This window comes from Theropithecus gelada, chromosome 14, assembly GCF_003255815.1.
Source record: "Theropithecus gelada isolate Dixy chromosome 14, Tgel_1.0, whole genome shotgun sequence".
Lineage (NCBI taxonomy): Eukaryota > Metazoa > Chordata > Mammalia > Primates > Cercopithecidae > Theropithecus > Theropithecus gelada.
The window spans coordinates 61,980,666-62,037,859 of record NC_037682.1 but is presented as its reverse complement, the minus strand read 5'-3'; the positions used below and the strand labels follow the sequence as shown (position 1 = coordinate 62,037,859).

The 57,194-nt window shown below is 37.4% G+C and overlaps 3 protein-coding genes across 3 annotated transcripts; all 3 read right to left on the bottom strand.

The window, feature by feature from the left end:
* Positions 1–13,617: 13,617 nt before the first annotated feature.
* Positions 13,618–14,556, bottom strand: LOC112607051 (olfactory receptor 52A1). Its single transcript, XM_025358085.1, has one exon. The coding sequence runs from the start codon at positions 14,554–14,556 to the stop codon at positions 13,618–13,620; it is 939 nt and encodes a 312-aa protein (XP_025213870.1).
* Positions 14,557–20,299: 5,743 nt separating this feature from the next.
* Positions 20,300–21,386, bottom strand: LOC112607386 (olfactory receptor 52Z1). Its single transcript, XM_025358504.1, has one exon. It carries the CDS (start codon positions 21,344–21,346, stop codon positions 20,387–20,389), a length of 960 nt encoding a protein of 319 aa, XP_025214289.1. The 5' UTR covers positions 21,347–21,386; the 3' UTR covers positions 20,300–20,386.
* Positions 21,387–45,173: 23,787 nt separating this feature from the next.
* On the bottom strand, positions 45,174–46,137 carry LOC112607336 (olfactory receptor 51V1-like). The gene is given in 2 exon segments (XM_025358458.1): positions 45,174–45,350; positions 45,352–46,137. Coding segments are annotated over 2 exon segments (963 nt in total).
* Positions 46,138–57,194: the final 11,057 nt, after the last annotated feature.

Here is a 57,194-nt window from a genome sequence, read left to right as displayed (position 1 = left end):
TTAGCTCTTCCTGTTGAATTGATCCCTTTACCATTATGTAATGGCCTTGTTTGTCTCTTTTGATCTTTGATGGTTTAAAGTCTGTTTTATCAGAGACTAGTATTGCAACCCCTGCTTTTTTTTGTTCTCCATTTTCTTGGTATATCTTCCTCCATCCTTTTATTTTGAGCCTATGTATGTCTCTGCATGTGAGATGGGTCTCCTGAATACAGCAGACTGATGGGTCTTGACTCTTGGCCTCCCTACTAGGTTGGGGAAGTTCTCCTGGATGATATCCTGAAGAGTGTTTTGCAACTTGGTTCCATTTTCCCCCTCACTTTCAGGCACCCCAATCAGACGTAGATTTGGTCTTTTTACATAATCCCATACTTCTTGCAGGCTTTGTTCATTTCTTTTTCTTCTTTTTTCTTTTGGTTTCTCTTCTTGCTTCATTTCATTCATTGGATCCTCAGTCGCTGATACTCTTTCTTCCAGTTGATCGAGTCGGTTACTGAAGCTTGTGCATTTGTCACGTATTTCTCGTGTCATGGTTTTCATCTCTGTCATTTCGTTTGTGACCTTCTCTGCATTAATTACTCTAGCTATCAATTCTTCCACTCTTTTGTCAAGATTTTTAGTTTCTTTGCACTGGGTATGGAATTCCTCCTTTAGCTCTGAGAAATTTGATGGACTGAAGCCTTCTTCTCTCATCTCGTCAAAGTCATTCTCCGTCCAGCTTTGATCTGTTGCTGGCGATGAGCTGCGCTCCTTTGGAGGGAGAGATGCCCTCTTATTTTTTGAATTTCCAGCTTTTCTGCCCTGCTCTTTCCCCATCTTTGTGGTTTTATCTGTCTCTGGTCTTTGATGATGGTGATGTACTGATGGGGTTTTGGTGTAGGTGTCCTTCCTGTTTGATAGTTTTCCTTCTAACAGTCAGGACCCTCAGCTGGAGGTCTGTTGGAGATTGCTTGAGGTCCACTCCAGACTCTGTTTGCCTGGGTATCAGCAGCAGAGGCTGGAGAAGATAGCATATTGCTGAACAGCGAGTGTACCTGATTCTTACTTTGGAAGCTTCCTCTCAGGGGTGTACTCCACCCTGTGAGGTGTGGGGTGTCAGACTGCCCCTAGTAGAGGATGTCTCCCAGTTAGGCTACTCAGGGGTCAGGACCCACTTGAGCAGGCAGTCTGTCCCTTCTCAGATCTCAACCTCCGTGTTGGGAGATCCACTGCTCTCTTCAAAGCTGTCAGACAGAGTCGTTTGTGTCTGCAGAGGTTTCTGCTGCTTTTTTGTTGTTGTTATTGTTGTTTAGCTGTGCCCTGTCCCCAGAGGTGGAGTCTACCGAGACAGGCAGGTTTCCTTGTGCTGCTGTGAGCTCCACCCAGTTCGAGCTTCCCAGGGCTTTGTTTACCTACTTAAGCCTCAGCAATGTCGGGCACCCCTCCCCCAGCCTCGCTGCTGCCTTGTGGTTAGATCACAGACTGCTGTGCTAGCAGTGAGGGAGGCTCCGTGGGTGTGGGACCCTCCCGGCCAGGTTTGGGATATAATCTCCTGGTGTGCCCGTTTGCTTAAAGCACAGTATTGGGGTGGGAGTTACCCGATTTTCCAGGTGTTGTGTGTCTCAGTTCCCCTGGCTAGGAAAAGGGATTCCCTTCCCCCTTGCGCTTCCCAGGTGAGGCGATGCCTCCCCCTGCTTCAGCTCTCGCTGATCGGGCTGCAGCAGCTGACCAGCACCGATTGTCCAGCACTCCCTAGTGATATGAACCCAGTACCTCAGTTGAAAATGCAGAAATCACCAGTCTTCTGTGTCATTCACGCTGGGAGTTGGAGACTGGAGCTGTTCCTATTCGGCCATCTTGCTCCGCCCCTAGAACACCTCTCAATTCATGTGTCCTTCCGATTAATCCCAGCACTTTGGGAAGCTGAGGTGGGCAGATCATGAGGTCAGGAGATCGAGACCATCCTGGCTAACAAGGGGAAACCCGTCTCTACTAAAATACAAACAATTAGCCAGGCGTGGTGGCATGTGCCTGTAGTCCCAGCTACTCAGGAGGCTGAGGCAGGGTACTTGCTTGAACCTGGGAGGCGGAGTTTGCAGTTAACCAAGATCACTCCACTGCACTCCAACCTAGTGGCAGAGTGAGACTCCATCTCAAAAAAAAAAAAAAAAGTAATCAATTCAAGTGCAACAATTAACGCTCATGCACATTGTTAAAGATTTTAAATGTCTTTACTTTCTAATTGCTTTATCCAATGTGTTTTTATTAATGGCTAAAATGTTTGAAGGTTGAATCAAACTGACCATGAACTACCTTTGAACTTTCAGTCAATCCTCTTTTCTAAGCTGTTTTTTTGTTGTTGTTCTTATTTGCAAAATAAAAAGTTCTAACTGATGTGGACCATGAACAAACTCAAGACAAACCAAAAAATATTTGTAATGCAAATGACAAGTAGTTAAAATTTCCAATATACATATGGTAATTTTTATATGACATATTTCAGAAAGTTACTAGAGTTAGTATTGTAACGTTAAAATCTAGTCATCTTCATGTATTACGTTTTGTTTTTCAGAGAGCCCTACGCTTCTTTCATTTTCTACAGAAAGGAAGCTGTTTGAGGCATCTGTCTGCTGTCCTTTATACTACATTTGCCCATACTTGTACTTTTTTCACACTATACATCCATATTAAAAAGTAAACAATATTTTTAAAATGTAGAATATATGGATAGCCAGCTTATATAAGATGAAATACAAATGACCAAAGAACAATGTAAATAGACACTGAAACTCACTATAAGTTAAAGAAATATAGGCTGGGAGTGGTGGTTCATGCCTGTAATCTCAGCCCTCTGGGAGGCCAAGGCAGGAGAATTGCTTTAGTATGGTAGGAAATCATTTTTCATTTATAAAACTGGCAAGAATAAAAAAAATTGATGTTACTTAGGGCTGAGTATATACAGAGAAACAGACTCATACTATTAAAGAGAGGGTACATTGGTGCTAAATATGAATTCTGAATTTCTCTTCAAAGAATTAGTATGTCAGTATGTTCAATTCTTTGCCTTCTACTTTTAAACTTAACTTCCTCGTAAAGCAACGTTTTCTGATTACCTGCTCCACCCTGACTCATTCTTCACCTTGACTCGTTCTCCACCTTGACTCATTCTGATTACCTACTCCACCCTGATTCATTCATTCCGATTACCTACTCCACCCTGACTCATTCATTCTGATTACCTACTCCACCCTGACTCATACATTCTGATTACCTACTCCACTCCAACTCATTCAGATTCATTCTCCACCCTGACTCATTTCATAAACATTTTTCCTGCCAAACCACTCACCCCGTCACTCTCTTTAAATTAGTCAATTGAAATTAGTTTAGCCTGTGCAGTCTAACCCTAACCAATAGGGGAATGACACAGCAGTAAGGACCACGGGCGTCAGGAATAAGAACCCCTTTCCCTCCCTTGTCCAGTTGTGTACTCACCATTACTCCAACTATAAGGGCACACCCTTCTGTAGAAGTAACTTGCCTTGCTGAGAATTAAAAAGAAAATTTTATATTTGACTGCTATTTCCTTTGTGGCACCAAAACTTTATTTATAACATTGATGACTTTCAAGAGTAATTGCACAATTTCTATTAACTTTTATAATATTTATAGATTATTATTTATAATATTTATAAATTTATAGTTTTTTATAGATTTATAGATTATTATAATATTTATAGATTATTATTATTATTATTGAGACAGAGTCTCACTATGTGACTCAGACTGGAGTGCAGTGGCATGATCATGACTCAGCAGCCCCAACCTCAGGGCTCAAGTGATTCTCCCACCTCAGCCTCCAGAGTGGCTGGGACTATAGGTAGAGGCCAACATGTCCAGATAATTTTAAATTTTTTAGTAGAGATGGGATTCCCCATGTTGCCAAAGCTGGTCTCGACACCTGGGCTCAAGTGATTTGCCTACCTTGTCCTGCCCAAGTGCTGGGATTACAGACATGAGCCACTGCACCCAGCAAATATTCATAGCTTTTAACTTATCAATTCCACTCCTGAAATCTTAGGCTAAAATACCTTGTAACACTGTTTATAATAGTAAAATACTTAAAAAATCCAATTACTCATCAATTCAGAATTAGTTAAATAATTTAAGTTACATCTATGCTATGGAAATATTTTATAAGCTTAATAAAGGATGAAGAGATTCTATATACTGCCAATGAAAGGTGATTAAAATACATTATGTGAAAAAATAAAACTAATATGATACTGAGAGACAGGGCTAGCTGGATTTCCTAGGCCAACTAAGAATCTCTAAGCCTAGCTGGGAAGGTGACTGCATCCACCTTTAAACATGGGGCTTGCAACTTAGCCCACACCCAAGGAATCAGAGAGCTCACTAAAATGCTAATTAGGCAAAAACAGGAGGTAAAGAAATAGCCAATCATCTATTGCCTGAGAGCACAGTGAGAGGGACAAGGATCAGGATATAACCCCAGGCATTCCAGCCGGCAACATCCTTTGGGTCCCCTCCCTTTATATGGGAGCTCTGTTTTCACTCTATTAAATCTTGCAACTGCACTCTTCTGGTCCGTGTTTTGTTACGGCTTGAGCTAGCTTTTGCTGGCAGTCCACCATTGCTGTTTGCCGCCATCGCAGACCCGCCTCTGACTTCCATCCCTCCGGATGCAGCAAGGTGTCGGTTGTGCTCCTGATCCAGCCAGACGCCCATTGCCACTCTCGATTGGGCTAAAGGCTTGCCATTGTTGCTGCACAGCTAAGTGTCTGGGTTCGTCCTGATTGAGCTGAACACCTAATTGAGCTGAATCACTGGGTTCCACGGTTCTCTTCCGTGACCCATGGCTTCTAATAGAGCTGTAATACTTACCACATGGCCCAAGATTCCATTCCTTGGAATCTGTGAGGCCAAGAACCCCAGGTCAGAGAACACTAGACTTGCCACCATCTTGGAAGCAGCCCGCCACCATCTTGGGAGCTCTGGGAGCAAGGATCCCTTGGTAACAATACATTGTAACTATAAGTTACATATTAAAATCATCATTTACATATTAAAATCATCTGAAAGAACCTCATCATACTGTTAACAGTGATTATATGTGGGAAATGGGATTAGGGTTCAACTCAGCCTCTATTCTGTCAGATGCCCACATACACACATATACACATACACATACATAAATACATAGACATTTCTAGCCACCACCAGGACCAGATCCTGCCAATCATACTAAACTGCTACTTTAGTTTCTTACCTGATATTTAACCTGTTTCAAGCTGTTTTCTACTTTACGGCTAAAGAAGAGTGGGATGGTACATGTTTATAGGGGATTTTATACCTGCAATAAAACTGACTACAAGCTAAAAAATGTGCCATGAATTGTGTGGATCGTGAGCACACAGATAAATTAGACGTATGATCCTGGTGAAGGAAGCAGTTACCTAAAGAAAAAAAATTGGAGAGCAATGTGGTAGCTGCTATGAAAACTTGGAGGAGAGGGGTAGACAAAACCAGGGAAGTGGCCAAAATTTACTTTAATTCAACAACACTTCTAACTAAATTGTCTTAACTAGAGTCTAAAAGCTGGCTAGCAGTGCAAAAAGGTACAAGTGTTGGCACACACAGTATAAAGAACAGCAGACAGATACATCAAGCAGCTCAATTTCTGTGGAAAATGAAAACAAAAACGTAAGACTCTCTGGAAAACGAACATAATACATGAAGATGAAGAAATAGATTTTAATGTTATAATGCTAACTTGAGTAACTTTCTGAAACATGTCATATAAAAATTACCAATAAACGAAAGATGCAACGTTTCATTATTTTACATACAATATTATGAAAGAGTGAAATAGGAAAGAAGTAATGATAGATTTATTGCTTCATCAGTGGGAGAGAAGGAAATACTTTTAAGAATTATTTAACAAATCACAAAGAGTTGGTGATTAAGTAGGTGTATTGTATGAAATTGAGGTCACTTTCAAAGAAAATGACTAGATTTTTGAATGAGTCAAGTGAATGGATAGTGGTGTTTTTTTCCTGAATTGAGGATGGTTTAAGAAATAGTGCCACTTTAAAACTTTTTAACTATTTATATAATTTTAAATATATAGAACTTTGCAGTAAGAGTATGAGAAACTCCCTTATAACATGTATACAAAGGTTCACATGTACCCATAATCACAAACTCTTCATATTTTGCTCCATTGTGCTTTATCACTAGTTCAGTAGGTAGGAAGATGGAGAATTTTTTTTTCTAATTGGTTTACAAATAAATAGAAGGCATGATGCCCCTTTACATCTAAATTTTAAAGCTTGTATTTCTTAAGGAAAAGACATTATATTGTATAACTATGGTATTATAACCAAGATGAGGACAGTTAGCCTTTAAATAAAATTATAACCTAATATAAAGTCCATGTTTAAAGTTAGACAGTAGTCCCAACAATGACTTCTATAGCTGTATTTTCTTTTTTCAGAATCCAGTCCAGGAACAAATAATGCAGTTACTTTTCATGTCTCTTTAGACTTCCTGAATGTTCAAAAGCTCCTCAACTCTTCTTTTGCTTTCTTGATAGTGGAATTTTTGAAGAACATCCATTTGCTATTTAGAATTTCCATCATTTTAGTTTCTTTGGCGTTTCCTCATGACTAGGATTCAGGTTATACAGTTTTGCTTGTTTGTTTTTAATGCAACAGAATAATGTAGCCTTTCTTCATGCACAATATCATTAATCATATGATGCTGATATGTTCTAATATTAATGTGGTTAGTTTCAGTCACTTGGTTAATGGGATGTCACTCTGGATTCATGGTAAGTTGCTATTTTTCTCTTTGTAATTCATAGAAATCTGTGAAAGTATATATTTATTGAGACTATTTAAATGGTCCGCTCCTCAGAGCACTTTCACTCATGAGTTTTATTATTCTGTTTATGAATTTTTAAATGCATCATACCTTTCCTCTTTATTTATTGGCATTACACTATAAGGAAGAGCATTCCCCTTTCCCAAATTTGTATTGCTTTACTTACATTTGTATAGATTCACAGAATCTGATTTTATTCAGTGGGCTACAATCCTTTGCCATAATTATTTATTTTGATGCTCAAAATTTTCTAAATTATGTCATAAGGAGCTCTTTCCAACTAGACCTTGGGTCCTTTCCACATGTTCCAATCATGCTTTGAGTACTTCCTTATTTTCTATCTCTGCATCGTGATTTCAAATTACTTTATGCTCTTTCAGCTCAAGCCACAGAAATAGATATTTTTCCAAAAAACCCTGATCTTTTTCTGTGAACAAAGTTATTAAGAAAATCAATATCTTGAAACAAGGATTGTTTTTTCATTGCCATTGCTTGTTCCTTGCTTTTGGTTCCTATAAGTGAACAGAGGAAATACATGCACACACACACAATTATATAATTACGTTTGCATATGTCTGTGTCTCTCTTTATTAAAAATAATGAATCCATACTTGCAATTGCAATTGGAATCCAAACCTTCAAGATTCTTTCTAGTCTCAATACTTTCCATATAAGTAATTATTTTCTTCACAAGTACAAAAATTATCTTCCATTATCCTCAACAGTGTTTGTTTATACTCTTTTGTTACTAAGAAAAGACAGTAAAATGTATTGATCTTAAGCTTATTTTTTACAAATATGTTACTCATTATCCTATCAAGATATAGAATATTTCCTGCACTCGAGAAAGTTTTCCCAACATGACCGTTCCCACCTTTTCAAGGGAAAGCATTGTTGTTTAAAAAAAAAAATTACTTTCAATTAATTTTACCTGTCCTAGAACATCATATAAATAGAATACTAAAATATGAACTAATCAGTTTTACTAACTAAAAAGGTTTTTCTAAATTCTGATCCATACTTTTGCAGAGCTTAATACTTTATTGCTTTATGAAGTGTCTGGTAAAATGTTTTGCACATTTTTGTTTTTTACATGGAGTTATAAGGGTTATTTATATAAAAATTTTAAACTATTTATATAATTCAGATTTAAGGTTTTTTGCATGATTTTATAGTCTGTGTATTGCTTGCTAATTTTCTTAGCAGTCTACTTTTGCTGAAGTCCAAATTGTTGGTAAGATCATATCTTGTTGCTTTCTGTTTTGTAAGAAGGAAATCTTTGCCAATCTTCAATATATTAAAGTATTCTGATTTCTTCTTCCTAGAAGCCTTATTTTTTACTTCTATATTATCCCATTTGGATTAATATTTTGTGTGGTATTAAATAAATTTTTAGATTAAACATATATATTTATAAAATGTATAGATATATATGAATACCTAATTTTGTTTAAAAGGCTGTCTATTTTCCATTGAATTGCTTTGATACTTCTGTATAAAATCAATGGATTGTACAAATGTGGGCTTACTTATGGGCTCTCTGTTGTGTTTCATTAGCTGTCCTCATGCTGATATCACACTGTCTTTATTATTAGAATTTTGTAGTAAGTCTTGATGTTAGGTATTCTCAGTACTTAACATTTATTCTTTATTTTGAGATTGCTTTGGCCGTAGGTCCTTTGAGTTCTCATGTAAAATATAAAATTAGCTTCTCAATTCATGGCAAAAAAAAAAAAGGTTGTTATGATTATATTTGGGATTGCTTTGAATCTTTACATGACTTTAAGGAAATTAACATTTTAACAATAATGAGATGTCTAATCCGTGAATATGGCACAGCTCTCTATTTCTTTAGATTTTGCCTTTCTTTCAACAATGTTTTGTAATTATCAGTGTAAAATTTTTGTATTTTATTGTGTGCCTAAATATAAATTGTGTATCTTATGCTTTTACACTTTATGGCAAATTATTGTTATTTTCTAATTATTGGATTCCAGTATGTAGATTTATAAACAATTTTTATGTAGACTTCATACATTAAACTTTGCTAAATTCACCTACTAATTCATGATATCTGTTGTATTTGTATACTTTTTAGGATTTTTCATGTTAAAAAGTTGTGTTCACTACAGATAAAGGTTGTGCAATTGTCATTGTGTATGTTAGTCTCAGACCTTGCATGGAGGGGACAACAGTTACTGTCCTCTGTTCCCGTCCTCGACTCTTTAGAGAGTCATCATCTAAAAGACACTGAATCTTAGAATATAGGGCAGAGTTATTTATCAGAACTCTATCATACATTTCACTCTCAGCTTTTACTTCTTGAATTGAATATCTTTTTTTTAAGCATTTGCACTTATGCCAGAAAAGTTTGATAGCCTTCTGCTTGAGATTACTCTACATTTCTAGATTAAATTTAAAGAGAATTGATATCTTTACAATACTGAGATTAGCACATCAGTGGTTGAAGGTCGATGAATTCCTACAAGCATTATTTTGTCCCAATGTTCTTTCTTTAGTAACTTGTAAACCATGATGTTGAGTCTCTGACGTCGGGGCGTGCTGTAGTTACCTGCTCTCTGCCTTGGTTTTTTTTATTCTGAATAGTTGAAGGTGTCAATTTAATTGGGGCACAGTGCCCAGATTCTGGTCAGATATTATTCTGGATGTTTCTGTGTGGGTATTTCTGGATGAGACTGGCATTTAAATTAATAAATTTTGAGTAAAGTATATTGTCCTTTATAATGTGCCTTCCAAGCAGTTGAAGGCCTGGATAGAACAAAAGACTGACTTGCACCAATCAAGAAAGAATTCTACCAGGAGACTGCCTTTGGACTTAAATTACAACACTGGCTCTTCCCTGAGTCTCCAGCCTATTGGCTCTCCCTGCAGATTTTGGATTTGCCAGCCTTCGTAACTGTATGAGTCAGGTTCTTAAAATTAATCTATCTCATATAGATACATAGATACAGATATATATGTATATGTATACCTATCTGCATATATGTGTATATACATACATGTATGCATAACCTATTGGTTTTTTACCCTGAAGAACCCTTATTAATACAAATTCTGAGCAATTTTAGAAATTATAAATAGATGTGGTAGGATATCACTTTTTTTTTTTTTTTTTTTGGAGATGGAATCTCACTTTGTCACCCAGGCTAGAGTGCAGTGGAGCCATCTCGGTTCACTGCAACTGCCACCGCCCGGGTTCAGGCAATTCTCCTGCCTTAGGCCTCTCGAGTAGCTGGGAATCACCTGCATTTTTAATACTGTTTAAATACAGGCATACAGCTTAGTATTAAAGTCAAATAGGCCTGCTAACCAAATCTCAAAAGGTCATAAATTTAACGATAAATTGAGGGTAATGCTGTTGTATTCTCACATTGCAATGGAGACTACTTAGGAATATCAACATAAAAGGCTTGTTGCCAAAGGACAGTTCTCTACCAAGAAGGGTGGAAATGAGCCAGATGTTGCAAGTTATTTTTCCCAAATTGAACATTTAAATGAAGGGGTGCAAAAAGCTAGAAGGGTCAGTTCCTGAAAGCAATTCTTTTTTAGGGGGACAGAGTCTTACTATATTGCCCAGGCTGGAGTGCAGTGACACGATCTCGGCTCACTGCAAGCTCCACCCTCTGAGTTCAAGTGATTCTCCTGCCTCAGCCTCCTGAGTAGCTGGGATTATAGGCGCCTGCCACTGCCCCGGTCTAATTTTTTGTATTTTTGGTAGAGACGGGGTTTCACCTTCTTGACCAAGCTGGTCTCGAACTCCTGACCTCATGATCCACCCACCTCAGCCTCCCAAAGTGCTGGAATTACAGACGTGAGCCACCACGCCCTGCCTGAAAGCATTTTTTTTTTTTTCCACCAAGTGTTCTGCTCCTAATAGGTCAAGTATCTCCAATATTAAGACTTTTTACTTTTCCTTTTCTTTTCTTCTTTATGCCTGAAGTCACTTCTACGAGAAAATGCCAATAACCTATTGGAAATCCTTGGGTAAAGTCCTGAGCAATAAAGCCCTTGGAAATAATTCAATATTTACTCATCAAATTTTAAACTCAAGAAGAAAATAAATGGACATAAATTAGAAAAATGAACAAAGGAAACAATGAAGTACTTCACATAATATACAAATGGAAAAGAAGATAGCAGCACAAATATTTCTTTGTTAAATGATAATTATAAAGGGAATCATATTTTACCTATCAAACTGTCAAAGGTAAATGTCAGTAATAACTAGTATTGTTGAAAATTTAGACAAACATTATTTTAGTCATTGTTGAAATTGATGTAATCTCCTAGAAGTTAATTTTGTGATTTCTAGAAATCTTTCTTGAAAATTATCCTTACAAAAAATATTATCTTTCAAGCGATTTTATGTTTAAGAATGTTTTCAATAATTGTCCCTGTCGAAGTGTGTAAGAGGGTAGAGGGTCCTGGTTATCCTCTTTTCCTTGTAATGACCCATTTGTTTTTTCTATTTTCTATCAGTAAGTCTCAGCTTGGGACTGATCCTGAAATTTGAAGATTATAGTAATTAAACAATATGAACTCTGGACTACATATTTTATGAGATATTAAAATTCGGAAATGGTGCAAATATGTTGTAGTTTCACATTATTCTCTTTGTTGGTCCTATATTACCACATATTTTCTGTGGTGCTGCTAAAAGTGGTAATTGTTAAACATCCCAAACCTGGCCTGCTTCCTGTTTTTCTATAGCCCACTAGTTAAGAATGATTTTCACAGATGAACATTTGTAATCAATTTGGTGATAGGGAAACTCTAACTTTCAGCTACACTTTGTAGAAAAAAAAATGGATTCTATTATTTTAATTAGTAGACCTTTAATTAAAGACAATGCAGTTCTTATTGTTGTTAATATTGTTTGAATTTCATAAAAATTATTTGTGGACATACATTTTTCTGTCTTGTTATATTAATGCCTATGTGATATTCTTGAATTTGCCTCTTTTTCCATAAAGCCTAAGCTATATATTATTTGGCCATTTATTTAAAAGTTTGCGGAATTCTGGCTAAAATATTAAGAAATAACATCAGAGGCTATTTTATTTTTGAGAAAATTATGTTACTTAAGAAAAACCATCCCTATTGGTAATCCAATAAAATTAGTTCTAGTAAATATTGAAATTTGAAACAGTCTCCAAAGATCCCTTAAGATAGCCTCTATAATCATTCTCAGCAGCCATGGATATCTGCTAAGTCCTAATCCCTGAAGCCAGAGGATCCACCAGGTAGGTGTAAGACAAGCAATCTAGTATTTCTTATATTTGCAGTGGCTTTAATCTGGTAAATCAAAGTATGGACATCTGCATATATGTGAATATTTTCCATAACCTTGAGAAAAATTATCTATGACCTGAGGTTTTCCAAGAACAATTAACTAGTCGTAAGTTCTTATGCCACTAATTTTAGACAATATATTCCTCCTCTTCGCTAACACAATAGCCCTGGACTTATTTATATTTGCTGTGTGGTATGCTGTCACATGCCCAAGCAGACACACACACACACACACACACACACACACATGTCTTACTTGTAGAACACAAGCAAAGAAATGAACACTCTCCAATGGCACATTATAGCTTTTGGAATAAAGTCCAGCAACTCTCACAGCATTAATAGCCATTTTTGATATTCGTATTTTCCTTGTCTCCCCAAGTTCTACCTTGCACTCATACCATATTGAAAAAACTAGAGTTACCTTAAACTACATTATCTAGTTTAAATCTGCTCTTCTATCTACCTTGGCCACTCATTCATCATTCCTCAGGAATCAGAGGTAACTGCCTAACCAAAAAACAAAATACAGTAAATGCAACTCTTCTGCTTTAGTTAGATTTCAATGCTTCATTCTCTCTGAATTCCACATCCCATGTGTACACTTGTTATTTCTTCCTTCTTTCCCCTGCCGGCCCATCCCCCACCTCTTTTCCTTTCAGTCTCTCTTTTCCAGAATTACATAGGTACAAACTCATGAGAATTACTCACTGTACCAAATTTACTATTATGTCACAATTCTGTAGTATAGTATTTATAATATTGTAGGTTTTTGATAAAACAATGAATTAATAAAGAAGTAAATTTTGGGGTTAGCAAAACAACAACAACAACAACAACAAAAAGGTTGATATGTCAAATGCAACAACTGGTTCTAATTTTTGTGCCTGTAATTCCCTGCATGACTCTGAAAATGCATTTAAATTTTTAGGCTTTATTGTCTCTTGATATTCATAAGGTTTTCTTTGATAAGAACACCATTAACATGTACTTCCTTTGATTTTTTTCTTTTTTTAAGGCAAGGATAATGGAGAAAATGAAAGTCAACAACTTGTTTTCATTGAGTACCTGGACGTTTCAGAACAACGAGACTTAGGTGCATTTAAATTCAGTGACAAAGGCATAATTTATAAATCCTCCTTGAGAAATATTCTTAGAGGAATAACTCAACCAGGGGCTAAAGAATAAAAGAGAAAAAACAAACAGTACGTATTCACTACTTTACTCTTCACACTTCTCAATTTCATTAGTCAGGTAGAATTTACAACCCCATTGATTGATATGCTATGATGATCTAAAACCAGCTATTATGCTGTTAGATTTCACAAACCAAGCATCTCAAATAATACGTATTGTTGTTTTGTTTTGATATGGTTACTATTGCAAAAGAAGGAAGCATGTGGGCATTAATTAAGGTGGATTTTATGAACAGAACATTTTTACCACATGAATGCGAATCTGCGTGGTCTTTGCACCATAGACAAGTGGATTGAGAAATGGAGGGACCAGCAAGTAAATGCTAGAAAAGAGAATATGGATATAAGGGGGGATGTGAGACCCAAACCTATGCGTGAAGAAGGAGAAGAAGGCAAGGAGGTAGAACTGGAGGAAGACACAGATGTGAGCAATGCAGGTATTGAATGCTTTAAACCTAGCCTCCTTCTGGGGCAAACGAAACACTGTGATAAATATCTGGATGTAGGACAATGTGATGAATGTGAGGTCAAATCCTGCAACAGTGAAGGCCACAAACAAACCATAGATTTTGTTGACTTGAACATTTGCTGCAGCTAGTTTCACAATGGCCATATGCTCACAGTAGGAGTGGAGGATGACTGTTGTGTGGTACAATTGAAACCGGCACTTTATCAGTACTAGGCATGGGGCTACAAGAATAGCAGCCCTGAGTGCGACCACAGTTCCTATCTGAATGACAAGCTGGTGGGTGAAGATGATGGCATGTCTTAGTGGATAACAGATGGCCACATAACGATCCAGGGCCATGGCCATCAGGATGCCTGACTCTATGCACTGAAATGTGTGGATGAACCACATTTGAAGCAAGCAGGAATCAAAATAGATTTCAGGCATATTAAACCAGAATATTCCAAGCATCTTGGGCATAATGCTGCTAGCAAGTGCAATATCTGTAGCTCCTAGCATGCCTAAGAAAATGTACAAGGGCTCATGGAGACTGCCTTCAGATTTGATGATGATCAGAAGCAGGGAATTTCCAATCATAGCAATGAGATAAATGGCACAGAATGGAATCCCAATCCAGCACTGCACAGATTCTAGGCCTGGGATCCCTATTAGTGTCAACACAGAGGGCATGTAGACTGTGATGTTGGAAATGGACATAGTGTCCTTGGGCCTCCTGATGCAAACAAAAGAAGTTTCTCAGTCAGTGTTACTGTTCCTCTTCTGCTTTCTGATTTTATCCAAAGTCATTGTATTGAGTCTGTCTGATTTGGGTAGAACTCTAAAATCATTCATCTTATTCATAGTTTTGAAAGGAAAAGATGGATTCATGGAGATAACATCACTGTTTTCAGGTAGGGCATTCACAGGCACTGTGCCATAATAGGACGTTATGCACATGACAATCCAAATACATTAGAACCAGCAAAATCACCTGGACAGGGGATTGGACCACTGGCCTGTCTGTTATTTCTTTCCAGACCTGTGGACAAAAAAATACATAGAAGTTTATTTTTATTGGATATTGCATTTTAATGAGTATAATAAACTTCTCCATATTTCACATTTCAGCTATTCCTCTAGTATTTAACTGTTTCCAATTTTCTTTAAGTTAAGAACATTTTAGACCAGCAGATTATCAGACTCTGACCAGTACATTGGTGTAAAAGATTCCCAATGAAAGAGAATAGAGGTAGAAATAATTGACACCCAAGAACATAATATATTTCTTTTTATATTCAGAAGAATGTAAAGACAGTGCTTTAGAAGGTATAGAAATCCTTATACTTTTGACAAATCTGGGCCAAATCTCCTGATTGCTTTTTAAATTTCTTTAAAGTTAAAGGGAATTATATTTTTTCCTATATATTTTTAACAGCTGAAATTCTTGAAATGTCGTGAGTTTAAAAATTCTGTAGTACACTTTATAGAATACCTAGAGAGAAGGAACTGCTAAGGGACAAGATGAGTAGCAACAATGCATACAGCAAGAGGACTTGCTCCTGATAAACCACAGATAATGAATAAGGACAAATGAATCATTTAGGCAGGATAGAGTCCAGTTTCCTGGTTTTAAACTGTTAAGAGTTATAATTAGCATAATATGACCCAATGAAGGCCCATTAGTTCTTAATGAAATATAGGTGAGATGCTTATATAAATTTGTGAGCTCTGACATAAGAAATTAGTGAAAATAAAAAAGCTAAAGGACAGATTTCTTAGAAGAAGTCAAATGTAGAACTAGACAGGGAAGACAGGACAAACTTGGGGATACTAAAATTGAGAAAAGCACTATGAATAACTGAAGAAAATTTAGTCGCTTTTCAATTTCACTGATGACTGAATTTTCTGAAAAACCTGGGTTCTTATGCGTTATATGAAAGTTCTCTGATCAAAATAGTTATTTTCTAAAAATTACATATTTTGGATCAGTACATTTTAAGCTACACATTAGAGAAATGTTTGTGATTCAGTGAAAAGTAGGGTTAAGTTACTTCATTCTTTCCTAGACATTTCAATAAAGTTGCTTTATCTCAGCAAGCTCATGAATGAGCTAACCACATAATGTCACCAATACACTGGAAATTCAGGAAGCAACTCTTCTTTGAAAGAAAAAGCAGCTGTTTTTTGAAAGAAAAAGAAGGAAGAAAAGTAACAAGGAAGAAAGAGAAAAGAGGAAATGGATACAAGTTCACTCAAATGTTCAACAACAAATGTTCAACTGTTGCTGAACTTCAAATCAAAGAACCAAATCAGCAGAGGACATTTCACAACAGGGAGGTTGTATCAGCTAACGTATATTTACTGTAAATTTGTAGGTCAATTAAATACTGTGATTTCCATAGATTTGATCTCCAGTGCTTAGTTTTATGACACTACCATCCCTAAGTCACTGGCTTTTTCTAATAGGGCAAATTTTTTCTTCTCCAAAGATAATCACAATTGGAATAAGAATCCTTTAAGGGCAATCACAATGTCTGACTTACTCAAGATTAAAGAGCTGACATGTGAGGACTACCTGACAGGCACAGATAGCAGGGTTGCAGGTGGTGGTGTATGTAAGTTCCTGGTTAGTTGGATAGGGTGATTGTTATTGGAGAAGCTGGCAATTAAATTATGGGGGGAAACTTGGAATTCATGAGACTTACTCCTCAATTATTATTGAGACCTGGTTTTACTCTTACCGAATGCCTGAAGAATATTGTCCATTTTTCATAACATTTTCATTCATCACTCACCAATTTTTCTTCTCCAGTGATTCCAGTCGCATTCCCTTAAGCTGCGGGTTCTGTGATGGCTGTACTTTCTGTCTGCACTCTGTGTGACAGCATCCAGCTAATGTCATACATTTTACTCCGTTCGGTGCTGGGATATGTGCCAATATAATATACTGTGGACATTTTGCATATGACTTTTTACACTTTTCATTTATCTCTAATACGGACACTCTTCTTCTTCTGGAAGTCTGTCTGAGACCATTTTTGTGTGCTCATCCTCCAGTAAAACTCAAAGTGGCATTCGAAAGGTCTGTGGCATTCGAAACACGGGATAAATTTATTGAGCTCAAATTGGATAAAAAAGTTGCTAGCCACCAATTTAATGTTCCTTTATGAATGTGTGGAGAAGTAGGAGGAGTTATGAGCATGAAATGAGGGATTTCCTAGTTGATAGCCAAAACCACAAGGGACCCAGCAAATTTTAAGTCAGCCCTCTTGGGTTCATTGGCACCTAATATCCCCATAATTATTTCTACACTTGCAGAAATCTCCTTTCTCTCTTCTTCTCTTTTCCCTCAGGCTAAATGCAGAATAATTGATATGCATTTTTTTTACAAGCTATGTTCCTTTTCTGCCATTTCTATTTGTAAAATTCTAAAGCCCATTTAAATGCAAACATTTTTCTATGCCAATTCCATTCTATTTAAATAAATATCTTGGTGACACTTTCATTGAGGCAAGGTTTTTCTCTTTTTTTCAGAAAAGAAAAAATCTGTATTCATAACTACTTTTTATCACACAATTTCCTCCTCAGTCTTCTTCAGTCTCATTCTTCCCATTTTATTTTATTGAAGTTTTTTTTATCTTTTAGTAAATTATGTAACATTCTTATAGTGACAAATTATAATGGACATTTCTAAGTCCTACAAATTTAAAGCTGGAAGCAGCTTGTTGAACATTTGAGTTAACTTGTATCCATTTTCTCTTTTCTCTCTTTCTTCCTTCTTTCCTTCCTTCTTTTTCTTTCAAAAAACAGTCATTATATTCCTACTATATATGAGGGAGATAATGTTATATAGTCTGAATGAAATGAAAAAAATTATAAATAGTCTTACCTTTACATTATTAGTAAAATGGGATTATGCATTAAAATTTCATTTATCACATAAGTATCTGATAAATTCTAAGCAAGACTTATGCATATGAAACTATTCTCCTTGACATTTTACACCTGGTTTCTAGGCTTTCTTGAATGTAGCTAAGAGACACTTGATATAATGTTTAGACATTGGCAAATTTAGGAAGCATACTAATGGTGGAGAATATTTATAGTGAATTTCCAGAAGAATAAGGAATACAGATGAAAAGGCAAAGAACCCTATGTGCTTTTTCCAGAATTGCCTCTGTGAAGGAGCATAAAACAATGGTACTGCTGCATGTTGGATGAAATTGATTTAGAGAGCATATAGGAGCTAATCTAATATTCAGGTTATTCTTTTTTTTTTTTTTTTTTTTTTTTGAGACGGAGTCTCGCTCTGCCACCCAGGCTGGAGTGCAGTGGCCGGATCTCAGCTCACTGCAAGCTCCGCCTCCCGGGTTCACGTCATTCTCCTGCCTCAGCCTCCCGAGTAGTTGGGACTACAGGCGCCCGCCACCGCGCCCGGCTAGTTTTTTGTATTTTTTAGTGGAGACGGGGTTTCACCGTGTTAGCCAGGATGGTCTCGATCTCCTGACCTCGTGATCCGCCCGTCTCGGCCTCCCAAAGTGCTGGGATTACAGGCTTGAGCCACCGCGCCCGGCCAATATTCAGGTTATTCTTTTGTCACTAAGAAACAATTTAGACTAGTATACCATTTGGTTTCTTCCTCTTCTCTTATACTGATTTTATTTAAACTTGGGGGCTCTCCAAAATTCTATCCTGGGTCATTTCATTCTAAAACTATTCATATGTGCTAGTGATTCCATCTACTCCAAATAATTTAGTTATCACCTTCATGTGCTAACTCCATGTACTGTCCAAATTTTAGTTCATATGTCAATCCTTTGAAACACTGTCAGTGAGTTCTACACTTAATTCAAGGGTTTTTTTTTTTTTCATTTTACTTGTAAATATTGGAAGACTTTTACATATGAATCAATACCTATCTCTAGATTTTTTTAGCTAGTCTACTGAATATTTTTTAAATTTATTTTTATTAAGGTAAAATATACATATGTAATTGACCATCTTTACTTTTTTTTTTTCCTTGAGGCAGAGTCTCACTCTGTCATCCAGGCTGGAGTACAGTGGTACGATCTTGGCTCACTGCAACCTCCACCCTCCAGGTTCAAGCGATTCTCCTGCCCAAGCCTCCCGAGTAGCTGGGATTACAGGCGCCTTCCACCACGCCTGGCTAAGTTTTTGTATTTTTAGTAGAAACAGGGTTTCACCATGTTGGTCAGGCTGGTCTCAAACTACTGATCTCGTAATCCACCTGCCTTGGCCTCCCAAAGTGCTGAGATTACAGGCATGGGCCACCATGCCCAGCCCATCTTTACCATTTGTAAGTGTACAGTTCAGTGGTAATACATACATACATAGATATACAAATTTATATATATACACATACATATACACATTTATATATATACACACACACACACACACATATGCACACATATGCACACATACACACACACAGAGAGAGAAAGAGAGAGAGAGTGGGAGGTTTTTTTTTTTTTTCCGCTTCATTTCTCCTTCTTCTCTTCCCTCCAGCCTCTGGTAACTACCAGTCTACTCTCTGTCTTCATAAGCTCCACGTTTTCAGCTTCCACACATGAGTTAGAAAATGTGATATTTTTCTTTCTGTGCTTGGCTTATTTCACTTAACATAATTGCTTTCAGTACCATTTGTGTTATTGTAATTGATAATATTTCATTCTTTTTTATGGTTGAATAATATTCCATTGTGTGTGTGTGTGTGTGTATATATTTTTTTCTTTATCCATTTATCTGTTGACAAATACGTAGGTTGATTTCAAATCATGGCATTTGTGAATAGTGCTATAATAAACATGGGAGTACAGATATATCTTCGACATACTAATTTCCTCTTTTACCTAGGAGTGATATTGCGGATCATGTGTTAGTCCTACTTTAAATTTTTGAGAAATCTCCATACTGTCCTTCATAATTGCTGTACCAATTTATATTCCCATATGTGTTAATTTAATATTGGTTATTATTTGCTTTAATTCACTATTATGCACTCATTGAATACATATGTATTATGTGTCTATTCCATACAATAGACTTTGTGAGATGTCAGTGAGTTAGAAAATATTTTAAGGATAACATTTTAACTTGTAATAGATGTTGACATAGATAACTATAATATTATGGCTTCATGTTATTGGTTCAAGTCTCTGCAGAGGACAGCGGGAGTGTTGTACATTTCATCAGAATTTCAGACTGACTGTAAAAAGCACGGTGACTGACTTGAAACCCCACTTCTTAGCTCTATGTAGGAAAAGTCAATCTGGATTAAACCCTAAAATATACTTCTCTTTTCTCAATTGTCTTTATGTATTTTTAAGTTAAAATTCCTGAAAATAGTATGTCTGAAAAAAATTGGGAATTTCATTATTTTAAAGTATTTTTTTTCAATATCTTTGATCTTTGAGTGCCTTAGCAAAATGCAGTGGGCATTTTGATAGACACCATCCTTTTAAGTGTGTTTGAGGATTTCTATGGATTGTATTTATTTCCATTCCCTAAAACAGACTTTTAAATTTTAACAGCATACACTGATAGGAGAGAAAAGCAAAATCACTCGATCTTTAATTTGTTTGGTCTTCACCCCATAAATGATGGGGTTTAGCATAGGGGGCACCAACACATAGAGATTGGCCACTAGAATGTGAATGTGGTGAGGGATGGTTTTACCTCCAAAGCGATGGGCAAGAAATGAAAAGAATGCTGGGGCATAGAACATAAGTGTGACACAGATGTGAGAGCCACACGTACTAAGGGCCTTGAACCTGGCAGCCCAGGAAGGTACCTGAAACACTGCGTAAAGGATCATTACATAGGATATAATGATAAGCATTATATCCAGTCCTGTAGAGAGTAGGGCCACAGTGAGGCCATAAATGATGTTGACATTGATACTGCCATATGCCAATCTGGCAATGCCCATGTGCTCACAGTAGGAATGAGGAATGATGTTTCTCCCACAATATGTAAGTCGGTATACCAGGAAGACGAACGGACAGCAGATGAAAAAGCTCCTGACCACAGTTGCTATGCCAATCTTCCTGATGGTTGATGAGGTTAAAATGGTGGTGCATCTCAGTGGGTAACAGATGGCCACATAGAGGTCAAATGCCATTGCCAGGAGAATAGCAGATTCTGCCACAAAGATGAAATGTATGAAGAACATCTGAGACACAGAGCTACCAAAGGATATATCCGTAGAGTGGAACCAGAGGATAGCCAGCATCTTAGGGGCTGCAGTGGTGGAGAGCAGGAAGTCTGCTGAGGCCAGCATGGATAGGAAGAGATACATGGGCTCATGGAGACTGTGCTCAGTCATGATCAGGAAGATCAAGAGGATATTGCCTGCAACAGCCACAGTGTACACAAAAGAAAAAGGGATGGAGATCCAGGTATGCAAGCCTTCCAGCCCTGGGATTTCCATTAGGACATACCACACATCCTGGGAATTAGTGTGATTATGAAAGAAAGGAGCCATGTGTACAGTTTATTCCAGGCCTAGTGCCATTAATGAAAGACCACAAGGTTGAGGATATAGAAGCACCACCTTAGGCTGAATGAGGTCTGATCAGATATTTTTTCTTTTCAATGTTTTCTTCTCTGGGAATGGAGAGTAAAATGGGTTAATAAACCTAATATTTAAGTCCTACCAAATAATTTTTTATACCTTAAAAAATGAATAGATATTATTTAATAACTGCTTAATATGTGTTATACTACCTTACAAATATTAACTTATTAAATCTTCACAATAACCTATTGAAAACCTCTTTAAATTACATTTATATAAATACTATTATTTCTACAGATGTAAAGAAACCCACAGACTTTCAGCCTCTTACCCTAGGCCCTATTGGATTTAAAGTAAGGCAGGGTAAATCTGAAAACTTTGATCTTTACTACCATCCAATGCTGCCTATCAAGATAAAACTAGATACAAAACACAGCATCAAATTTTTTATCATATCCCTAAGGAAAATAGAGAGTTATGAAATGGAGTTGTACTGCTTACAGAAATGGGAGGGAATAAGTCTGACAAAATAGATTTCAAGCAATATAGCTTATATGCCTTCTTCTACATTTATTGGCGTTAACTTATTGTTAAGCCGTATGCTAGCCATTGAAGACACACAGCAAATTAAATTGTTCTGCCAATTAATCTATTCCTCAAAAATATAAGATAAGACATTGTAAACTTTAGCTATTTGCAATGCCAAACTGAGCTGGGTTTTTAAATGTATATGCCTGCTGGGCGCGGTGGTTCATGCCTGTAATTCCAGCACTTTGGGAGGCCGAGGCAGGCAGATCACAAGGTCAGGAGTTCGAGACCAGCTTGACCAAAACAGTGAAACCCTGTCTCTACTAAAAATACAAAAATTAGCCTGGCGTAGTGGCTTGCACTTTTAATCCCAGCTACTCAGGAGGCTGAGGCAGGAGAATTGCTTGAACCTGGGAGGCGGAGGTTTCAGTGAGCAGAGATTACACAACTGCACTCCAGCCTGGGTGACAGAGCAAGACTCCCTCTCAAAAAAAAAAAAAAAAAAAAAAAAAAAAGACTGTATATGCCTCATAGATGGTAAAGAATAAAATATTTCATTTCTTCCCACTTCAGTCACTGATTGAAAATGAGACAATACATGTTGCATTTCTAAGTACCACCACAGCAGCAAGTAATTTAATGTTTTCATATTATGAAACAGGAGTCTATATTACTTTAATAAATTACTAGTTATTACCAATTACTAGTTCCAAAAAATGTGGATAGAAGCAAATGTAATATTGGATGAAAAGGAAGATTAGGAGATACAACACCAGGGTAGGTGACATATACACAGAAAAATTAGATAGGTAGATAGATAGATTAAAGGAGACAGATTAGATAGATAGATAGATAGATAGATAGATAGATAGATAGATAGATACATAGATACATAGATACATAGATACATAGATAGATAGATGCATGGGTATAAACATAGATGATAATATGCAAATGACAGGTGGCTTCTATACTCTATCAGTCCCCTTTCTCAAATAAAAGCTGGCTAAATTTCTTGTTTTTTTGAGATGGCACAGGGGCTTAAGAAATGACTGCTCCTCCATCTCTTGATTCCATTACAGTTCAATATACTAATCATTGTATAGCATAGTCTACTACCTTTAGTTTTGTTTTTTGTTAAGTGCTGAATATTCTGGTCTCAAATTTTATATGATGGAAATGTTTGGACCCCATTTTTTGAGTTACAGTTTAGAATATAAAATATTCACACAGTTGACCAATTTAGCCTTGCTTTAAGTTAGCATAAGGTTCTTTAAAAATATTAAGATAAAATTTGAAGTTATTTAACTCTGTGGATCCATTTTATTTACATAAATTAATTGTTTTACTATTTAATATGTATCTCACCTTGTTAGAATATTTTAAATAAACTCTTGATGTTTCAGAGACAGAAAGGATTAATTTTGAAGAATTCCTGACACAGTTTTAGGCCAGAGTCATGCATGTGAGTGAAGTGTAGTTATAGAAGGGAGGGTTACAGTGACTGGGGCTTCATCTGGACATTAGGGATGGGAGAGAAGAATCTAAGAGGAAAAAAAAAAATACAGAATGAAGATAAGAAGGAAAGAAAACAGACTTTTCAGGCCTTTAAATTTTTTTCTGGTAATCTTTTGTGATATCAATGGTTTTTTAATATTTGTTTGTTTGTTTTTCCTATAACATTGTCACATGTGATTACCCAGATTATAGGCCTGGGTTCCTTGTAGCATTATTCTAGGATATTTCTGACGGCATATTCTGACTGACTCATGAATGTATCCACAGAGCAAAGACAGTGTGGTGTGATTGGAACAGTATAGCTCTAAGGACATATGTAATTGTATTTAAATACTTGCTAAATCTTATTCTGACTCTCGGACCCTGGAAACATCATTTACTTTGAACTTTAGTTCTCTTGCTTGTAAAATACCTAAAAATAAACATAAATTTAAAATGTAAGTCATTTCTGAAGTCAGTGTTTTAGGATGGTAGCTACATAAGTCATTCATATCTCTATCCCAACAATAGATGACATCAGGGTACTAACAAAATTGTAGCAATTAAGACCAAAATTATTGTCAACTTGAATAAGTTTAGCTTTGGGGACTTCAGGCTTATTATCCATCAAACTGAGATTTAATTGATTTAGGGTATCCATAAATACCAGGAATAAATTTCTTACACTGGGTACATGATATCAGTTGGTAATCTTCACCCCGAATCTGTCATTTACTTTGATGAGGTGCAAATAGTTCAACATGGTGATGGACACATGAATTTTGAAATGGAGTTTTATTTTTGCTCCATCACCAGGATAATATCTTTGTTAAACAGGGAAGAGAGTTAAAAATTTTGGAGTACCAACTTCTTAATCTGTGCCTAGGCTATTACCTGAAGCATAATAGTCAATTAACTACAGAACAAGGCATACGCACACACACACACACACACACATTAAACTGCTAAAATTTTTTATTACTGAACCTTGTTTTAACTACTACAATATAAATTCATTGAGTCTTTATACAATATTCAAATCTGCATATCAAAGAAAATGAGCATTATATAAACATATTCTAAGAGAAAAATAAACTACTCTTTTTGAAAATGACTCACTTAATACAAGGACACAAAATATACTAAAATTGCAAGTCAACTCCAGCTAAAGCCAAGTCCAGTACTCCATGGGTCAAAAATCAAGGAAAATGTGAGATGGTTAAGTTGTTGGAAGAATGATCAGCTTCTGCAGCTTCTTGACTTTTTTTTTTCTGGTGTCATTTTCTACATGTTTTCATTGATCTTAACTCAGTTTACTTACTTGTATTTTCTAGAATCCTGAAGATATTTAGCAGGTTGAGAGGAGACATAATAAAAGCAAAGAGATATCCAAACACGATAGGAAACCTGGAACCATTTATACTTCTTTCAAAGCATCTCTTGGGCCAAGGTTTTCAGCTCCAGAGGACTGAATTTTACTCCTCCCACGGAAGGAGATGACACGGAGCTGATTCTGTACATAGCCCACAGGGAGAAGCATACTGCATTCTGTTCCATTATAATTTGGGCATTTTTTTCTTCAGCCAGCACTCTCTGACACCTAAGTTAACACATACATCTACTTGTCCAGATCTTTCGTCTCTGTCATATATGGTTCCCAATGAACCATTAGCAAATATAGGTTGCCAAAGAGACATGTGGGAAAAGGACTTTACACATCTTAGATGGCGCCTAAAAGTTAATTCTCTCATTTTATTTCCCTTTAATTTTTAAGGCTCTATTGCTTTCCCTGTTTTTTCTTGGTCACATAGTAAATGGGTCAGAATCAGAAGGGCCAGTAAATTATATTGGCTACGGTAGAGATCCCATTCCCTTGAAGTATACTTTAATGAGGAATACAGATGAAGATAAAAAGATAAAAACAAATACCATGATATTCGTGGAATTAAAAACTGGTTTCACACAGATAAACCAGATTTATGGAGAGAGATGTTTTCTTATTAACTTCTCTCAAGTGGAGCCTTCCAAATATCTGTGATTTTCTGATATTTTTCAAGGAACCCCTAAAAGTTTTTTTTTAACCTACATTAGTAAAACTTAGTTAAAAAAAAAAAAGATAGTAAAACATCCCTATAAATATGATGTTTGACATCATCTGACCTTGACTGGATGATCTTGACTGGATGCTAGGCAAGTGCCCAGGTCCTCCAGTCGGTCATCTAGACATCTTAGTTCTCACTGGCTGAGAGAGGTCATGTTTTATTACATAAGCATGAGTGTTATATGGAAGGAGACATAAGAATTACCACATGCATTTAAAGTACTTTCCATTCAAAGGTCTTAAAACCATAGTGAGAGTAAATTGGATGGCTTCGTCTTGCTTTTTCAGATATTTAAAAAAAAAAAAAAAAGAAAAAAAGAATAGTACTGGCTGGGCGCCGTGGCTCATGTTTGTAATCCCAGCACTTTGGGAGGCCAAGGCGGGTGGATCACGAGGTCAGGAGATCGAGACCATCCTGGCTAACACAGTGAAACCCTGTCTCTTCTAAAAATACATAAAATTAGCCAGGTGTGGTGGTGGCCACCTGTAGTCCCAGCTACTTGGGAGGCTGAGGCAGGAGAATGGTGTGAACCCAAGAGGCAGAGCTTGCAGTGAGCCGAGATTGTGCCACTGCACTCCAGCTTGGATGACAGAGGGAGACTCCATCTCAAAACAAAACAAAACAAAAGGATAGTACTTATCTTCCCTCCTATCCTTGGAAAACAAATTAAAAGAATCAAAGGATATTAGAGAAAAAGAGATGAATAAAGCACAAGGAGAATTTAGGAGACAATAGGAATTGGTGTCTGCATCTGACTGCCTGGTAGTGACCAGAAACAAAGAATGGAATCCACGAGGTCTACTGATAACTTATTATAATATTTTTAAATTTGGATACTCTAAAGTTTTAAGAATTTTTTTTTGAGCAAACGTTTTCAGTAAATAATGATTTCTGATACATATAATAAGCAAGAGGTCAGGGATCCAAACTACTACTACTGTCATACAAGTACCACATTACTAATTTAAAACACACCTCCAGCAATATTCTATGCAGATGAAATAATCGTTATCCATAACCTTTAATGTGCTTAGTTTTTTTGTTTGTTTGTTTGTTTGTTTTTTACTTTTTTGAGATGGAGTCTCACTCAGTCACCCAGGCTGGAGTGCAGTGGCGCGATCTCAGCACAGTAGTACCCCACTCCTAGTACCAATTTTCTGTATTTTCCATTCTCATATTGCTATAAGGAAATACCTGAGACTCACTGCAAGCTCCGCCTCCCGGGTTCACGCCATTCTCCTGCCTCAGCCTCCCAAGTAGCTGGGACTACAGGTGCCCGCCACCACACCTGGCTAATTTTTTGTATTTTTAGAAGAGATGGGGTTTCACTGTGTTAGCCAGGATGGTCTCGATCTCCTGACCTCATGATCCACCCACTTCGGCCTCCCAAAGTGCTGGGATTACAGGTGTGAGCCACCGGGCTTGACCTAATATGCTTAGTTTTCTTACAGAGTTTGACAGTCTTTGAGCCACATGCTTTAGAAAAATAATTTTCCAGTTTTTATAAAAGTTACCTAATCATGTTCTTGATATCAAATAACAATATCATTGGAGTCTTGGTATGCCCTTAATAATCATATATCTATATGATTATCTAATATACCTAGGTATTTTTGCAGGGAACATGTATTATGTACAATAAATAAAGATTTTAAAAATTCTCACATAAGTTCATGTGAGAAATTGCCATCACTTTAGAACAGATTGTGCTCTTAAAAGATTCAGTTTTTAAATTTCTATGGATTTCAAGAAAATGGATAAATGATTGTGGCCCTGTTAACCAAAATAGCAATAAAAAATGGCTTTGGCTACCGATTTAATTTCTGTAAATCAAGGATGTTGGTTGCTTGAGATTTTAGCTCTAACTCTGCTTCAATATGTAAGATACTTCTAATTGAGTCTAGATAATTGTTCTACAGGTAAATTAGTGTCCTGGATGCTAGTGCTTCAACCAAAAAATGAAAAAGATACAATTAAATGAAAGCTTTCATCTTACCATAGGACCTGAGTGGAGGAAATCCAAGAGAAGAATTCCAGATGGTCCTTTCTTTGAACAAGTAATTTGGCATAATTAGACGCCTGGTTTCTTCTCGTTTGTGAGTTAGTAAAGCTGAGAGTTGGTGCCAGAAAACAGAGCAGAAATATTAATTTATTTCTTCCTTGTTTGTAGGCTATAGAGAAAGCGTGTCCAACCTGTGGCCTGGGGTTTCAATGCTGTCCAACACAACTTTCTTAAAACATTATGAGATTTTATGGAACATTTTGTGATTTTTTTTTTTTTTTTTTTTTTTGGCTCATCAGCTGTCATTAGTGTTAGTGTATTTTATGTGTGGCCCAGGGAAGCTGAAAGATTGGATATCCCTGCTGTGGAGTTTCTTGGTGGTTGGAATCAGTGTTTGTGGAGCCTTGTAACTTTTTCAAAGTTTTTTTTCCATGCCACATTGAAGAATAGCTTGAGCAATAGCCACTCTTCTTTCCAGGTGGAGTTTGTGAACTACTTTAGAGACTATCTTTATCTGGGAAGAATCACCAATATATTATCTCTTAGTTTAACTAGTGTAAGGTTATTAGGTACTTTTCCTTAAGGAAGGATACATCAGGATCTGCCTTAAGGCTTGATGACATTTGTCTTCCTTCTAATACATCATAATATGTGTGTCCTGCAGAGATAAACTTGTATAGAAGCCAATGTGACTACTTGTGTTAAAGAAAGAAAGTTTAATTCTTTGTTTCGTTGTTGTGTTTTGCTTACGTTTTATATATTTTGTTGAATTGTGTTTAATTACAAGAGTAATGCATGCCTGATATGGTTTGGATCTGTGTCTCCACCCTAATCTCCTGTTCGATTGTAATCCCTAGTTTTGAAGGTGGGGCCTGGTGGGAAGTGATTGGATCATAGGGGCAGAGTTATCATAAATAGCTTAATACCATCCCTTTCGGTATGTATAGTGAGTGAGTTCTCATGAGATCTGGTTGTTTAGTACCTCCCCCGCTCTTCTTCCTGATCCAGTCATGTGAGGACACCTACTCCTGTTTTGCTCTCTGCCATGATTATAAGTTTCCTGAGGCCTCCCTAGAAGCTGAGCAGATGTTGCCATGCTTCCTGTACAGCCTTTAGAACTGTGAGCCAATTAAACCTCTGTTCCTCACAACTTACCCAGTCTCAGGTATTTCCTTATAGCAATGTGAGAATGGACCAATACAGAAAATTGGTACCGGGGGGCGAGGCAAGATGGCCGAATAGGAACAGCTCCAGTCTCCAGCTCCCAGCACGAGCGACACAGAAGACAGGTGATTTCTGCATTATCAACTTAGGTACTGGGTTCATCTCACTGGGGAGTGCCTGACAATCGGTGCTGGTCAGCTGTTGCAGCCCAACCAGCGAGAGCTGAAGCAGGGCGAGGCATCACGTCACCTGGGAAGCACAAGGGGGAAGGGAATCCCTTTTCCTAGCCAGGGGAACAGAGACACACAACACCTAGAAAATCAGGTAACTCCCACCCCAATACTGCGCTTTAAGCAAATGGGCACACCAGGAGATTATATCCCACACCTGCCCAGGAGGGTCTAACGCCCACGGAGCCTTCCTCATTGCCAGCACAGCAGTCTGCGATCTAACCACAAGGCAGCAGTGAGGCTAGGGGAGGGGTGCCCGACATTGCTGAGGCTTAAGTAGGTAAACAAAGCCCCCGGAAGATCGAACTGGATGGAGCTCACAGCAGCTCAAGGAGGCCTGCCAGTCTCTGTAGACTCCACCTCAGGGGACAGGGCACAGCTAAACAACAACAACAAAAAGCAGCAGAAGCCTCTGCAGACACAAGCAACTCTGTCTGACAGCTTTGAAGAGAGTGGTGGATCTCCCAACACGGAGGTTGAGATCTGAGAAGGGACAGACTGCCTGCTCAAGTGGGTCCCTGACCCCTGAGTAGCCTAACTGGGAGACATCCTCTACTAGGGGTAGACCAACACCCCACACCTCACACGGTGGAGTACACCCCTGAGAGGAAGCTTCCAAAGCAAGAATCAGACAGGTACACTCACTGTTCAGCAGTATTCTATCTTCTGCAGCCTCTGCTGCTGATACCCAGGCAAACAGGGTCTGGTGTGGACCTCAAGCAATCTCCAACAGACATACAGCTGAGGTCTGACTGTTAGAAGGAAAACTAACAAACAGGAAGGACGTCCACACCAAAACCCCATCAGTACGTCACCATCATCAAAGACCAGAGGCAGATAAAACCACAAAGATGGGGAAAAAGCAGGGCAGAAAAGCTGGAAATTCAAAAAATAAGAACGCATCTCCCCCTCCAAAGGAACGCAGCTCATCACCAGCAACGGATCAAAACTGCACAGAGAATGACTTTGATGAGATGAGAGAAGAAGGCTTCAGTCCATCAAACTTCTCAGAGCTAAAGTAGAAATTACGTACCCAGTGCAAAGAAACTAAAAAGCTTGAAAACAGAGTGGAAGAATTGATAACCAGAATAATTAATGGAGAGAAGGCCATAAACGAATGGACAGAGATGAACACCATGACATGAGAAATACGTGACAAATGCACAAGCTTCAGTAACCGACTCGATCAACTGGAAGAAAGAGTATCAGCGATTGAGGATCAAATGAATGAAATGAAGCGAGAAGAGAAACCAAAAGAAAAAAGAAGAAAAAGAAATGAACAAAGCCTGCAAGAAGTATGGGATTATGTAAAAAGACCAAATCTACGTCTGATTGGGGTGCCTGAAAGTGAGGGAGAAAATGGAACCAAGTTGGAAAACACTCTTCAGGATATCATCCAGGAGAACTTCCCCAACCTAGTAGGGCAGGCCAACATTCAAATCCAGGAAATACAGAGAATGCCACAAAGATACTCCTCGAGAAGAGCAACTCCAAGACACATAATTGCCAGATTCACCAAAGTTGAAATGAAGGAAAAAATCTTAAGGGCAGCCAGAGAGAAAGGTCGGGTTACCCAAAAAGGGAAGCCCATCAGACTAACAGCAGATCTCTCAGCAGAAACTCTCCAAGCCAGAAGAGAGTGGGGGCCAATATTCAACATTCTTAAAGAAAAGAATTTTAAACCCAGCATTTCATATCCAGCCAAAATAAGTTTCATAAGTGAAGGAGAAATAAAATCCTTTACAGATAAACAGATGCTTAGAGATTTTGTCACCACTAGGCCTGCCTTACAAGAGACCCTGAATGAAACACTCAACATGGAAAGTAACAACCGGTACCAGCCATTGCAAAAACATGCCAAAATGTAAAGACCATCGAGGCTAGGAAGAAACTGCATCAACTACTGAGCAAAATAACCAGTTAATATCATAATGGCAGGATCAAGTTCACACATAACAATCTTAACCTTAAATGTGAATGGACTAAATGCTCCAATTAAAAGACACAGACTGGCAAACTGGATAAAGAGTCAAGACCCATCAGTCTGCTGTATTCAGGAGACCCATCTCACATGCAGAGACATAAATAGGCTCAAAATACAGGGATGGAGGAAGATCTACCAAGCAAATGGAGAACAAAAAAAAAGCAGGGGTTGCAATACTAGTCTCTGATAAAACAGACTTTAAACAATCAAAGATCAAAAGAGACAAAGAAGGCCATTACATAATGGTAAAGCGACCAATTCAACAGGAAGAGCTAACTATCCTAAATATATATGCACCCAATACAGGAGCACTCAGATTCATAAAGCAAGTCCTTAGAGACTTACAAAGAGACTTAGACTCCCATACAATAATAATGGGAGACTTCAACACCCCACTGTCAACATTAGACAGATCAATGAGACAGAAAGTTAACAAGGATATCCAGGAATTGAACCCATCTCTGCAGCAAGCAGACCTAATAGACATCTACAGAACTCTCCACTCCAAATCAATAGAATATACATTCTTCTCAGCATCACATCACACTTATTCCAAAATTGACCACATAATTGGAAGTAAAGCACTCCTCAGCAAATGTACAAGAACAGAAAATATAACAAACTGTCTCTCAGACCATAGTGCAATCAAACTAGAACTCAGGATTAAGAAACTCAATCAAAACCGCTCAACTACATGGAAACTGAATAACCTGCTCCTGAATGACTACTGGGTACACAACGAAATGAAGGCAGAAATAAAGATGTTCTTTGAAACCAATGAGAACAAAGATACAACATACCAGAATCTCTGGGACACATTTAAAGCAGTGTGTAGAGGGAAATTTATAGCACTAAATGCCCACAAGAGAAAGCAGGAAAGATCTAAAATTGACACTCTAACATCACCATTGAAAGAACTAGAGAAGCAAGAGCAAACACATTCAAAAGCTAGCAGAAGGCAAGAAATAACTAAGATCAGAGCAGAACTGCAGGAGATAGAGACACAAAAAACCCTCCAAAAAATCAATGAATCTAGGAGTTGGTTTTTTGAAAAGATCAACAAAATTGACAGACTGCTAGCAAGGCTAATAAAGAAGAAAAGAGAGAAGAATCAAATAGACGCAATAAAAAATGATAAAGGGGATATCACCACCGACCCCACAGAAATACAAACTACCATCAGAGAATACTATAAACACCTCTATGCAAATAAACTGGAAAATCTAGAAGAAATGGATAATTTCCTGGACACTTACACTCTTCCAAGACTAAACCAGGGAGAAGTTGAATCCCTGAATAGACCAATAGCAGGCTCTAAAATTGGGGCAATAATTAATAGCCTACCAACCAAAAAAAGTCCAGGACCAGATGGATTCACAGCTGAATTCTACCAGTGGTACAAGGAGGAGCTGGTACCATTCCTTCTGAAACTATTCCAATCAATAGAAAAAGAGGGAATCCTCCCTAACTCATTTTATGAGGCCAACATCATCCTAATACCAAAGCCTGACAGAGACATAACAAAAAGAGAGAATTTTAGACCAATATCCCGGATGAACATCGATGCAAAAATCCTCAATAAAATACCGGCAAACCGGATCCAGCAGCAAATCAAAAAGCTTATCCATCATGATCAAGTGGGCTTCATCCCTGGGATGTAAGGCTGGTTCAACATACGCAAATCAATAAACGTAATCCAGCATATAAACAGAACCAAAGACAAAAACCACATGATTATCTCAATAGATGCTGAAAAGGCCTTTGACAAAATTCAACAGCCCTTCACGCTAAAAACTCTCAATAAATTCGGTATTGATGGAACGTATCTCAAAATCATAAGAGCTATTTATGACAACCCCATAGCCAATATCATACTGAATGGGCAAAAACTGGAAGCATTCCCTTTGAAAACTGGCACAAGACAGGGATGCCCTATCTCACCACTCCTATTCAACATAGTATTGGAAGTTCTGACTAGGGCAATCAGGCAAGAGAAAGAAATCAAGGGTATTCAGTTAGGAAAAGAGGAAGTGAAATTGTCCCTGCTTGCAGATGACATGATTGTATATTTAGAAAACCCCATTGTCTCAGCCCAAAATCTCCTTAGGCTGATAAGAAACTTCAGCAAAGTCTCAGAATACAAAATTAATGTGCAAAAATCACAAGCATTCTTATACACCAGTAACAGACAAACAGAGAGCCAAATCATGAATGAACTTCCATTCACAATTGCTTCAAAGAGAATAAAATACCTAGGAATCCAACTTCCAAGGGATGTAAAGGACCTCTTCAAGGAGAACTACAAACCACTGCTCAGTGAAATAAAAGAGGACAGAAACAAATGGAAGAACATACCATGCTCATGGATAGGAAGAATCAATATCTTGAAAATGGCCATACTGCCCAAGGTAATTTATAGATTCAATGCCATCCCCATCAAGCTACCAACGAGTTTCTTCACAGAATTGGAAAAAACCGCTTTAAAGTTCATATGGAACCAAAAAAGAGCCCACATCTCCAAGACAATCCTAAGTCAAAAGAACAAAGCTGAAGGCATCACGCTACCTGACTTCAAACTCTACTACAAGGCTACAGTAACCAAAACAGCATGGTACTGGTACCAAAACAGAGATATAGACCAATGGAACAGAACAGAGTCCTCAGAAATAATACCACACATCTACAGCCATCTGATCTTTGATAAACCTAAGAAAACGAGAAATGGGAAAAGGATTCCCTATTTAATAAATGGTGTTGGGATAATTGGCTGGCCATAAGTAGAAAGCTGAAACTGAATCCTTTCCTTACTCCTTATACAAAAATTAATTCAAGATGGATTAGAGACTTAAATGTTAGACCTAGTACCATAAAAACTCTAGAAGAAATCCTAGGTAATACCATTCAGGACATAGGCATGGGCAAGGACTTCATGTCTAAAACACCAAAAGCAACGGCAACAAAAACCAAAATTGACAAATGGGATCTAATTAAACTAAAGAGCTTCTGCACAGCAAAAGAAACTACCATCAGAGTTAACAGGCAACCTACAGAATGGGAGAAAATTTTTGCATCAGACAAAGGGCTAATATACAGAACCTACAAAGAACTCAGACAAATTAACACGAAAAAAACAAACAATCCCATCCAAAAATGGGCAAAGGATATGAACAGACATTTCTTCAAAAGAGGACATTCATACAGCCAACAGACACATGAAAAAATGCTCATCATCACTGGACATCAGAGAAATGCAAATCAAAACCACAATGAGATACCATCTCACACCAGTTAGAATGGCGATCATTAAAAAGTCAGGAAACAACAGGTGCTGGAGAGGATGTGGAGAAATAGGAACACTTTTACACTGTTGGTGGGATTGTAAACTAGTTCAACCATTATGGAAAACAGTATGGCGATTCCTCAAGGATCTAGAACTAGAAGTACCATATGACCCAGCCATCCCATTACTGGGTATATACCCAAAGGATTATAAATCATGCTGCTATGAAGACACATGCACACATATGTTTATTGTGGCACTATTCACAATAGCAAAGACTTGGAATCAACCCAAATGTCCATCAGTGGCAGACTGGATTAAGAAAATGTGGCACATATACACCATAGAATACTATGCAGCCATAAAAAAGGATGAGTTTGTGTCCTTTGTAGGGATATGGATGCAGCTGGAAACCATCATTCTCAGCAAACTATCACAAGAACAGAAAACCAAACACCGCATGTTCTCACTCATAGGTGGGAACTGAACAATGAGATCACTTGGACTCAGGAAGGGGACCATCACCCACCGAGGCCTATCACGGGGAGGGGGGGGATTGCATTGGGAGTTATACCTGATGTAAATGATGAGTTGATGAGTGCTGACGAGTTGATGGGTGCAGCACAGCAACATGGCACAAGTATACATATGTAACAAACCTGCACGTTATGCACATGTACCCTAGAACTTAAAGTATAATAAAAAAAAAAAAAAGAAAGAAAATTGGTACCAAGAGTGGGGTGCTGCTGTAAAGACACTTGAAAATGTGGAAGCAACTTTGGCATTGGATAATGGCAGAAGTTGGAAGAGTGTGGATGACTAAGAAGAAGACAGGGAGATGAGGGAGAATTTGGAACTTCCTAGAAACTTGTTGAATGGTTGTGACCAAAATTCTGATAGTGGTATTGACAAAAAAGTCCAGGCTGAGGAGATCTCAGATGGAAATGAATAATTCATTGGGAACTGGATCAAAGGTCACTTTTGCTATGCATTAGCAAAGAGGTTGTCTGCACTGTGCCCCTACCATAGAGAATCTGTGGAAATTTGAACTTGACAATATTATTTAAGTTATGTGACAGAAGTTTCTAAGCAGTAAGGTGTTCAAGATGTGGCCTGGCTGCTTCTAACAACCTATACTCACATGTGTGAGCAAAGAAATTATGTAAAATTGGAAGTTATATTTAAAAGGGAAACAGAGCATAAAAGTTTGGAAAATTATCTGCTTGGCAATGTGGTAGAAAACAAAAGCTCATTTTCAAAGGAGCAATTCAAGCAAGCTGTAGAAATTTGCATAAATGAAGAGGAGCCAAGTTCTGATAGCCAAAACAAAGGGCAGAATGCCTCGAAGACATTTCAGAGACCCTTTTAGCAGTCCCTCACATCACAGGCCCTGTGACCCAGGAGGACTGAATGATTTTGTGGGTCAGACTCAGGACCCTGCTGCCATGAGCAACCCTCAGGACACTGTTCTTTGCATCCTGGCTGCTCCAGCACCAGTAGTGGCTCAAAGGGGCCCAGGAACAGCTAGGGCCACTGCTTCAGAGGGTGCAAGACATAAGCTTTGGAGGCTTCCACTTGATGTTAAATCTGTGAGTGTGCAAAGGTCAAAAGGTGAGGCTTGTGAGCCTCCACTTAGATTTCAAAGGATGTGTGGAAAAGCCTGAGTGTTCAGGCAGAAGCCTGCTGCAGGGACAGAACCCTAATGAAGAACTGCTAATAGGGAAATGTGGAGGAAATATATGAGGTTGAAATTCCCTCACAGAGTCCTGACTAGGACACTGCCTAGCAGAGCTATGAGAAAAGGGCCACTGTCCTCCAGACCCCAGAATGGTAGATCCACTGACAGCTTGCACCACACACCTAGAAAAGCTGCAGACACTCAATGCAAGCTCTTGAGAGCAACAGCATAGGCTAAACTGTGCAAAGCCATAGAGGTGGAGCTACCCAAGGCCTTGCGAGTCCACCTTTTGCATCAGTGTGTCCCTGATGTGTGACATGGGGTCAAAGGAGATTATTTTGGAGTTTTAAGGTGTGTATTTGTCCATTGTAAACTCCCATGAAGAAATACCGGAGACTGGGTAATTTATAAAGTAAAAGAGGTTTAATGGACTCATAGATCCACGTCGCTAGGGAGGCCTCACAATCATGGTGGAAGGTGAAGGAGGAGCAAAGACACATCTGACATGGTGGCAGGCAAGAGAGCATATGCAAGGGAAATGCCCTTTATAAAACCATCAAATCTTGTGAGACTTATTCATTATCATGAGAACAGCATGTGAAAACCCACCCCCATGATTCAGTTACCTCCAGTGGGTCCCTTCCACGACAGGAAGGGATTATGGGACCTACTATTCAAGATGAAATTTGAGTGGGAAAACTGCCAAACCATATCAAGGTGTAATGACTGCCCTGCTGGGTTTTCTACTTGTGTGGGACCTTTAGCCCCTTTCTTTTAGTGCATTTCTGTCTTTTGGAATGGGAATTTGCACCCAGTGCCTGTACCTCCATTATGTCTTGGAAGTAACTAACTTGTTTTTGATTTTACAGGCTCATTGGTTGAAGGGATTTGCCTTGTCTTGGATGACACTTTGGGCTTTGGGCTTTCGAATTAATGCTGGAATGAGTTAAGACTTTGTAGGACTGTTGGAAAGTAATAATTGTATTTTCCGATGTGAGAAGAACACGAGATTTGGAAGGGACCAGAGGTGGAAGGATATGGTTTGGATCTGTGTCACCACCCAAATATCATGTTCAATTATAATCGCCAGTGTTGGAGATGGGGCCTGGTGGGAGGTCATTCAATCATAGTGGCGGAGTTCTCATCAGCGAATTAGTACCATCCCCCTTGGTACTGTATAGTGAGTGAGTTCTCATGAGGCTGGTTGTTTAAAAGTGTGTAGCACCTCCTACCCTGCTTCTCCCTGCCCTGGCCATGTGAAAATTCCTGCTCCTGCTTTGTCTTCTGCCATGATTGTAAGTTTCTTGAGGTCTCCCTAGAAGCTGAGTAGATGCTGCCATGCTTCTTGTACAGCCTGCATAACTGTGAGCCAATTAAACCCCTGTTCTTTATAAATTACCCAGTCTCAGGTATTTTTTTTTTTACAGCAGTGTGAAAACAGGACAATACAATGCCAACAACACATCCAACAATAAATAATATGTAATGCCACCATTAATAATCTTTTCTTCTTCCTTTCTTTGATATTCCATGGGATCAAGGTTTGGGAATTAATCATTTTGCTCCTCTTTACTCAAGTCCAAAATGACATGAAACCTGTATCTAAGTGTGTTATCTCCATGGGAAGATACTAAATGTTTTATTTATTATCTTATTTTTTAATAAATCATAACATTACCCAAGTTATTAAATATTAATCTATTTCATTTTATGTAACAGCTACCTGAAACTAAGTCAAAGAATGTACCATACTTTATTCACTATTTGTCTATTATTGAATATCTACATTTGTTTGAGGAATAATGATCAGAACAGAAGAATATGAAAGACTATAGGAATGGAAGTTTCTCAACAGCAAGATAAAATAGGTTAATGGAGTAATAGGTAGAGAATGATGACTATAACTAAAGAAAATGGATTAAGCAATATGTAGTTAAAGCTCTTTATGTCTTTTCACAGCTTGATAGACCTTTATTTAAATCACTGAATAATATTCTATCCTATGGATGTTCCACAGTTAGTTTATCCATTCATCTTGGTTGCTTTCAACTTTTGGCAGTTATGAATAAAGTTCCTATAAGTCTTGGTTAGTTCATGTCTGTGTGTGGACATAAATTTTCAACGCATTTGGGTAAATACATAGAAGTGTGATTCTTGGGTCACATGAAAAGACTACGTTTAGTTTTGTAAGAAACTGTAAACTGTCTTCCAATTTGGCTGCTCTATTTCTCATTCCTACCAGCAATAAGTGAGCATTCCTGTTGCTCCACTTCCTTGCCAGTGTTTGGTGGATGTCAGTACTTTGGAATTTGGCCTTCTAATATGTGTGTAGAGGTTGGTATCTTCTTGTTTTAATGTGCAGTTTCTCAATGACAGGTGTTATTAAGTATATTTTCATGTGCTTGTTGTAATCTATATATCTTCTTCGGTAAAGTGTACAGATTTTTTGCCCACTCTGTAATCAGTTGGTTTGTTTTTTATTGTTGAACTTTAAAAGTTCTTTGTATAATTTGTATACAAGTCCTTTATCAGATAATATGTTTTGCAAATATGTTCTGAGTCCATGGCTTGTTTTTTTCATTCTCTTAACTTACTATGAATTTTTATTTTATTTTATTTTGTTCTGGGTATTTTGTGGATACTCTCAATTTCAACTGCTATGTTCTTTTGTTCACAAAAATGTCTTGATTGATCTCTAATAAGTTCCTTCTACATGTTCTATTTTCACTCTCTCCTAAACTCCAGTAAGATGTTGGAGTTCCTGACTTCACCCTATTGTTTCCTTCATGTCTCCCATATTTATTCCTTTGTCCTTTTTTTCTGCATTCTTACATCTACCTCCTGTCCCCCTTATTGGCTACTTCATCTCTCATATTTTTGTTTAATTTACCAATATTTATCATGTCCTCTATTTATTATTAGTACTATTCTGTTCTTATATCAAGGATCTAAAATGAGTAGTTATTTCATTAAGAAAATGTATTACATACTTATTTTATTATTAAGTTTTATTTTCTGCCCTGAATAAGCTGTGCTCCTTCAAGTAAGTTTTCTCTATTAAAATTGATTCTAGGTATGTAATTTTTGTGTTGGTGGACTTAATTGCATTCCTGATCATCTTTGGCTGTCCTTCCATATTTCATCATGAAGAACTAAGAATATAGTGGCAATTTCTATGAACGTGGTATCTGGCCATGAACATTAGGTACCTGGCCAGTTACTTTGAAGGCTGATCAGAAAGAAGCCTAGCTAATCCAGTAAGCGAATACTCAAATGCCAATATCTATTATTCCTTTCTCTTGAGACAGTTTATCAGCATTCAATATGTATTCTTTTGCATAATCTCTCTGTTTCATATATTAACATCTTATTCCTAGCATCCTTTGCACCGAATTTCCCAATGTCTGGATCGTCATTGATTTCGTTACTACAGACACTAATCATTTTGCCAGAACTAAAGAGAAATTAGTACCTGGCTATCTTTTAGGTAACCTTAAACAGGTGTTTACCTTTTCTACCATTTTCAGCCCTGCCCCTCACAAATGCTTTATAAGTAATTCCTGTGTTTTTCCAGAAACTATTATTTGCAGATAATGTTTTTTCTCATTGGTATCCTTTTCTGTAGATGTATAGATTTCAGATTAATCTATCCTGTCTGTTTCTTAAAAAACCATATTTAAATGTATTATTTATCAATTTGTTTATACATACACTGCTATTATTTTCTTCACAATGTCTCTGTGTGTATATCTGTAGTTTTAGTGGATTAGAGAAAGTAGCAGAAATGAACATATATTCAATCTGCCAGGTTTATATGTAAATTGATACTTTCACTCATATTTCTTAAATTTATATTTTGTTATTCAGTACAGAAAAATACATAAATAAAAATAGTTTGATAAATGACACAAAATTAGCAAAAGCTTTTAACAAACACTCAGACCAAGAAAGAGAACATTACCAGCATCTCAAAAGCTAAACACTGATTCTGATTCATCAGTACTGGCTGGAACTTGAAAGCCTGCATTTTCTATGTGTTATTACATGGTGCCAAGACTGTAGGGGCAGAAACTACATTTTTACTGGAAAAGCTTTAGGACATCAACTCCTACTGCAGGGGTGTTCTTGGCTGGGTTGGCGTTATTTTTTAAGTTTCTGCAAGAGACTTCTGGGAAAAGGTACTATTTTTATTTCCTCCATCTGGAGGCCTCTATTCACTACTCTAGCAATTCTCTTCTGCAAGTAATGGTCACAAATATCCAAGGAAATGCAGACACAGCCTCAAGTAGAACATCTCTTAAGTCTATTTAACAATAAGATTTTGATAAGCCTAGGAAAATAGGGAGGCATGGTGTAGAGCAGTCCTGGCCGCTTACCAGTACTGGTCCGTGGTCTTCTAGGAACCTGGTCTCACAGCAGGGGGGTGAGCAAGCATTACTGCCTGAGCTCCTCCTCCTGTCAGATCCACAGTGGTGTGGCAGCATTAGATTATCATAGAGGCATGAACCCTATTGTGAATTGCATATGCAAGGGATCTAGGTTGCGTGCTTCTTATGAGAATCTAATGCCTAATGCTCTGAGGTGGAACAGTTTCATCCCAAAACCATCCCCTCTTGCACCTTGTCTTCCACAAAACCAGTCCCTGGTACCAAAAACATTGAGGACTGCTGGTGTACAGCGGACATCTGCCTGTGGATTCATTATCAGCAGATCATTTTTACTAAAAACACATTTCCAATCCTGAACCATGTCCTCTCACTTCTAAGAATCACTGATTTCTCCCACTAGACCTTAGCTTTTTGGTGTAAGAGTTAAATGAATAGAAACTGAATGGACTAGACTTTCTGATTTTCTGAATCCTGCTTTTGTCACCTTGTTCTCAGCAATATCTTTTTCTTTTCTCCTTATTATAATAACTGTGACTTTATTTAAGGGAGCAGTTACAAGGATATGACAGTCTAACTGTAAAAAAATAAAAAAATAATAAAATAAAAAAAGCAAAAAGAAGATAACTGTGTTTCTCTAACAGCACTGTGGCTGTTTTTGTAAGGTTTCTCAGTGACGCTGGATAGTAGGCTTGCAGGCCTTACAAAGGAATCTGGTAACCGCTTCCCACTGGCTCTGCAGTCTACCACATCAACAAGTTTCAGCTGCTGTTGCCTAATTCATGGAAAACAAGTTTCCTTAGAAGCTGGTTTTTTGAGATATATGGAAAAATGTCTCCACCTGGCTTCTTAAAAAGTTACATAGTACCAGACAGTGTTTTGTTTTGTTGTATTTTATTATTATTATTATTATACTTTAAGTTCTAGGGTACATGTGCATAACGTGCAGGTTTGTTACATATGTATACTTGTGCCACGTTGGTGTGCTGCACCCATCAACTCGTCAGCACCCATCAACTCGTCATTTACATCAGGTATAACTCCCAATGCAATCCCTCCCCCCTCCCCCCTCCCCATGATAGGCCCCGGTGTGTGATGTTCCCCTTCCTGAGTCCAAGTGATCTCATTGTTCAGTTCCCACCTATGAGTGAGAACATGTGGTGTTTGGTTTTCTGTTCTTGTGATAGTTTGCTGAGAATGATGGTTTCCAGCTGCATCCATGTCCCAAATCCTAGAAGAAAACCTAGGTAGTACCATTCAGGACATAGGCATGGGCAAAGACTTCATGTCTAAAACACCAAAAGCAACGGCAGCAAAAGCCAAAATTGACAAATGGGATCTCATTAAACTAAAGAGCTTCTGCACAGCAAAAGAAACTACCATCAAAGTGAACAGGCAACCTACAGAATGGGAGAAAATTTTTGCATCAGACAAAGGGCTAATATACAGAACCTACAAAGAACTCAGACAAATTAACAAGATTAACAAGAAAAAAACAAACAACCCCATCAAAAAGTGGGCAAAGGATATGAACAGACATTTCTCAAAAGAAGACATTCATACAGCCAACAGACACATGAAAAAATGCTCATCATCACTGGCCATCAGAGAAATGCAAATCAAAACCACAATGAGATACCATCTCACACCAGTTAGAATGGCGATCATTAAAAAGTCAGGAAACAACAGGTGCTGGAGAGGATGTGGAGAAATAGGAACACTTTTACACTGTTGGTGGGATTGTAAACTAGTTCAACCATTACGGAAAACAGTATGGCGATTCCTCAAAGATCTAGAACTAGATGTACTATATGACCCAGCCATCCCATTACTGAGTATATACCCAAAGGATTATAAATCATGCTGCTATAAAGACACATGCACACGTATGTTTATTGCGGCACTATTCACAATAGCAAAGACTTGGAATCAACCCAAATGTCCATCAGTGGCAGACTGGATTAAGAAAATGTGGCACATATACACCACGGAATACTATGCAGCCAGACAGTGTTTTAAACACCTGTGATGTCTCCAGCTGCTCTTCCTTTCAGGACCTGGGCTGATGTCTCTGAAATTGCTTTTTCTTCCCCATGAGAAGTGTAGTTATTTTTTTAAGTAATTGCTTCCAGATAGAGGCCTTTGCAAAACAATATAAACTACTAATGTTCTAAACCTGTTTCTTTCTGTATAAAGCCCAGTAATCATATAAAGTTTACTTTCATTGCTTTCATTGACTTTTTTTTTTTTTTAACTGATTTTCCTCCCTTTGGCTGAATTTTAAAGATTCTGAAGTTCTTCATACATCTTCTCATTATAGTACAATTATATAGCTCTAAAATAAGCAATGATTTCTGAGGATACTCTTAGGTTTTTTTTTAATCACCTGTTTTGTCATGGCCATTATTTCAAACTATTTTGGTTCACATTCTATAGGATGCCTAATCTGAAGCACAAACACTCATAGTATGACGTCTTCAGACGAGCCTTCCTACTCTCCCTGTTAAACATAACTCTCAAACCAACAACTCAGTTGTGTCAGACATGCAGTATTGTTCAAATAATAAATATAAATTCATTCTGATGCTTCCCCATGACTAGCTGGTGGGAAACATATTGTCAGTTATTGAAGAATTCTCTGTTTCCCCAGTGCTGTGTCAGCTCTCCGGTGTATGGGAGATGGATGCTCATTCACTTTCAAACCATTAGAGGGAAGGCTCTTTGGCCATTGAGAAATCTATGAGATATTCACGTGACCTCTACAGATTCAGCAGCTAACTTCTCTTTTCATTGTAAAACTGGGGCGTAGGAATCTTGTCAGATTGGCCACATTCCAGTCTGCCAGGCGGGATCATGCAGACATTTATTGTCATTAGGGAACCTGAAGCAGTACTACCACCTGACATTCATATCAACTTTTCTTTTTTCTTTTCTTTCTTTTGAGACAGAGTCTCACTCTGTCACCCAGGGTGGAGTGCAGTGGCGTGATCTCGGCTCACTGCAAGCTCCTCCTCCCGGGTTCACGCCATTCTCCTGCCTCAGCCTCCCTAGTAGCTGGGACTACAGGCTCCCACCACCATGCCCAGCTAATTTTTTGTGTTTTTCTTAGTAGAGGCGGGGTTTCACCGTTGTTGGCCAGGATGGTCTCGATCTCCTAACCTCGTGATCCGCCTGCCTTGGCAGCTACTATGATTATATAGTAAAAAAAAAAAAATATATATATATATATATATAGAGAGAGAGAGAGAGAGAGAAAGAGAGAGAGAGAGAGAGAGAGAGAGAGATTTTCCCCTCTAGAACCTACCTCACAGTTTTCAGCTCTGATAGCTATACCAGAAGACACACTAGAGCCTCTTTGACATCAGGAAATTCACTCCTTTATCCTTCAGATTAACCTTATACTATATCCCAGAAGACCTAATTTATTGTTCTAGGAGTAATTTTATACTTATCTTTCTAACTAGATACTTTACTCTGTCCAGAAAAAAAATTTCCTCACTTTGAGGCTTAAGCTATTAGAAACCAAAACCTGTATTTTTGTTTCCCTCTGAGTCAAATAAGTAGACAGAGGCTATGTTATTGAATGAAGTTCAAAGTGAATGGAAAGGAAGGCATAACTACAGGAAGACAAATCTAGTTAAGTTCCAGTTGATATCTAAAAATAAAAAGAAATATTTGCTTTTTGGTGTAAAATGACTCTTATGCATTAACTTGTCCAATTTTAACACTTACCTCCTTACATTCGTAATAGAATATAGGAAGATTAATTAGCCGGGCGAGGTGGCGGCGCCTGTGGTCCCAGCTACTCGGGAGGCTGAGGCAGGAGAATGGCAAGAACCCGGGAGGCGGAGCTTGCAGTGAGCTGAGATCTGGCCACTGCACTCCAGCCTGGGCGACAGAGCGAGACTCCGTCTGAAAAAAAAAAAAAAGAATATAGGAAGATTAAAACAATTATTTTCTTTTTATCCATCCATAGTTCTGTATCTGATTTTCTTCCTTTCTTTCCTTCTTTGGAAAGCTGCACTAGCTTACTTAGAAAAGAACCCCTTTATGTTCTTTTTTCTTTTTTCTTTTAAACTCAGAATAAGTCATTAGCAGACAGCCTCATCTGTTCAGAAGATCCCCCACTTTAGATATAAAAGGAAAAGATCCAGAGCAAAATCTACTTCCAGCCTTGTAGCAGTGGAGTCCACATATAAAATCTAAAAAATAAGGATTCTAATTTAAATTAGACATAGTAGAAGTTGAATCCAAAGTCATATTTCTTTGTGTCATCTTTATAAACTATAGCTTCCCTGTCCAATACAGTGGCTGCTGAACTGAACTGTCCAATACAAGCACATTAAACATTTCAGTATGAATTAACTTAAAGTAACAGAAATTGTAAATGCAGTTGTTCAATTACATTACCATCATTTCAAGCGCACGGGAGCCATATATTCCACTTTAGTCATTTTATGGTATTTCATAGAACATCTTCATCAGTTTAGAAAAGTTCCCTTGGACAATTCTGGTCCATACAGGTATCACAACATTCCTGTGAGTTGGCTATATTCTCCATTTTGAAGGTTGATTAAATAAACCTCAGAGAATGAAAGAAACTTCAAGTTACCTACTTTGAAACTTGAAAACCTAGACTTTTAATCCAGCTTTGTTTTACAGCAAAGGAAATGCTCAAAAGTACATTTGAGGCAAATAAACAATTTTTTTCTCCTCTTAAATATGGTCAGGCTGATAGAGTGACCTACATGTGTCCAGGTTGACACAATGGAACTTGTTTGTTGATTCTCTGACTATATTTAAATATTTTTAAAATCATTTATCATGGACTCAGAGTAAATCTTTAATTTTAATAATTTTTTTTCTTTTTTGTGGCACTGATTTTTGTTCATTATTGTTGCTGCTTTTGTTTCTTTTTTTTTAGGCAATAAATTTCAATATCTCTCAATATCTTTTCAGAGTAAAGAGTCTAAGCATTCTGGTATGAATCTGTTGGGTCTTGACACTGTAGATGATGGGATTCATTAAAGGTGGGAAAAGGATGTAGATGTTACCAATGAGAACGTGGGCCACAGGGGAAAGGTGCTTGCCAAAACGGTGCACCATTGTGAGGCTAATATCTGATAGGGATGTAGAACACAAGGACGGCACAGACGTGAGAGATGCAAGTCTGAAATAATTTATGCCGCTCTTCCCGAGAGGCAACTGCAAGGACTGACTTAAGAATCAGGATGTAGGAGAAAAGGATGAGTATAGCATCCAACAACAGTATGCAAATAACCAGCATCAGGGCATAGCAACTATTGAATCGGATGTCTGAACAGGCTAAGTGGAGAAGATCCTGGTGCAGGCAGAAAGAGTGAGAAAGGATGTGGAAATGACAGTAATTAAAAAATTTCAGATGGATGATGGGCGGTATAATAAAGAAAAAACTCCTACCTATTATAGTGAGCCCAATTTTGCTAATTCTGGAATTAGTCAGGATGGAGGAATAACGCAGTGGATTGCAAATTGCAATGTACCGGTCAAAGGCCATAGCAAGGAGGACAGAGGACTCCATGAAGGACACACCATGGATGAAATAGGACTGGGTAATGCAGGAATCCAAGTTGATCTCTCGAATGATCCCCCACAGGATCCCCAGCACTGTGTACACAGTGGAGAGCCCCATGCACAGGTCAGTGAGGGCCAGCATGGACAGGAAGTAAAACATGGGCTGGTGCAGGCTTGGCTCAGTCCATATCACATGGAGAACCATGCAATTTCCCAAAAGCACCATGGCATAGATAGAGGAGAAGGGGATGGAGAACCAGGGGTATTGCTGCTCCATGCCAGAAAATCCAGTGAGAAGAAAGGAAGAATTTGTGCTGGGGCTTACTGAAGTAATCATTCTGGAACTGAGATACATGTGAGAGTGTTTTTTCAAAGGAAGTGTTTCAATTTCAGCTGAATAAAATGAAATTTCTAAGTAAACAAAATAGCCTAAAAATTACTAACTTAAAAAGATAGAGCTGAGCAATTCTGTTTCTCTGAGGCATAGTATCCATCGCCTTTGAGAAAATTCTTCTTTTGATGTCATTTAAAAGTCATTATTTTTTCACTGTCTGGAGGTGAACATATTCTTAGAAGCTGGATGTAAAAACAAATAAGGAAGAGATTAGTAAAAGGAGAAAGCTAGTTTTAAAAACAATATGTTGCTTAGACATTTTCCCAGGGATAGTGGTAAAAATTTTACACCAGTAAAGAGCTGAGGTTCTCAGAAAATTATTTTCTTCTCTCCAATTCATTAAACATTCGAAATGAAGAGTAATCTTTGGGCTTTAAATATCATTAAGTCCATTAGTCACTTTTCCATCATTTTTCATTTCATGCTGTCTCCAAGTACATTTTTTCTTCAAATAGTATTTAGTGAAGATACTCCTGTTTTCTCCCCCTCCAGATGACATAGCCAGCAATTACTTTTTCTTCCTTGGTGATAAGCAGACAGGAATATTTATGCATGAGACCTTAGGTAAATGATTTCTCACTGGAGCTCTGGCCTCTTGAGATGTTCAACTCATTTTTGCCTTTGTGATGTAGAGAATTAGATTGAAGACATTGAGCCTTTGATAGCAGCTCAGTGCTTCCCATTCCTTTATTTATTCAGTTAATGAGTTGATTAAGTATTTATTCGATATACATTTATTCAATGTATTGATCAATTGTGTTTTATTTCTTAGAACCTGCAATTCTACAGATCACAAATCCAGGCTCAAACAACTAAGCTTATAATTTCAAAAGTCTCATGGTAGCAGAATCAATTGGCTTCTTCTTTACATTGCTTGCCTGCTTTAAGTTCCAGACCCGAGAATCATCAAAATTTTTTAAAGCTCTAATAATGTAAACAGATGTTCAAAAGTCCATACTTACTTTCACGTTTGATTGAGTAACTTCAAGATGTTAAAGTAACTTCAGATTTGGGCCGCCCTTTATGTCCTACTTTTCAGCTTCGTCTTACTAGCCTCACAACACAGTTCCCCAGACTTTCTTCTCAGTGTACTCTCTATACTACACTGATGTCTTCTAGTAGTCTAACCATTGTTTTTTCTTGTCCTGACTCCTTCTCAGCATTGAACAACTTAGCTCACTATTTTTAATACTTTTTTCTCCATGGAATGCTTGAAGTTTCTTCATTGCTTGCAGAGGATTTTTCAGTCTTTTGAATACATATCTTCCTTCATTTCTCTAAATCCAATTTCTCTTCTTTCATAAGATTTTTCTCCAGATGTTCTATCTGCCTAAAATGTTCATCATCTTTTCCTCAATTTCTTTCTACACTTTTTAAAACGATCTTGCAACTCAACAACCACTTTTCAAGAAGTCACTTAAGACAAATTTATCCATGTATCTATTATTTTGGTATCATGTTTTAATTTTAAATAAAACATAATTTTGTATTTATTAGCTAAATATTTAACTAATATTTAAACTAAATATTTAACTAATATCTCTGTTACAAACTAAATTGTAAGTTCCTTAAAGTGCAGACTACATCAACTTTTTCTTACTTTTTGAGACTAACATTTGCACCTCTAATTCCTGACCCCTCCTGAGAGCTCACATTCTTGAATACAACTGCCTATTTGATATATTCATCTGAGTGTTTAATCTTAAAATAAGAATGATGCCAATAAAGTACTTTATTTCTCCCAAAAACTCTATTTTCTGTCCCTTTTCTCCTAATATCGTAAAGTGACTCCACCAATAACACAACTGCATAAGACAAGTCTTGAGTCATTTAAAAAATTTTTTATTTCTCTCTTTCCCTCCATCAAATCTTTCATCAATTTCTATCATTTCCACCAGAAACACATCCCAGATATACCCACTTTTACACATTGCCCATCTTGGTTCATAATATCATTGGTTCCCTGGCTACTGTGATAATTTATTAAATTAGTAATAATTTAATATTATCACTGGCTAATATAATGATTTATCTGTTTGTCCTCTAAAAAATGTATTATCTCCAGGGAAACCAAATTGCTTTTCTACAAACATCTACTAAATCACACAAGCCTTTGTTGAAAAAAATCACTTAATGGTCACTTACCTATTGCTCTTAATGTAAAATACAAATTCTTTATCATGGTCAAAAAGCCTTGTATAACGTGGCTCACCTGCCTCGTCTATTACATCTTTAGACCACTACTACCTACACTCCTTAATATTTAGGTGTGTTTATCTTCCTCAAAACAAGTTAAGTACATGCATGTCTCAGGATCTTTGCCCATGGTCTTCTCTGTGCTCCGAATTATCTACCCCAAGTATTTGCACAGAAACTCCTTTCACCAATAACTTTTGAGTTAAAATGATTGCTTCCTCAGGGGGATTTTTCTAATACTGCTCCCCATCTGGATTGTCTCATTTCTTCAACCCCCTTAACTAAGTTACTCTTATCACAGTATGCTGGTTTATATTTATACCACTTATACACTGAATTTCCATTAGATTCATTAAAGGCTGTAGAAGATTAGGAACCTTATCTGTTTTTTGCTCAAGGATATGAAAAATAAGGTTTAGCATAGAATCGGCACTTATCAAATAATTTTTAATTAATTAATTATTCTATGAAATAAGAGCTACACAATCACAGAGATATAAAGATAATATGAATGTGAACACTCCTATCAAAGTGTGTGTAAAATCATCTGTGTACATTTGGTCTTTTCTGACCTTGGGTCACCAACTGAGTCATCGTATACCAGGTTTCAATGGTTTACAAAACAGATGCTGCTCCAGGGATCTTGCTGACCTTAAATACAACACTCAGATTTCAAACATTATTTCTCTCATTTCCAGCCTGACTCAGACATACAGTCAAGGATCTGGGATTGATCACAAAAGCTTTAATATTCTGTTAATGTAAGTATGTGTTAAAAGTATCTACTTTTGGCTGGGCTTGGTGGCTCATGCCTGTAATCCTGGCACTTTGGAAGGCTGAGGCAGGTGGATTGGCTGAGCTCAAGAGTTCGAGATCAGCTCGAGCAAAATGGTGAAACCCTGTCTCTACTAAACTACAAAAAAATTAGCTGGGCATGGCGGTGTGAACCTGTAATCCCAGTTACTTGGAAGACTGAGGCAGGAGAATGGCGTGAACCTGGGAGGCAGAGGTTGCAGTGAGCCAAGATCGCGCCATTGCACTCCAATCTGGACGACAGAGGAAGACTCTGAACCAAAGAAAAACAAACAAACAAACAAACAAACAAAACCCCTACTTTCATGTAGGTTTCTTCAGACTAGCTACAAAGGCTTCAGAGTAGCTACAAAGGTTAAAAATCTACTTTCATTCAGGCTTCTTCAGACTAGCTACAGAAGAAATGAGATAATCTAGATGGGGAACAGTATTATCCATGTTGCCACCATGGAGACTATCCACATTTTGGGATTACAAGAGCAAAATACATGTTGGAGGATTTTTAAAAATATGTTTTAAGAGGTAGGATGAAAGAGCATAGTTTCAATGAAGTAAATAAATGAAGATTTAAAGAAAAACAACATCAGTATGTCAAGTGTGCCAAATACTCCACCTGTATTTAAAAAACAAAAGGATTTACAGTTTTCCAAGATAGCATGTTGTGTTATGCTATCTGAGAGTCAGTGTATGGTGTCTCTCTCTGAGTCCCCAGCAACCAGAACAATGCCTAGAATAAAATAAATAGAGATGACAAATAGCAGTGAATTTGAGTCTGGAGAAATAATAGGGTTTTGGTATCCTCTCTGAGCACTGTCTGGAAGGTTGACTTGGAAAGTAAGTCTGTGATTATAATAACCAGGCCATTCTTTTAGGAGTCTTTTCTGACACCCTCTGATTAAAACTGACCTATATGTACAGAAATCTCTTGTTTTTTTCCTGTCTTTTTGGAATAATTCCCTGTGTGATTACTTGCTTACTTTAAGAGAGAGTGATGATCAGTAGTCATCATTCATCCCAAAGACATAGAGAAAGCATACTGTGTTTAAAAGACAGTTTCTTTATAATTATATAGAACTAAAACACTCCTATTTGCCAAGGCAGTGGAGTTTTTGCTGTTCTTAGAACATAATTACTGAAAGATACCCACACATGTCCTGCCTTGGACAAAAAAATTGTATGTCTATCCTTTAAAGGTCATTCCTCTAATAGTCTTTTCTGGACACCACTAGGGGTCAGAAGTAGTTCATTAAACTTTCTTCCCTCCCTACCTCAGTGGCGCATGAGGCAGATCTGCTTTAGTGTAAGTGAGGTCAGGCCCTCAAGAGTCTTGGGATGGCTGAAGAGATAAGAACATTCTATGAGACTTGTCCAAAGAATTGGCTGTTTAACGATTCGGAATATGCTAGTTCAGAGAGAACCTATGTACCACAAAACTGAAGTAGGCTTAAATTTCCAGTTTACCTGAATGGTTATGACCTAATTAGAGGAATGACTTTAAAAACATATATAGATACAAATATATGTTATATAATATATAATATATAATATATAATATATTCATTATATACTATATATAGTGTTATATACTATATATTTATTATATATTATATATTTATGTAAGTATAAAATACAATAAATTGTATATATTATAATAATATATTATAGTATATATAATATATAATATATAAAATGTATTATATTTAATATAATATATAATGTATGTAATATAAATATAAATTGTATATTATATGATTAATATAAATTGTATATTATATGACAATATATATAACGTGTATATATTTATCTAGACTTTATTGCACATTTTATAATATATTTTATAAGATTTCTATAAATAATACTCCCATCTTTACTAAAATATTTTTTTAAAAATTAGCCATGCTTTAGAAGCATTATAAAAAATATATGACATGGTCCATCTGTTTAACTGTAGTCATCTATTTGCGAAGTTTTTTATCAAGATTTATAGCATTTGATTGTACCATGACTTAAATCATCTCTTGCAAGATAATGTATTTGTTTTGTTGGCTTTAATATGTTCCCTTTTCTTCAGAAAATGTGAGACAGCTTAGGATAAAATTAACTGTGAGAAATTAGTAGGCCAGTCGCGGTGCCTCACGCCTGTAATCCAGCACTTTGAGGAGGTCAGGAGATCGAGACTAACACGGTGAAACCCCGTCTCTACTAAAAATACAAAAAAATTGGCCGGGCGTGGTGGCAGGCGCTGGTAGTCCCAGCTACTCGGGAGGCTGAGGCAGGAGAACGGCGTGAACCCGGGAGGCGGAGCTTGCAGTGAGCCGAGATCGCGCCACTGCACTACAGCCTGGATGACAGAGCGAGACTCCATCCCAAAAAAATAAATAAATAAATTGGTAAACACTGAATGAAAGAAGAAAACCAAGCAGAAAAGTAAAAGGGGGTTCCAAAAAATTTATATTTTAAAAACATTATTTTTTATTTATTTTTAATTGGCAAATAATAAGTGCAAATATTAATGGGATACAATAATAATATATTATAAATATATAATATTTTTATATTATGGGATACAATGTGATGTTTGATCTATGTGTACATTGCAGAGAGAGTCTATCAAGCTAATTAGCATATGAATCACTTTCCAACTTTTTTTGTGGTGAGAACATAAAATATTTACTTTTTAGCAATTTTTAAACACATAATACATTATTAACTGTGTTCACTATGCAGTATGAGAGATCACTAAAACCTATTCCTCTAGTCTAACTGAAGATCAACTTCTTTCCCTTCCCATCCTTCCCATACACTCTCAATCAGCTTATGGAATCATCTTTCTATTATCTGTTCTTATGAAACTAATTTTTTAAAAAATTCATCCTTAAATATATTAAAACGAACAGTTAAATGTGTGAGGATAAATAACTAAAATATTACACATATTTTAAGTTATACTCTGAAAATTCTATAATTCTACTTCAATACCCTTATTTTTTATGATAAAGGAAATTGTAAAGACTTTTTTTTCCCCCTTTGAAACGGGGTCTCGCTCTCCCACCCAGGCTGGAGTGCAGTGGCGCGATCTCGGCTCACTGCAAGCTCCGCCTCCCGGGTTCAAGCCATTCACCTGCCTCAGCCTCCCGAGTAGCTGGGACGACAGGCGCCTGCCACCACCTCCGGCTAATTTTTTCTACTTTTTAGTTGAGACGGGGTTTCACTGTGTTAGCCAGGATGGTCTCGATCTCCTGACCTGGTGATCTGCTCGCCTCGACCTCCCAAAGTGCTGGGATTATAGGCATGAGCCACTGCGCCCGGCCCAGGAAATTGTAAAGACTTTGCAAGAAATCGAGTACCTATACCTAGGCTGCTAGACTCCAGGTCGAATTTTTCTCCAAGGGGTTACTATGGCTTCAGGGAAGCTATCTATAATCACCATCTCCAGAACTTCTCTCACTTTCGCATCACCACGTAGTGGAATAAGAATAGTTTTGGCAGCAATAAAAAAGTAATGTCATATCAAATTAGTAAAGCCTTCAGAAAAATTATGAATATTACAGAGTTACACTTACATTAGAACTAAAATTTATTTATTGAAATTCACATTGTCATAATTATTTATGCCTGATTAAATGTTAATACTAAAACTTTGAATTGATATACTGGTATTAATTTCCAGTCCTATTTTTCTGTTCAAGAAAAGAATGTGAGGAGAAGTAAATTAGTGCCTCAAATTTGCCTACTTCATCCCCAACAGAGGAGACTATGACTGTATTAATAATGGAGCCTGGGTCCAGACAACTGGTTACGAGAAGGTCATTCTGACCTCAGAACATAGGAGAGGTGGATATTGTACACCACAGAGTCCAGGATAACTAGCAGTGAAGGATTCAAATGCCTGCCCAAATCTCCTATACAACCAGAGAGACTCAAGTCCCCAAAGAAAAGAAGGGATGATGAAATGGCCTCTGCATGACATGACTTGCCTATGAGCCCTCCCACTGCCACAAGAATGGGAGTCTTAGTGCAGTACCCTGTGTGAAGAGTAATGCTGGCCTTGATCTTAACATGGCAAGTTTGTTTGGGAAAAATTCAACCCACCCATTGAAACTCTAACCTCAACCAAATGAGGGATAGCTGGGGATGCAACCACAAAGATACTGTATCTTAGGAGGGGAATTTCTTTTGTTATAGAAACTCATCAGGATATTATTGCTAAGATGTACTGTTACTGGGAAAAAAGCTGGTGGAATACAAAAGAGTAGACATCCCCGCAGGGATTATTTGAGGCAATCAGTGACTAACATGACCACTTTGCTTTCTCCATGCAGGTCTCATCTATCGTGATAAATACAGTGCCAGGAGGTTGCCTTTGCTGTGGCTTTCCACCCTAGATTTTTAAATTGTGTAACAAACTCACCTTTTACTTATGTAAATAAAATGTCAGTGTTCATTGGTTATTGTTATATTGTGAAATTGCAGTAAATCTAAAATTGTAATTTCTTAGATTCCCAGAATTTCTAAATCTGTAGATTTTTAGAATTCTCCAGAGGTGACAAAGATTTATTATCTAGGCTACTAGAGCTATGTACTTTTGGAAATAAGAGTGTCTCCATCTCCATGGCCTTACAAATCAGGTGTAAGCCAGGCATGTCTCGCAGACTGGAAATAGTAACTAATCAGAAGGAACCACTGTCCTAGAATGGGGCAAGTGTATAATATCCAGAAAGACCACTGGTGCCACAGCACGTAATATATTCACTCAATCCTTCATAGCCATTTTGTTGGGTGTTTTTTCTGTTTTATTTATTTATTTATTTATGTTTTAGAGATCATAGTATATGCAACACCTATGTCCAGGTTCCATGGTAAAAGTCAGCGTGGAGAAATCAGTAGCTATTAGATTATAAAAAGGTGAGGCATAATCATATCTGTCTTTGGGAAGCTGACTGTGGCTACAGGTAAATAAAAAAGTTATAATTTTACTTTTATTATTAATATCACCATGATCATCATGATAAAAAGTAGATAATTTACTGGGAACTTATTTGGTTTGTCATTTTTCTAAGGAATTTATGTTAATTTACTCATTATAAGAAATGTATAAAATAGATTTCATTATAGCTCTTAATTTATTGTTTGGGAATGTAAGGCATAGAGAGGTAACTTATCCTCAAAACAAAGCTATTAACTTATGGACCTGAGAGTAGAACCCAGGCTGTCTCATGCCAGAACCTATTATCCCATGTTGCAAGGCACAAATACGAAAACAGAGAGAACTAGTTAGAAGTTATTGCAGGGTAGGAAATAATAGTGGTTAGAAATTTGAGTAGTTTAGTTTTTATTTTAATATTTTAAGTATAGCATGCATATATAAAAGTACACAAATTATACATGCACAGCCGAATTAACTTTTGGAAGGTGAACACACCCATGCAACAACTAATAAGATAGGAAATTAAAGAGTAAACATATGTTCACTCTTTATCATTCCCTTGTCTCCAAAGTTAATAATTATCCTGATATAATTCATTTCTATCATGACTGACTCATGTCCCTTTTTTCAAAAGTGTGTATACATTGAATTATACTGTGTTGCTTATGTCTGACTTTATTCAATATTATGTTTGTGAATTGCATTCATGCTAGTGTATGACTGTAGTTGATTTTTCATTGCTGAATGTCATTCTATTTTATGTATATACCACAGTATATTTATTGACTCCACAGTTGATAGATATTTGAGTCCTTTCTAGCTTTTGGCTATAATATACATTGCTGCTATGAAGATTCTTATACATTTTTGTATATATATTCTGTAGATCGCTAGGTCATAAAATATGCATATGTTCAACTTTAACATACACTGCCAACCTGTTTACCTCCCCACTATAATTTAATGTCATTTGGTCAACCTATAATATGATAGATGTTTTCTCTTATAGCAGTCTGCATGTGCCCAGATTTTGAACTTATCCTTTGTATATTTACATTTAGTTCTGTATTATTACATTTAATTCTTGGACCTGCGAAGATAGTTATTATTATTCTCATTTGTAGTTGAAGAAATTGCACTCCAGTAAGTTTAAATTGCTCCTGATTACATCCCAGAAAAACAATAATAAATGAAAATACTTTTTGCCCCTACTTGACTAGGAATCGTATAAGGAGAACAGTTACTCTTCTAGTGGGAAGCCAGCTGACCTCAGTAGGAACAGAATGAGAGAAATGCAAGACATCTAATAATCCAACAGCCCCACACCCCACTAAATGTACTTTTTCCTTTTCCCCATGGAGTCAAGGCTATCTAAAGTTGCTTTAAGTGCACAAACTAATATGGTAGAGAAATATAAAGCCTAATCCTGTCATCCAGAAAGAGGAAGTGGATGAGGAAAAGGGAAGGGAAAAAGCAGCAGAATCTGCCAAGCCTGACCTAATGCCCTCTGTTTCTCCCACTTGCTCTGCAGGATGACTTAGCAGCTCCCAGCTCAGGGTCTATCAGAAGCTGAGAAGGTCGGGTCTCTGATGCATTTTATTCCTTCACTAGCACAGCAAATCCAGCTTTACTTCTACCTTCTCCTCTATGCACTCTCTTGGGGCACTTCCTAATCTCGTTAGTACCTTCTGAATTAGTTTTCATGATAGGACTTGAGTTCCTCTCATGATCAGAACATAATAATAACAATTCATGTTGTCTGGGCCAAACACAGTGGCTCACGCCTGTAATCCCCCCCAAGGCTGGAGGGGGAACCACTGGAGCTCAGGAGTTGGAGATCAGCTTGGGCAACATGGAGAAACCCCGTCTCCACAAAAAAATTTTTTAAAAGTAGCTGAGTATGATGGTACATGCCTGTAGTCCCAGCTGCTTGGGAGACTGAGGTGGAAGGATATCTTGAGCCAAGGAGGGGGAGATTGTAGTGAGCAAAGATTGCACCACTGCACTCCAGCCTGGGAAACACAGCAAGATCCTGTCTCAAAAAAAAAAAAAAAAAAAGAGAGAGAGAAAGAAAGAAATTAACAATGTAGGTTGTCAGAAGTAACTGAACGTCTTTAACAAATAGGAGCCATAGGACTAAATTGCTCACATTATTTTGAGGGCAAAAATTACATTGTCATTATTTTTTACCTCCAACATATGTGCAGTTTATATATTTACTATATAGGAACACAATAAATGCTTGTTGCATAAAATCAAATCACAAAGAAGGATAGAGAATCATTAAATTACTTTCATAATGCACATAAATCAACATTTTGATAGACTTAAAAATGAGCTGATTATAACTCTATAAAAAGACGTGTGAATAATAGGTGGAAAGAGGAGCAAGGAAGAATAAAACTGGAGGAAAGAACTCCTAAGACTCATGATAGTTTTTTTTTTTTAATTTATTTATTATTATTATACTTTAAGTTGTAGGGTACATGTGCATAACGTGCAGGTTTGTTACATATGTATACTTGTGCCGTGTTGGCGTGCTGCACCCATCACCTCGTCATTTACATCAGGTATAAATCCCAATGCAATCCCTCCCCCCTCCCCCCTCCCCATGATAGGCCCCGGTGTGTGATGTTCTCCTTCCTGAGTCCAAGTGATCTCATTGTTCAGTTCCCACCTATGAGTGAGAACATGCGGTGTTTGGTTTTCTGTTCTTGTGATAGTTTGCTAAGAATGATGGTTTCCAGCTGCATCCATGTCCCTACAAAGGACACAAACTCATCCTTTTTTATGGCTGCATAGTATTCCATGGTGTATATGTGCCACATTTTCTTAATCCAATCTGTCACTGATGGACATTTGGGTTGACTCCAAGTCTTTGCTATTGTGAATAGTGCTGCAATAAACATACATGTGCATGTGTCTTTATAGCAGCATAATTTATAATCCTTTGGGTATATACCCAGTAATGGGATGGCTGGGTCATATGGTACATCTAGTTCTAGATCCTTGAGGAATCGCCATACTGTTTTCCATAATGGTTGAACTAGTTTACAATCCCACCAACAGTGTAAAAGTGTTC

Bases quoted from the DNA above. Each gene is read 5' to 3' on its own strand.
- LOC112607051 (XM_025358085.1), bottom strand. From the start codon at position 14,556: ATGTCCATTTCCAACATCACAGTCTACATGCCCTCTGTGTTGACACTA.
- LOC112607386 (XM_025358504.1), bottom strand. From the start codon at position 21,346: ATGGCTCCTTTCTTTCATAATCACACTAATTCCCAGGATGTGTGGTAT.